The 70,082-nt window shown below is 55.0% G+C and overlaps 6 protein-coding genes across 6 annotated transcripts in view; 4 read left to right on the top strand and 2 right to left on the bottom strand.

Moving 5' to 3' along the window:
• The window catches only part of LOC119094414 (uncharacterized), an 8,752-nt gene extending 8,167 nt beyond the window's left edge, over positions 1-585 (top strand). The window contains exons 7-8 of the mRNA XM_037217474.1: positions 1-20; positions 582-585. The exon at positions 1-20 is cut by the window's left edge and continues 130 nt beyond it. Coding sequence (XP_037073369.1) covers positions 1-20; positions 582-585 — 24 coding nt within the window. The remainder of the gene's footprint in view (positions 21-581) is intronic.
• The window catches only part of LOC119093715 (tyrosine-protein phosphatase non-receptor type 14), a 4,385-nt gene extending 2,972 nt beyond the window's left edge, over positions 1-1,413 (top strand). The window contains exon 4 of the mRNA XM_037216720.1: positions 582-1,413. Within this exon, the coding sequence (XP_037072615.1) occupies positions 588-1,235 (648 nt within the window). The 5' untranslated portion in view covers positions 582-587 and the 3' untranslated portion in view covers positions 1,236-1,413. The remainder of the gene's footprint in view (positions 1-581) is intronic.
• A 1,806-nt stretch (positions 1,414-3,219) lies between these two features.
• LOC119094412 (zinc finger protein 28-like) lies at positions 3,220-12,462 on the bottom strand. The gene is given in 12 exon segments (XM_037217473.1): positions 3,220-3,576; positions 3,839-3,919; positions 4,272-4,418; positions 4,804-5,340; positions 5,473-5,619; positions 6,150-6,263; positions 7,451-7,510; positions 8,292-8,420; positions 8,951-8,955; positions 10,541-10,640; positions 11,027-11,368; positions 12,340-12,462. Coding segments are annotated over 12 exon segments (2,142 nt in total).
• A 2,201-nt stretch (positions 12,463-14,663) lies between these two features.
• On the top strand, positions 14,664-17,837 carry LOC119093615 (cytochrome c oxidase subunit 7A, mitochondrial). The gene is made up of 2 exons (XM_037216592.1): positions 14,664-14,800; positions 17,387-17,837. The coding sequence occupies exons 1-2, from the start codon at positions 14,786-14,788 to the stop codon at positions 17,639-17,641; spliced, it is 270 nt and encodes an 89-aa protein (XP_037072487.1). The 5' UTR covers positions 14,664-14,785; the 3' UTR covers positions 17,642-17,837.
• A 2,633-nt stretch (positions 17,838-20,470) lies between these two features.
• LOC119093282 (putative Dol-P-Man:Man(7)GlcNAc(2)-PP-Dol alpha-1,6-mannosyltransferase) lies at positions 20,471-26,373 on the bottom strand. The gene is given in 9 exon segments (XM_037216220.1): positions 20,471-20,701; positions 21,264-21,408; positions 21,869-22,022; positions 22,866-23,039; positions 24,228-24,294; positions 24,296-24,358; positions 24,639-24,810; positions 25,164-25,307; positions 26,288-26,373. Coding segments are annotated over 7 exon segments (990 nt in total). The 5' UTR covers positions 24,795-24,810; positions 25,164-25,307; positions 26,288-26,373.
• Positions 26,374-30,425: 4,052 nt separating this feature from the next.
• Positions 30,426-53,622, top strand: CycK (cyclin K). The gene is made up of 8 exons (XM_037217472.1): positions 30,426-30,720; positions 32,443-32,574; positions 32,993-33,098; positions 34,028-34,129; positions 49,724-49,852; positions 52,385-52,516; positions 53,270-53,355; positions 53,590-53,622. The coding sequence occupies exons 1-8, from the start codon at positions 30,502-30,504 to the stop codon at positions 53,620-53,622; spliced, it is 939 nt and encodes a 312-aa protein (XP_037073367.1). The 5' UTR covers positions 30,426-30,501.
• Positions 53,623-70,082: the final 16,460 nt, after the last annotated feature.

Raw genomic sequence — 70,082 nt, 5'->3', positions numbered from 1 at the left:
AGTGGTGTTCGCTCGTGTTTGTGCGGTGTGTCAAAGCCGCCTTTGCAAAAGATGCCATGTGGACCGCAATGTCTTCACCAAAGCCCCGAATGGAACCAAAATCAACGGAAGGTTCAGTTTGTATATAAGGGAGAGACAAAAATAACGTTTGTCGAAAACAAAATGTGCTGAAAAGTTATTCAAGTCCAAACTGAGGGTCAAGAAACGATTCGTAAAGGTTGTTTTTGCTACCTAGAGCTTTGAATCTTGATTGTTGGGGTAAATGTTTGCGGCCCCTTCAGTTGAGGTGGTGTCCTGATCAATGTGCACGGAGGCCGATCCAGCAACGACCACCGTGCCATTCAAACGTCTAAAATTATCCGCCCACCAACTGGGCGCGTACGCTGATCTCTGTAGTGATCACAGGAATGTCACGCAGGTCGCAATTTGCCGCGCTCAGTTCGGCAAACATTTCCATTGTATCGTTGGGGCGCGCGCCAGCCTGCAATCTGTAGCCTGCAGTCGGCCTGTGACGGTGGTGGGGACTGCTGCGCTGCTAACCCAACCCCACCCCTGACCTCTGACCTCCGCCCCTCCCGCAGGTGACCATGGGCAGCCAGCAGCGGTTCTACATCGCGGCGCAGGGCCCGCTGCCGACGACCGTGCTGCACTTCTGGCAGGCCGTCTGGGAGAATAACGTGCACCTGGTGGTCATGCTGACGGACGCCACGCGTGGCCTGGACAAGGCGTTCCCGTACTGGCCGCAGCAGGACGACACGAGCGTCGAGTGCGGCGACTTCACCGTGGCGCGCAAGATGTCGACGCCGTCGCGCGCCTACGTCACCTCGCGCCTGCTGCTGACGGAGCGCGGCTCGCGCAAGTCGCGCGTCGTCTGGCACCTGCAGTTCACCGACTGGGCCGACCACGGCTGCCCGGAGGACGCGGCCGGCTTCGTGCAGTTCGTGGACGAGCTGGCGACGCTGCGGCAGACGGCCGCCAGCGAGATGGCCGTGGCGCACGGCGGCAGTCGCAACACGCCTGTGCTGGTGCACTGCTCGGCGGGCGTCGGCCGCACCGGCGTCACCGTCATGTGCGACGTGCTGCTGCACTGCCTCGACCACAACCTGGAGGTGGACGTGCCGAAGCTGCTGCACCACCTGCGGCAGCAGCGCATGCTCATGGTGCAGACGATGACGCAGTACAAGTTCATCTACCAGGTGCTGGTGCACTACCTGAAGCGGTCGCGGCTGATTTAGCAGCGGCCGGCGTCCGTCGCCAGCGCATTCCGTCCCCCGACTGTGATTTGGAGAGAGTGGGAGAGAGTGAGTGCGCGCCGCGTCCTCTTGTTCGCCGATCAGCGCCCGTGCCATGTACGCTGCATCATCATGTTCATCGCCCATAACGACGTTATCGCAAATATACGCTATATCATTGTTATGTGACTGATACAGGTCCGGTCTGTGTGGACGGGCGGAATGAGGCATCGTCTTGGCAGGCCTGGGGCGCGCTGGGGATGTTGGTCTACAGTCGTCAAAAAAGGCCGGCAAAGGCTGCACAAATGATTACGGGCTTGCAAGGATGCTGTCAGGAATGCACGCGTCATCCCAGTTCAGGCAGCTGAGCTGAGTCAGTGTTGTTCGGCCAAACGTTTTAGTTGCGCTTGTCTTTCTGCCAGTATCTATGTTAATGTGATCGAAATACGCCAGCGGGTTAAGTTCGCGATTTTAGCACTAGACCTGCATAACATCAGTCTGCTTTCATATCGTCAGAGACGGCAGCCAACAGAACAAAAGATCATTGCTGATGGTGAGGAGTCCCAACTCCTTCAAAACGCAAGCATGACATTGCTTTCCGGCGGGATCCTGCCTGCTTGCAGAGATTCGGGGGCGGATATTGCAGGTAAACACAAATCGGCGGGTTCATCTCATTGGCAACGTGACGTCAGGTGACGGCTTGGTTTAGTCATCGCGAAGCTGAATCGTACGGACGGTGCCCCGTCAGCCGGCCGTTGGCTCTCGGTGACGAGGCAGGAGGAAGCTGCGGTCAGTAGCAGCACGCCTCTAATTTAGAGCTGCGTGCATACCGTTCCAAGTTAATGGGAACGGGAACATCACAGTAGCTGCGGACCGCGCCACCGGAAGCGGACCAGTAGCATTGACATGTATTTCCGGCGGTACGCGGTATCTCACAGGAAAACGTCACACGTTCGTGAACGCTAGTCATATGCCACCGACACAAGGCCTTCGCACCTTCCCGCTACGGACCAAGCAGATCACGCCAGACGATTACCAATGTGTGCATAAAGAAGTATCACATGTGTCCGTTTAAAACACGGAGGCTGGGGGGCAGTGACCGCAACGATACAGTGCCACCTTGCCAGCGACCCGAGCGTGTCATGCCGTAATTCCAGCGGAGCCAGTTTCCACCGCCGCGGGGACCCGTCGCACAGACACTCACATCGACGGATCCCTGGTTTGCCCCCGCCTGATTTATTACAGCCGGGATCAGGCGGCCACGAGCGCCTCCGTCAGTGCATCAGCGGCGGAGACGAGTACATTATGTAAGCCCGGAACTGGCGAATGCGGCACGACAGCCCGGCGCAGAGGTCGCTACGGAGATCGATATGCACAAAAAGCTCGAGAGCTGGTGATTGATGGCCAAGACACGGCCAGCCGGCTGACGGGAAACGGTACCGCCCTGCCGACGTCGGCGTGCCGCCGCCCGCTGAACCCCACTGGAGCGGACCGCCGCCAGCGGCCTCAGTACAGGGGAGCGGCCCAGGGCGCCCGCGCGGAGATCTATAGAACACCGGCCGGTAACTGCACGCATGATCCTTCACAGGGGACTGTTCCGTCCAACTGAGCCTCAGACGACAGCGGCGGGTAACCACGGTAACCACAGTAACACGACTACCACTGCGGCCGCTCCGGACAGCGGTGAAGCAGCCGGATCGTTACGGAGGGGGGCGGGCAGATAATGGATGGGTCGGAAAGCGTTTTAAGTCTGCCATACAACATCGTAAGCCCGGCATTTCATTAACAGCATTTAAAGCTGATACACGGTGTTCCTCCCCTCCTCACCCGTCCCGGTGGCGCCGCCCTTGCCTCCGATAAAATTATATAAATTCCGCCTATCCGTGCACTTAGGCATTGCGTTCCTAGATCTGGTCATACCACCAGTGATGGCGCCCCCGCGTGGCCCAGCCCTCCCCGGCACCGCCTGGTGAGTCCGGTCAGCCGATCAGTCAGCTGACGCGTCGCAGATGGCGGCGGGTCGGTCCGCGTCCCTGTCCAGTAGCGAGACTCCCGCCTCCAGCACCGAGCCGTCCTCCTCCAGCATGGCGCCGCCGCCCTCCAGCACCAGGGCCACACGCTCGCCGGCCGCCTCGGCCTGCTCGATGATGAGGCCGACCTGGCGCGGGTTGACGGCCGGCGTCCCCAGCTGCTCGGCATCCTGCTCGATCACCAGGTCCAGCCGCGGCTCGCCATCCGCGTCGCCCCGGTCGTCGATGATTAGGTCCAGCTGCTGGCCGTCCGGCGTGATGTACTGCACCTCGCTCGTCAGGAACGACACGTCCGGCCCCCCGCCGTCCTCCGTCTGCGGACAGAGGAGGGGGTGTAAGTGATGTACTGCAACCCGCCGTCTGCGGGCTGACAGGTGGTGTCAGTGATCTGTTGCACCTCGCCCGCCAGGAACGACACCGCAAGCCCCTCGCGTTCCCGAAGACTCTTCCGCAGTCGGTATGATCCGCTCTGTGGGAGGAGCATGCGGTGGTCCGCCGGAGCTGGTGGGCAGCAGAGGCGCCATCCGGCCCAGCGCGACGCGTGCCGGCAGGCCGGACCTCCCGCGTCGGCCTCACTTGGTGCCCGTCGGTGGTGACGAACCGGCCGTCCCCGATGAGCATCTCCTGCTGCGTGTCGCCCCTCACCAGCATCACCACCTACGGACGGAGGGGCACGGTTGTCAGACACGCCGCCCACACACGGACGCGGAGTGGCCCGCGCGCGTCCCCAAACTGTCGCCAGTGGTCCCCGGCGCTCCTGGCTGAACGGTCTCGATAACTGACGCTTGTTGCAACGATGTTTTTACGTTTGCTACACAAGCATCACTCATTAACGTTCGTAGGACACGCGTATTAATGCTTCCTTATCGTATTGTATTGGAAATCGTCACCCGTTAAAAATGTCGTCCGTGACGACCAGTATGGCAATGACCCATTCATTTCTATTGAACGCAAGTCGCCTGGCAGCCTGTGTGCATCACGTGACACCGGCGCGGCGCGGCGCACTCACGTGTCCGTCCTTGGAGTCGACCAGCTCGAAGGTGTGCACCACCTCGTCGGGCTGCGCCGGCTCTGTCGTCACCAGCGTGCGGTTGATGACATAATCGTCCGGATGTTCGCCGTGGTTCATCTGCTCCATGTGCTGCACCAGAGACATCTGTCGGCGAGTGCATGGATTACGCGGCGGGTGGACACTGGGGGAGAAAGCGACGCCAGACGGGAGGGTAAACTGAAGCTCAATCTGGCATTGGCATGCCCGCGAGGCGAGGACTGTAGTGCATGTGGCAGACCGGTGGCCATCATCCCAGTCCGAGCACGCGGAGCGGGGCCTGGTGTGACGCACACTCCGTGCCGAGCACTGGCGCTGTCCCCACTCTCACCCTCCGAGGACAGAAGCGTCCGCTCCAAACACCGCACACGTGAGCACAGGCAGGCGGCTGGAGGAGGCCGCCGGGCCCCGAGGTACGCCGACTGCCAGCTCTGACCTACAGCTGGCAGGTTCGGCCCGGCCTCGCCTCCCGACTCCGACCCCCGCCACCCACCTTCCGCATGAAGCCGAGGCCGCACTGGCGGCACTCGAACGGCTTCTTGTTGCTGTGCGTGAACATGTGCGCCTTGAGGTTGTCGCCGCGGCTGAAGTGCTTGCTGCACACGTCGCAGCGGTACGGCTTCTCGCCGGAGTGCGTGCGCAGGTGCTGCTTCAGGTGCTCCGGGTACACCATCTGCAGGGGGCAGTGCGGACAGCGCAGCGGCCGGTGGCCCTCGTGCACCATCTCGTGGTAGGTGAGCAGGCGGCGCCGTTTGAACCTCTTGCCGCATACGCGGCACTCGTAGCGTCTGTCGTTCTGGTGCACGTAGCGCACGTGCATGATGAGGTTGGAGCGCAGCGCGAAGCGCGCCGCGCACAGCTCGCACGCGAACGGCCGCTCGCCCGAGTGCGAGCGCACGTGGTCGCGCAGCGAGTACTTGGTCTTGAGCTCCTTGTGGCAGATGGAGCAGCGCCAGGGCCGCTCGCCCATGTGCTGCAGCAGGTGGTGCGCGAGCCGCTTCTCGGTGTCGAAGAGGCGGCCGCAGTCGGGCTGCGGGCACGGCAGGCGCGGCTCGCCGTGGCCCAGCTGGTGGCGCTGCAGCGCCGCGCGGCTCGCCTGCTGCTGGCCACACACTGAGCACGCCAGCCCCGGCGGACGCGGCGCGTGCGAGCGCACGTGCGCCCGGTAGCGCGGCCCGCTGGTGAACGTCCGGTCGCACGTGGCGCACGAGAAGTGCGCGTCGCCCGTGTGCTCGTGCATGTGCTCGAGCAGCGGCGCCTGCGAGCGGAACTTGAGCTCGCACTGCTGACACTGGTAGGTGGTGGTCACCTGGCGGCAGGGGATGGGAAGCACGACCGGTCAGACGCGGCCGCTCATCCACAGAGGCAGGCCACTGACGGCTGGAGCCGGTCCAAGCGACAGAGGTGGGTCCCTGACGGCTTGGAGCCGGTCCAAGCGACAGAGGTCTAACGGCTGGAGCTGGTCCAGGCGACAGAGGTGGGCCACTGACGGCTGGAGCCGGTCCAAGCGACTTTCGCTCAATAGTTTATCTGGCGGCCATCAACAGTGGCATCGAACGCTTAATGGTTGACAAGGAGTGCATTGTTTGTATTCTGAGACCTATTTCTACAAAACTGGAGCAGAAGGAACATCACCAGGAGACCACATGGCGTAAAAGCAAACTTGACGCAGGTCCCAGGAAAATAAACTTAAGTCGAAGCAATCGAGGTCTAATTATCAATGCACCCTAGTACACACACATACATGCACTAAAATATATAGACAGACGTTTACACCAACTTGTATGGCAGCCTTCAGTGAGTGACCGATACCTTATGGAACTTCTGATGTTTGCGTACGAGTTTCGGCAGAGTGAAGGACTTATTGCACATCGGGCAGGGGTACTTGGCCTCCTTGTGCTCCTTCTCGTGCTTGAGCAGGTCCCGGAGCATGGCATACGTGTCACCGCACACCTGAGAACGGCGCCCGCGGTCAGTACCATGAACGGAACTTGAACTGTATCCTTCAGCGGAAAACATCGGAGACGCGCGACACTGCTCCAAGCGCAGCACAACAGAGAACATCCCAGTGTAAGGTCAGCCAGACGCGACGCCGGAGAGCTGCAGAAGCCCCGTTCCCAGTGAGGCGCGTCGGTCGCTGTCCCCGGCCGAACATGTCGTCAGCAGGCTGCCACCGCCAGCTCGTCGGCACGCCGGACCGCTCCTGGCCCGGCCGCCAGGCCCGCCGTTCCCGGGACACCGTCGGCAGCAGCCAAGCGTCGGCTTCGGCCTGAGACAGCCTCGCCCTGGTAGCGCTCGGCTTACCCGAGCTCGGAGCATACGTCCTGATGTTTAATGTACACGATAATCGATCACATGTATGTACTAGCAGGCACGTGTCCTGCTGGCACGAGCGTGCTGGTGGAACAGGGATTATATCTTTTTCAACGTAGGTGGCCGCTGATCTTATACTATGAGAGCACTCCACACGCATGATGGCATAAATGTCCCTTGTCAACTTTGTTCTGTTTCGTGTTCCCCTCGCCCTTGTCGGCTACTGTTCTAGTCCAATATGCTTTCCTGATGCCTCCAGGCCCCCGGGCTGGCAGTGCTCTTTCATGAATTCGCATAGCTCACTACGCGTATTGAGGTGCTGTCCTTGTTACACAATCATTAGCGATCAAGTATACTGCATCACCAGTGGATGAATGTGACGCAAATATCTTTACGTAACAGGCCAAATCACACGACAATTTAAAACTCCATTCCCGTGTTTGATCTGGCTGTTACTAGATTTCGCATCGTCTGCCGTTGACAAGCACGTTTGCTGTAACTCGTCCGCACATGTACGCACGCCGTGTGCCATCCGCCGTTCGGACGAAATCAGCCGCTACCAATGGTCCTCTGCATCGGCGTGAGTGCGCCAGCATCACGTAACTTCGTTCCATACCACGCACCAAAACAATGCTGCCCACCACAGCTGACGGCCGCGTTTCCCGCCATCAAATCAGCAGCAAGACGCGCCGGACGCGCTGGTGTAGACAAGGCGTCGCCCGGCCGACAGGCCGGGGCTGTGGCCGCCGAAGGCCGGTGCTCCGGGCGCCGTAGCTGACGTGGACAACACCCTGACCTCCACCAACCCGCGAGACCGCCAAACTCACCTCGCAGATGTAGACGCCGTTGATGCGCCGGCTGCGGCCCGAGGCAGACCACTCCTCCGGCTGGGGCAGGCCGGTGGCGGCCCGCTCCTCGGGCTGGGGCGCGCCCGCGGCGGTCCGCTCCTCAGGTTGGGGCAGGCCGGTGGCGCCTCGCTCCGCCGTTGGTCGCTTCTCCGTCGGCTGCTGCTCCTTCTGAGGGTCACGCCAACGATGAGATGCAGTTCAACAAAAACAAATTAAGATTCAGAATGCTTGTCACACTACGAAAAGCCATGCCATAATCAAACAGGTGACACTAGATTGGTTTAAGTAAAACTCGTGAAAAGGGTAGACATTGAACACTGAAGTAACCGTCGTATCCTAACCGTACGTGCTACCACCATGATTCAAGAGTCATGCACCCATGGAAGTCTGGGAAATTCAGGACCTCTAGGTTGTGTTTTCAGGGGTTGCTTCTATTCCATGGGTTAGGGCCGGCTAAATGTACGCGACCGCTTTGAGACTATCATTGGCTGGGCGCGCCTGTCCAAAGTCGCGCCTCCATTCCGCATGCCTCCAAACATTCCCTAGCAGCACCGCTCGCCCGTCCGGCGGCGCCAGAATCCGTGACCACTAAAGACCTCAGGTTCCTGAGACGGCCAAAGGAGCCCGGGAAGGCCAAACGGTCTTCGAAACAGCTCCACGCTCAGGGTAGTGCAGGGCAGGGCCAACAAAGCAGCGGAGGACAGGCCCAACACCGACATTCAACAGGACAGACCCCCATCGATGGAGGCGGTCTGCTATTCGGTGCTGCCGCCGCTGCCCCGACGCGGACAGCACCGCCGGACGTCCGGCGCGGCCTCACCTCAGCTAGGCGGCTGTGTACCCTGCGCATGGCTTCTGCCAGCCGGCGGCGGTGCGTGCTCTCGCCGCTGTCCGAGGCCAGTCCGTTCCGGTGTGGCCCGCGCGCCGCCGCCTGCCCCGACTCTGCCGGCTGGGGGTGGGACAGGGCGCTCAGCACCGGCATCGCGGACTCAGACAGCACGGCCTGTCGGGGATGCGTCAGCCCACGGACTGGCGGTGTCTGACTTTCTTGTCTGACAGGTGTGCCAGTCGGAGCAGTGTGAAGCGCCCGTCACAGAATGTTTAACGCCCGTCACGTCGCGAGCGGGCAAGAAGTCCACGGTTAAGGCCGGCGTGAGCAAACCTGCCAGTCAAAAACGTGATGCCAAGAGCCTCTATGGCTTGCAAGTGTACCTTATGCTCCCAGAATATGGTTGGAAATGGCGCATCACACCGCCCCAAAGTCGGTTCCGCATGTCGTCAAGTTCGCCACTAGCCAACCCGCCACACTCAAGCCTACAGTCCGACGCCCCCTACCCGCAGCGCTGTGCTCTGATCACCTGGGCTTGCCCGTCGGAGTCCGGTGCCGGCTCCGGTGCAGTCCCGCCGCCGTCAGGCCTGGTCACCAGCGGCGCGCCCGGCGCCGCCGGCCGGGATGACGCCGTGCTCGCCGTCACGTACCGCAGCTGGAGAGGAGCGGGGCCGTCATCACACGAGCTCTTCCGGAGCGGGACCGTCATCACACGAGCTCTCCCAGAGCGGGGCCGTCATCACACGAGCTCTCCAGGAGTGGAGCGGGGCCGTCATCACACGAGCTCTCCCGGAGCGGGGCGGATGTCATCACACGAGCTCTCCCAGAGCGGGGCGGACGTCATCACACGAGCCCTCCCAGAGCAGGGCGGACGTCATCACACGAGCTCTCCCGGAGCGGGGCGGCCGCCATCACACGAGCTCTCCCGGAGCGGGGCGGATGTCATCACACGAGCTCTCCCAGAGCGGGGCGGATGTCATCACACGAGCTCTCCCAGAGCGGGGCGGACGTCATCACACGAGTTCTCCCGGAGCGGGGCGGCCGCCATCACACGAGCTCTCCCGGAGCAGGGCGGACGTCATCACATGAGCTCTCCCAGAGCAGGGCGGCCGTCATCACAGAGCTCTCCCGGAGCGGGGCGGACGTCGTCACACGAGCCCTCCCAGAGCGGGACGGACGTTATCACATGAGCTCTCCCGGAACGGGGCGGATGTCATCACACGAGCCCTCACGGAGCGGGGCGGCCGTCATCATACGAGTCCTTGCAAAACAGGGCGGGCGTCATCACACATGTCGGAACGTACGGTGCTTGCCGCTGGGGAAACAGACACCACCCGCTCAAGATCAGCATGCTTCATTTGGTCGCCACAACTTCCTGATTAAGAAGCCGCGAGCAAGTTTACGAACACAGTGCGCATCTCATGGCATTCAACAGGACCAACCACAGATCACTCAGAGCCAAGGTGACGCGTCATCAGGAAGGATGCGGTCAGGCCCATCCAACGTAACTGTAGGTGCAGAGGTCCGCTCGTGGTAAAACATAAAACCTCCGTGTAACGCGTGCACTTGATCAGCCAGACCACACGGCTTTTCTGCTCGCACGGTCTTCCACCTCCTGCACACGGAAGTAAGCAGTCAATCGCAGCCCCCTCCCCGTCCCCGCTCACACTGAGCGTAACAACTGGCCCCGCCCGGGTTCTCACCCGTCTGTGCAGAGTGCTGTGGCGGACGTACCACGGTCTGGTCCGTCTTTCGGGGCGGCCGCGGCCTCGTTTGGCCGGCGGCGGCTCGGCAGCGGCCGGCGGCGGCTCGGCGTCGGTGGCCGGTCGGGTCCGCTTGCGGTAGGGCCGCACGCGCGGCACCAGCCGGTCGGCAGGGCCTAGGCGGACCACCTGGAGGCAGCGACAGACGCGGCGTCAGCCGGGCAGCCCCGGACGGCGGAGGGTGGAAGGTGAGGAGCCAGGGATATACGATAGGGTCAGGCGGGGAGCAGGGGACACACCCCAGAGAGAGACAATGACGGGTCAGACGGGGAGCAGTGGACACACGTCAGAGTGGGATGACAGGCCAGACAGGGGGGGGGGGGGGGCCACACACACACAGAGACACACATAAGCGTGAGACAGTGTCCGGAGCCAGAGCGCCCTGACTGACCTCCACCACTTCTGCCGCTGGGCGGCGCTGGGGTCGGGCGGCGGCGGCGGCGGCGGTGGCGGTGGTAGCGCGGTGGCCAGAGTCACCCGAGCCGCGCGCCTCCAGCTGCACGTAGATGGTGCGCACGGGGCCTGGCGGCGAGCGGCCGCTGCTGGCCGGCGGCGAGTCCGGCTCGCTGTACACCGCCTGGTCAGGGCGAGACAGCAGTCACGTGCCACGTCATTAAGTGCCGAAACTGGAAGGTTAAGTCGCCACTGAAAGCCAGGTGGGAGTTCACTACGCCGTGTGACCAGATATAAACGGGGCACACGAATAGGTACCTTTTGGTAAGGTTTCAACTCCGAACACTTCAATCATAAGGATCAGCATGAAGTTACTTGAGTTAGTTATAAGAGTTAGTTACAAGAGTTACAAGAGTTACTTGAATAGAAGCATGGCATGAAACGATTTCGTAATCGCCAAAAATCCATTTCCGCAGCGCGCGTTTTTCAAACACATTTATCACAGTCTGAGTCAAACAGGAAAAATCTAGAAAATGAATGGCCCACACAAGCACGGAATGCATGCCTCACCTCTGCCATCAGCTGATTAACGTCAAAATCCTCATCGCTGTTCCCTCCGGACGCGTCATCCAGGAGAGGGTCATCAGCGCCTGACGAGTCGATGGGATCGTCATCTGCCAGGGCCGAGCACGAGCGCAGACCGTTCGCCCCCGCCGGTGAGCCGCCGCACGCCCCGTCCACACCGCGCGGCTCTAGCGCGTCCCGGGCAACCGAGCTGGCCCGGTCCGACTGCGTGGAGGGCGACCGCTGGGCGGCGCGCTCCAGCGTGCCGGCCCCGCCCGGCCCATCCAGCGGCTCCAGGCGCGGGCAGGGATCGGCCAGCGGGTCAGTGTCGCCGCAGGAGTCCAGGGCCTCCGCGGCACCGCCGGCTGAGCCCAGGGCGCCGGAGTCTCCGCCGGGCGAGGCCGCCGGGTCGAGGTCACCGCCGGGGCCGAGCGCGCGCAGCACGTCGCCGGAGGCGGCCAGCGAGTGCAGCAGGTCGTCCCCTTCGACAGGCTCGTCCGGAGGCTCCGCGGCGCCCTCTGCGGAGGTCGGACGCGGATCTGCCAGCGGAGGACGCCGACGTCAGCGCAGACTACCTGGTGACGAATGACGCCCGCCCCCGCTGCTAGTCAGGACGCTCCTGTTAGCAGGCTGCTAGCCACCACAACACTCCAGCCTGGGGTGGAGTCCGGAGTGGCGATGCGACATACCCCGACGCTTACGTTGTCAGCATCAGTTCAGCGTCCGTATTCCGCGATGCTAAATGGCAAAACCCTACTCTCATTACTGATGCTTTATGGTACTCTGAGTTCATGGCCTCGGCTGAAGATCGGGCGCAAATACGCATGGCGACACGTTGAGCGCGATCACGCGCGAGGACGGGAGCCGAGCGGGTGGGGGCAGGAGCCGCACGTGTAAGGGCGGGAGCTGCGGGGGTGAGGGAGGGAGCCGGGCGTGAAGGGCGGGAGCTGGGCGTGTGAGGGCGGGAGCTGGGCGTGTGAGGAAGCCGTGTGTATGAGGGCGGCAACCACGCGTCTAAGGGAGGGAGCCAGGAGCGTGAGGGCAGCGGCCGGCCGTGTGAGGGCGGAAGCCAGGTGTGTGAGGGTGAGAGCTGGGCGTGTGAGGGCGGCAGCCGCGCGCGCGAGGGCAGCAGCCACGCGGGTGAGGGCGGGAGCCGGCCGTGTGAGGGCGGAAACCGCGCGTCCAGTCGGGCCACGTACCGCGGCCGCCGGCGGCGGGCGACCGCTCCGCCCAGTACCGGGCGCGCAGCCGGCGGGCCTGCCTAGCCAGCTGCAGCCCCAGGCCATCCAGCCGGTTCAGCGTCGCCACGCAGTGCCGACAGACGCCGTCGCCGCCTGGCTGGCCAGGCTCCAGGGTCTGTGGGGCAGGGGCCCTGATGATGATGATGATGAATCATCTAAGGCCACTCAGGTGGAGTAGTAATAGTCAATGGGTGACACCATGGAAAAGCTGGACAGGAGAATGTGGCCTGAAACATCACCATTATGGGGTTAAAAAATATGCCAAATGCTCAAACCAAGTTGATTTATCTAACCATCAAGTCACAGCATTTGCTAAATAGCAATTTGAGTTACATTAATTGCATTACTAATCCTGCAAGAACAAATCACTTCTATGCTTAGATATTTCCTGCATCAGCAAATATGGGCTAAATATGATGTGTAGTTACAACTATATATCAAATCTGAAACATTCAAGATGCATTGTTACTTACCACAGCCAGGACTTTGGCCAGCTTCTCACTGAAGGAACATAAACTGAATTGGGTTCTCTCCCAGAAGAGATTTGTACTGTCTTGGGATGACAACTGACTATGGCATGCAAGGCAGCTGTTTGACTTGTCACTGCTGAAAAAATAAAGAACCATTAAGGAGGGATCACAAATCACTGGCACACTGAGCATACTTTTGAAATTATCAGACCCTAGTCCCTGAATGTAAAGCAGAAGTGCACAGCAGCTGTAAAGCACATCTTTATAAGACAGACCATACTTTGCATATAGATATGACAATTTGGTTGAATACAAGCTCACCAGATTCCACACATATACGAGTTAAAACAGTTGTTGTATTGGTGTAACCCGGACTTACATTTGCCTTGTAGATCTATGGCATGAATCAGCATTGTCAGATTTCTGCATAGGAGCTCTTCTCTTGTGTGCTTCTACAAAGTTTTCTTGTGTTTGCTTTAGTTGGTACTCTGCAAGGTCATAGGAATTGACCTGATGCAAGCAAGATAAGCATATAATCTTTCCAGTATCCTCTGGAGATAACTCAAAGCCTAGTATAGAAGACAACTTGAGTGGAAGGCTTGTCTGGGTGTACTGAGATATGGACTTGCCATTGCATATGTTCACAAAACTTCCAGGAACAACCTCTACAGCAAAGCAGAGAAAGCAGGAAGATGCTGCATCCATTGTTGGGTGGAATGCAACCCTTATTTTTTTACTGACTGCTTCAAGCTTCCTGTTGGCATAAAAACAGTCAAGGTTGCAGCACAAGATGTGTAATGATTCCTGATGCACTGACGCCTGGGCCCAGCTTATGTAATGGCAAACCACAGTGTCATGTGGTGATCATGCAAGTTGTTTCTACTTTTAACAAACTTGAGGGTTAACTTAAAATGACCTTAACCTAAAATTATATTGTTTTGTCATGTTCTGTGCAGGAAGACTGAAGCTTAAGGCCATCTTTACTCTTGTAAGATGATGCTTCCCACACCTCTTGGAAACAACAAAGTAGCACAACCATGTTCAGTGTATGTTGTTGAACCATTTCAGGCTTTTCTCTATATATTTACACACAGAACATTTGTACTCATTTAGTCTGCATGGTCTCATTACCAGATTCAGAGCCAGGCATGGCCACCCCCAGCAAGCCTGTCCATGGAAAGTTCAAAGAAAAGTGTGACCAAAAATGCATGGACAGCCTCGTGAAACAAGTGGAAACGAAAAATAGACATGAATGGCATGTCAGAATCTGAAGCATGCCTAAATCCCAATGTTGGATCCGGGACCTGACGGGATTATTTCGTTATAAGATCAGGTGAGGTGAGTACATTCCTGGCCAAACCATCTCAAAAAGAAAAATTGTGAAGCGATGGACTCGTAGGCCCAGGCTGCTTCGGTAAATGGGTCCTCGGCAATGTTTGTTTTTACGTTTTACCATCTGAACCACTTGCATTGATATCATTCCATGGTTAAATATTCTCAGCTTCTTGGGCCCGAGAATCATGAGCCTTCCAAAATATCCGTCGTGCACGCCACGACCCAACGCAATATAAACAAAATCCCAATACTAAAACGGAGTTGAGAGCGGGGCCAGGTTATTCTCGGTAAGATTACCTTATCTTCGTACATCTCATAGGGGTGGATATGGGTAGAGTAGGGTCAGTAGAAGACCTCGGACAAGGTCATCGCAGTCATTTCGCTATTTCGTCACCCATTTTTATTTACAATCCTACTTTTTTAGCATATATTAGAAAATGTGTATTTTAATTTCATTTCCACTTTGAATAGGATCTAATAAAACAAGTAGAACCCAGTTATCGGATTTGATTTGGATTACTCAGGCAATATTGCTCAGCTCTAGATTTTTCTTTATACATTACTAGCGCACAAGAGTCGATCCCAACCTTTGCCCTCTCCTCGCATCAGCCGCCCGTGGCGCGTTGTCCCGTGTTCCTGGACATTTATCGCAAGGGCGAATACTGAGTTGCCAAGGTCTAAGAGGTTTGATACCGACAGCAAGCTATTGAGGAGGAGTCATGAATGTCCCAAGGGTGAGTGTGGGACACGTAGACGCCTTAGAACTATTCCACTGCTGTGGAGTCGAATACGACGCAGATCAGTCTCCTTCATTGATGTACCTATTAATTGGCCAGGGCACGCTGCGATGTGAAGCTCTACGCCACCTCTGGTCGCCTTGTAAAACGTCCCCACTTTTTTAAATGTTTTTAAATGAAACTGGAGATCACCATCATTTTTGGTTTACTGTGATGACCTGACTACAGGTCTGAACATGTCTGATATAGCAGCAATAATTTCAGTGCAATTACCTCATGACCCATCCACTTAGGGTTGGATGTGCAGTCAGCACCAATTCCAGCACAGAAAGCAAAGGTGTCAATGAATGTGATTTTGGGTGGGCCAGAATATCCCAAAACATTTTTCACAAGAGTTCAGTTTATTGCCTTGGCCTTGGCTCTGTGAATGTAAGAATAGGGTTTAGGTAACCACTTTTGTGGTTCAGTGCATTCATGGATGGATGTCTTGTGCAGTGGATATATTTTTTAGGCTGGTATGCTATGGCACATCTTAGGCTATGTGATACATTGAAGTAGCTTGTGGTAAATGACCAGGGAATGCTTATTATTATCAGGCTGGAAGGCCAGGGTTAAACTGGCATCAGAAAGCTGGGTTTGGAGGGGTCTATGTAGTCTTAGGGAATATTCATTTATCTGGTTGGTTTCTTCTCTAGCTTATGATTTTATGCCATTATCATCAATATCATCTTTAACAATCTGTGGCTGAACCAGGCAGAATTTTGGCACAATATTGATGTCATTTGGATTCCTTGTTGCACATCTTCCGTGGCTGTCTGAGCTGTTTGATGGTAGTGTTATATGTGTTGCATATTCTTGTTCTATTACCAAGGCTTATTTTATTTTTTTACTATTATTCATGCATTCCTCTGTTTTATTCATGAGTGTATTCTCAAGTTTTTTCTTAAGCATACACTCATCACTAACACACTGATGAAAATGTATACTAAATATACCAATTCCCTTTTTTGTCAATCACATTTGCTTACATACATTTAGCGGTGATTTGCATTCCGGGACAATGTTTAGTTTATTTTGTAATGGTAATATGGAATGTGTGTGTGCACCTAGTGGCATCTTGGGTGGGTTGGACATGAATATTGGTGTTTTATTTTTGTTAACATATATATATATATACATATATATATATATATATATGCATACACATATTAGGTTTGTTTAGCATGACATATTACAAAAAACATGACCAATTGTTATGTGACTGCTTAGGAAATGTCCATGCTTCTAATATACCCATGCAACTATGCTTCAGCTGTTTCACAGCCATCCATACCTATATTGTGATTTTTGTGGATGAATCAGATGGGGCTTGTATTGTATCCAAATGTTGTGAGCCATAAACATAATGCAAAACATTTGAAATAAAAGAAGATAGTAGATACCATAAGACTCCTTTGTGGAAACTGTTTTAAAGGTATATTCCCAAACCTTTGATTGGGTAAATTTCTTGAGTCAGCACCTAAACTAGGCAGTGCTTGTCAAGTGAGCTCTGACTCCACCACCTGGTTGTGAAAATCTGGGTCAACAGTAAAACTTGGTCTGAAGGTTTAACATGTCTCAACTGTTGGCATAGTCTGTTTTCCTCTTGGATGTCACCTGACAACTGAATGTGATCATTGTCACTGGCTACCAGCTGTTCCAGTCACAAGCAAATAGAGAGTGCTCCGAGTGAATCATACCCATTGGACTAGAGATAATGGAAATAAAGACTGAGGCTCTCTAACTAGCTGAGTTATTAGGACAGACTGACATGAATAAATATGATAAAAGGGTGGACATAAATGTGATTGGAAAAAACAACATTATCATATCATCACTCAACTTTGCTGGTACAAGGCATTTGTTGGCCATTGATCCAGAATTGTGTGTGTGTGTGCATTGGGTATTGGGTATTACAGATCTGGCCATATATACATATTTTTGCCAGGTATTTGTCATGTCTTGGCTGTCATGTGATAGCTGATTTATCAGTGCCTTGGAGTTGGTATTGTTGCATTCTGCATTTTATATTTTGTTTAAAAAGACATTGTTTCCCATACCCTGCTTCCCTTTATGGAGTGCTAGTGACTGCAATGGTTATTTCAACAGTCATAGGATGAAGCATTACCTGGGAATCTCTCCCAGGCCTCTCGCATGGAAGCTGAGTGCCCTCCTAAGTGACCTATTTTCCACTCCCATTCCCTTTTGTGAGGGTTTGGCTAGCTGGCTGGCCACATCAAGTGGCTTGTCAAGTGGCTTGCCAGCATTTTGTATCCTCCATGAGTGTCATGCTCCCCTCCCCCTCCCCCCACGTTCGGTCCCAACTGACCCCCCGGGGTTTCGGTAGTGCAGCGGTTAACGCGTCTTTGTTACCACTGTGCATGTGGGAAACCGAAGGTACAGAGTTCGATTCCCCGCGGTTCCTGTCCTTCCCACCAGGGTGAGAGGTAGGCGACGCCACGTAGCTTCGGCAGCGGGGTGCGTCGTAGAGCCCCAGTGACACACACGCACACACAGCTGACTCCTGCGCCGCTGTCCCGGCAGATCGCCTTCCAGACCGCGCGCCGGCTGACCACCTCCACGACGGTGCGGGCCGCCAAGGGTGAGGTGCACCCGGGCTACGCCAAGCTGCGCCAGCAGTACGCCAAGTTCCAGATCCAGGACGGCGTGCCCGTACACCTGAAGGGCGGCCCGGCCGACCGGATCCTGGCCTCGCTGACGTACGCGCTGTGCGCCGGCGCGCTCGTCACCGTCTGCTACACGCTCTTCTACAAGATGGCCTACCCGCAGAAGAAGTGAGGGGTGGAAGCGGGAGTGTGGCTGGTGAGGTGCGAGCGCACGTGATATCGATGCATGTGTACACGGCGATGAGAGCTGGGCTGAAATACAGAACCAAGTAGGTGTAAGTGTTGCGTGGTGGTTTCGTAACGAAGGCTGAGGCTGACGTTTTTCCGTCGTCTGTTCCTGGCCAGCACAATACACAGAGTGCACGGTTTTACGTATGTCACATTCGCGTTGTTTCAGAAATGTTTTCAAATCCCCCATTGACCTTGCCATGACCAGGCTGCTGTCATGACCGGTCTGTCACCCACACCGACCTCGAGAATCCAATCGCCAGGACGTCTCAGAATGGACATCGTTTACCGAGGATCTCACTCCTAATAGGGAAATACGCACGCGGCTATGGCGTGGCCGAGGTGGAGAAGGCGGGCGCACCAGTGGTTATAGATGCCAAATACACAAACGGCAGTTGCGCTGGACAATTGTTCGGTTTTGGTTTGGGACACAATAACCGGTCACAAAGCCAGCCATTCCTGCTTGATCATTGGGGCAATGGTGCCAAAGATGGTTTCAAGATGGAAAATGCTTTCAGAAGTTTTTATTTCGCCTCGCTTCGCTAACGCTTCTTCACCGAAATGCACATGATGTAGCGCGGAACGTCCTGATAGCGTAAATGGTGCCAGTGTGGACGGACTCGGTACGCATCACGAGAGGACCATCTTTATTTGGCGACGGCTTGCGCACTACAAAATACTGTACAGGGGAGTCCCACGGACTGACCCTCACAAAGACGTCAAGTACCAGGGCTGTTGTGAAGTTTCAGACTTGTAGTAAAATGCGGTACATGTACGCTACCCGATTTATTTTGCTGAGCGTTACAGGGCACTGACTAGATGGGACAAAACCTCGTCCCGTTCCACGCTCATCAAGCTGACAACATGGGCGTTCACTTTCCCGCCCCCCCCCCCCCCCCCCCATAACCAAGTTGTGTTAGTCGGTTATCACAAGCCCTAGTGGGTGGAAAAGCTTTCTTGACCATGCAGTCTGTCACAAATAAAAAAGCCGCCCTTCGCGGTTTGGCAATGCTCGAAAGCGATTCCAGCGGCTCGAGGGATTAATGAGAGGTACGCACCCGTGCATTGTGACACCCAAACATGCATTGTTGAATTTTACCCCATTCATTAAGGCAAAGTGGAAAGCATTAGCTGGTGCAATGGGGTTATTTAGCGCAACACACCCGGCGGTAAATACGAGTCCTCTTCACCGTCCTCTTGCTCGGCTCTGGAGTCGCCTTGAACACGTGTCTCTCCTCCGAAACGGTCATCATCATCATCGGGAAATGCGAAGCGTTTTTCAGTGGTGTCGAGACCTTCTTCCTTTGACTCATTGTCAATATTTTCCTTGGTCGTCGTCGAATGATCCTTGGAAGCAGCAGGAGGTTCGGCCGCCTTATCTTCATAGACGTCACCTTCGTCTGACGCCCACTGCACATTTTCTCGATTCTTATTGTAAAGAATAAAGATGGCGGGTCGCGTCCGCAGCCGAAGCGGAGGAAAGACGGCATAGTTGAACTGGATGTGAGAGAACACGTCCACCGAACCCAGAATCATGTGCGTGTCTAGGTAGGGCTTCAGGCTGGTGGACCGCTTGCTCTTGGCCTCGACCAGAAGATGTGTGAAAGAGTGCATTTCCGGAGAACCAGGCGTCAAGTTCTCCGTTTTGTTGTACCTGAAAGCGAATGCCGACTGCAATCAGTGCTTTCCTCTCCAAGCTAGTCCAGTTCAACGTGACCTCGGGCACGGCAGGGAATCGAAAATACCAACAACGTGCACATTGGGCAGGCTTGTGCTACATCAGGGCGTCACTACACTTATCCACCACCTCATGTCAATACACCACTTCATTAATCCATCATATCACTCCGCCACTCCACGTCAATAGAACACTCCAGTCGAGGGGAGTAATGTGCAATGACCAGCTATGCGTCCCCACACAAACTCAGATTTGGCACAGATGCTGACAAGGCTGCTCATCAAATTCTAACCCTGAGACCTGATGCATCCACAGCTGACTTCTGAGGATGCATCAGGTCTCGGTGCACCACAACTGCAATTCTCAGCTCAACTGACAGCCGACATCCGTCCAATTGCCTGTTTGCAATAATGCACTTTCACTTTAGCACCCATCGCCCAACTGACCTCCAGTCATGGCGGTGCTGCAGGAAGCGCGTGACGCCCGTCTGCGCCGCATACACGTCCAGATGTACGTAAGCCGGCTCCGGCTCTAGATAGTGCAGGCGAGCCAAAGCCGCGCCGCCTGGGTAGTTGTGCCGCGCCACGGCCGCCAGCAGAACTGTTAGCGCACAGTTGACCAACAGGTGGCAACACATGGCCGTGGCCAGGTATGCTCTCCATGTGGATTTGAGCCGTCCCTCCCAGCTGCGGAGTGAAAAAGTGACGTCAGACAGGCAATACAATGACAGTATTACTTCACAATAAAATTTCAACAATTCCACACTCTTTGGCACTGCAATACGTCAATGTGGTTGAAGAATGAAGGGCTGTGGGGGTGGATCAAGGCTGATAGTCTCAAACAATGTCCAACCATTGTTCAGCAGATCCACTCGGCAGATATGTCCCTTCAAATTCATCAACACCACTGGCTACATCATAAGCCATACAAGGGAGATATGACCGGGCACGCCAAAGCTAGCCGATTTTTCTTTCTCTTTGGAGACTTCGTCATAAATAGGAAACATCACAACCCATCAACCCTACCAACGCCGCGTCCTCAATCTCCTCGACCCCCACTGGCCGTCACTCATCCCCTCGGCCCCCGGGCCCACACTTACATGCCGTGGCAGGCGCGTGCCGCCGCCACATTGAGGAGCGGCACCACGTAGATGATGAAGCGCAGCTCCTTGTGAGGCAGCAGCGAGTAGAGCGCCACGAAGGCGAGCGCCGGCGCGGCCAGCGGCCGGCAGCGGGCGTCGGCCAGCAGGCCGACCGGCACCAGCGGCAAGCTCGCGGCCAGCGCCCGCGGCAGAGCCGAGTACCAGTACCAGAGCGCCGGCGACGTCTGGCAGCGCTGGTCAAGGAGGCAAACGCCAGCGAGACACCGGCGCCGGCCGGCGCGGGGGAGGGAAGCGGCCGCGCGCGCCGGTGAAGCAGTTACGCGAGGCGGGGACAAAGCTGCGCAGTGGTGTCATGTTATGGGGCTGCGCAGTGGCGTTGTGTTACGGAGCTGCGCAGCGCTCTCGTGTTACGGAGCTGCGCAATGCTATAGTGTTACGGAGCTGCTCAATGATGTCCTATGGATTTGTAAAGTGATGTGTTACGGAGCTGCGGAGTGATGTCGTGTTACGGAGCTGCGCAGTGATGCCATGCCAGGCAAGATGGTCGTTGTTCTAGATGTGTCAAACAGTAAGTTTTACGACGGTGTCGAACGAGGCATCGCTGCAGGAAAGCAATTCTCCGAACGCAATTTCCAATTACCAAATAGCACGCAAGTCGTGCAAACCAAATTCAATGGGGTCTGATTGTTATGGGTAATTCAGGGTTAATTTCAGTACCAATTATTTGCGCGGCAGATTGTCCGGTCCACCACCAGCCGGCCTTCAGAGCCACGCTGAAAAGGATACGCCCCACTCTGCCGACTTGTTGAGGACGACGTTGAACCACAGCACCTCGCCCTCAGGCCAGACGAGCCGGCGCCAGAACAGAGAGTCCACGCCGACCGATAGCAGCAGCACACACACGCCGGCGGGAACGCAGAACTTCAGACACCTGCAAACGTCACCGACACACACCGCGTCAGGCATTTGGGCACGGCTGGTAAGGCGGAGTTACCGATCAGTTGGCCATATACTGGGAGTTAAATTAAAACAGAACTGTTTGCCATTAAGAATACGTTTAAGCGGATTAAAAACGATGCATCAAAACAACACTATATCAAACGGCACTCACAGAGCCAATACAAGGCGGTCAAGCGATCCTGAATCGTAACGTCCATTCTTCTGCAGCCATTAGCCGTTCATAACACAACACTTGCACCTGTTGTGCACACGAGCGTATTGGCAACGTGAACAAGCAACGATCGAAGCTACTATTCGTAACGTCGCACTTCAACCATGTGAGTGCGAACTACACAACTGCTGGCACGTGGCTACCAGCTGCGTCAGAAGAAGGACGCCCACGTAGATGCACTACAAACAAAGAGCTGTTGCCTCACAGCAGCCACACGTACCGCAAGATACCCAACCGGCGCGAGCAGAGCTCCATCAGCAGCAGGATACCGAGCAAAGCCGCCAGCTCGCTGCGAAAAATCAAGATGGCGGCGGCCGAGCACCAGATGAAGGGCCCGTGCTGCTGGCGCATCCAGAAGCTGAACGCCAGCAGAACTGAAGCAGAAGAGAGGACACTGGGACGCTGCAGCTGGACCGCGGACGGTGCGGGCGGACCCGACACGTGTGGAAGAGGGAGAGAGAGGACGGTGAAGCGGTACGGCTGGACGGGCGGGCCGAGCAGGCAGCCACTTGGATGCAATGCTAAATGGTAATGGATGAAGTAAAATACATTTATGGCAATATGTAGCAGCTTGAAGAAGATAAAAGGTTGCCATCAGAAAAACAGCTTTTGACCGGACGCGCTACCGCAGAACAACGCAAACCTTCCAACATAACACTTTTTCAATTCGGCGTGCAGAGACATAACGCTATGCCTACAGAAGTGCCGCAATGCTGGTACCACATAAGCCTGACGGTCTGCCTTATGTCCAAGCTAAATCAAACAATTTGCCTACTTTGTGGCATAAAGAGCGAATAGCCGGCGTGGATAACGATACAAAAGAAGTCGAAATGAGTCGCCGCAACTTTTGATGTGCTTGACGTTGTATCAGTGTGTTATCATGCACGACCTTTTGCTCATGTACCTTGTGAAATCAGTTACCCAGAAGCCAACAAAGGATTCAGCTCACGGTGCGCCACAGCAAGGAGAATATCAAAAGGACATGCTTGACCAGATTAATGGCATCTACACACAGCCACATTACAACTATTGTGACATTATTTACGGACGGACCCATAGCAAATACAAATAACAATTACGGACGAAATGAGACTAGAGCGAGTCCCAAAACAGGAATTCCAGGAGTAACGTCGCACATTGTCCACTGAATATTAGGTCGAGGCATGACATCTGACTAAAGTTAGCATGCCCGTCACTCCATCGCAAAACATGCTTACCGAGAGGCATCGCCATCATGTTCGGCAGAGTCCTGGTGAGGTAGAACATAAAGTGGAACTGCGTGACGGTCACACACACCAGCCACGTGGCTACCTGGCGGCCGAACACCGACTCCACGCTCTGGCGAAACCGGTAGAAGGCGCACACGGAAAGAGAGCCAAGCATCATCCGAACTGTGAAACAGGAGGTCGCTGTCAGGTCACTGTCAGGTCACTCAGGCTAGTGTGCTGCGGAAGCCAGCATGTGCCTTGCATTGTGATCAGACCAGGAACAAGGAAATGTTTGAGAAAGAGTGGGACATGCCCATTAGGACCACCTGTGTGTCACTGGAGACGACACACTCAGCTGCTGGGGCTATGTGGCGTCGCCTTCCTCTCACACTGGCTGGGGCGGGCACCGCGGGGAATCGAACCCCGCACCACTGGCTTACCAGACGCGCAGCTTACCCGCTATGCCACCGGCATCCCTCACTCGAAACAACTAGTTGGGCAATAACAACACATGAAGGTCATTATGGGATGGCAAGTTCCCACCAGAAAGCGACTTCATGAAGAATTCCCGCAAACCGATTTCAGAGGACGAGAAGCCGATTTCACCATCACGAGCACCAAGCGCTACATTTGTGAATATCACCACATGGGTGTGTGGGCTGAATTGTTCCAGTTCCAAAGATTTGTCCGCAGGAGACAATGATATCACAAAACCCGTCCCGACGGCTCAGTTGCTCAGAGCGCCAGAGTTCGAGAGTTCGAGTCGCTTTGGGCGTTCGCTATTCGCCCTTGGCGGATGTGGCCTGCGGCCAGAGACAGCGGCCGCGCTAAAGGTCGAATGACGTCAGAGGGCAGGACGGACCACGCCAAGCATTGTTAAACTTTCCGCCACTTAACTCTGCCGCTGACATCGAACTGCGCAATCGGATGGCAAAAGTCCGGGCTCACACAACCAGCAATGCTTAGCGTGAGCTCTGACCCCAGAAATTCATCCATTCAAAAGGTTCTGATAAAATCTAAAAAGTTAAAGTATCAGAATGTATCATCATCAGTAAATTTCACCTGTTAAACATGTTCAGAAACACAAAATCCTAAATAATAAGCATGCTTGCAGGATGGGTTCTACAATGCAGCTTGCGTCTGTGCTCCACAGAGCTCAATGTTGATTGTCCTTATGGTCTCCATGCACAGTTCCTAGCTGCCTAGGCTGATGAGAAATTCCAGCCTGACTGGCATGGCAGGGACCATTCAGAATCAGCTGGGTCATGCACCCATGCTACTGGTGCGCTCTTAATGTCAGCAAGAGCTATACACTCCCTGGTTTCCCAAGGCAGATGTGGGAGCGACATTCAACACTCTGTTACGACTGACCGACGGACTGGATGGCGAACTTGCTGGCCACCAGAGGGCCGGCGGCGGCCAGCGGCGCTGAGAGGGCAGGCCAGCACCAGCGGGCCCAGGAAGGTGCGCGGCACTACGCCGGGGAACTCCAGGTGGTCGTACTGGTGACACAAGACCACCAGGTTACATGCCTTCTGATGGGGATGAGCCCCAGGTGGTAATCGGTGACAACATGGCTGCCATCTCTCATCTATCTTAAAGGCTCAGTTGACTAGAGCACCTGCCTTTGAATTTACTTGGCCATAGCAGGGTGGGCTCAAGTGGTTTTAAGATGATCCAACATATTGGACAATTGAAGAAAAAAATACAATAGAACACACTGGTTTCACTGTCTTTCTTCCAAAGAGCAGGTAAGTGCCTGCCAAATGTATATGCACCTACCTGGCTTATATCAGTGCTATGATACAGGATATCATGCACAGCCTGCATGTTGAAGCTCTCCTCAACTTTGGTGTAAGGACAGAGGGCCAAGTGCACAGCCACTGTTGCCAGTACCACCCACTCAATGGGCAGTGCTGATAACACTTTGTTCCCCATTCTTCTCTGTACCTTCCTGCAATCAAACAGGAGTATGTGGGTGCAAGTAATTCATTGCCTACATGCTTGACACATAGTGTAAGAAGTAAGTTTGACAGGTGGCAAATAAGTATTTTAAGTGTTTTTATTTAGGTATAACACTGCTGAAATTCAGTGAGATTAAGACATGTGAAGAGTTGATGAAAAATTGAGTGATAATGCAGTGATGAGGTGTGATAATTCCTAGTCTGAAACACATCATAGGGTTCAATGAAATATATGACTGGCAATGATGCTGATGATAGCCTTTGAACATCCTACTATCTTCAGCACAATTAATTTGGTGAACACATTCGCTAATTAACATCAAAGACCAAACCACCTACGTACCTTTTCTTTTTCCATTCTGTCACCTTCAAAGGCAACAACCGGTAGCCAGGCTACAGTGACAAGAGTATGAACTATGCATCAAAGTAGTTTAATGACTCATAAAACTAATCCACCACATATTGGCATGAATATATTGTAGAAAACCTGGAACAAAGAATAACCTCATTTTACATAAGCAATACAGTGAGTAGTGTACAAGACTAAACATACCTTACCAAAATGATGGGGATAGGGCATCTTCTTGATGAAGACCTCAACTATCTAACAAAACTTGTGTGAATCCAGTGTAACTATTTGACCTATCTAGCTATCTAAGTTCTGCTTTCCTGTCAATGCAAAACAGTAGAAGTTAAGGATGAACAAACATAGCATCTGCAATATACTTGGCAATTGCATTGTTTTAACTTCTCTAGAAATGACATTTCAGAGAACAGCTTTTGCTATTGAAACTTAGGTGAAGGGCTTATGGTAATGTGGATCTAATGTGGACCAGCCTCAGGGATTGTGTCAACAGTTTAGGGCTGTGGAATGCAGCAAGATTTGAAGACCTTTTCTCTGTGGACAAGATGAGTTGAGTTGTATTATTGTTGTGTTGTGTGGTGCATAATATGGGTACTACATTGCCTCTCCCAGACACCTACCTGACTGATGTACAATTTGTAATATTTCAAATAGGAAGCAGTTCAACAAGTGGTACCTTGCAGCATGTAGCTATGACCTAACACAGGAAATCCATATTGTCCCTTGAGTACTATTTAGCATACTGGCAATGGTATAATATAATGACATGCCATGAAGCACTTGCAAATGAAAGCACAACGTCATTGTATTATGCATTTCAGTTGTGAAGTATCAGTTTCAGTAACACCTTGGCCCTACTTTACTTTCAAAACAAACCCAAACATGTAACTCACTCAACCTATGTACCAAACCTTTGCCCTGGACGTATTCAAAAAGTAAGCTAGACAGGTTCTCCACAAAAACTCTAAAATCATCTCGCATTTCCCAAGAGCGCCGCGTATCCGACACGTCCATGCATTGCTACTGAGTAATCGGGCATGAGTGATGCACCGCATTATGAACGTTTTTTATCTTCGCTGGGATTTTGACCGGATAATATCTACCCTCTTCACCAATCCTGATGATGAACAATCACGGTGAAACTGCGTAGGCCGCATACACTTTCCCACTGTCTCTTGCTTCCTCTGTACCTATGCTTGCATTGCGTGGAAAGTCAAAGTGCACGCATATCGCCTTTTGTGACGTCATCAATCAGCTGAGCTGACATGCATGGCAGCAAGAAGGATAGCTGTTGCGTTGAAGGAAACCTTGAAGTGAATTTTTAACAGGAGTCGTGGTGGGGATGTGTGGGCTGTGTGCGGTTGACCAGCAAGATATTTGGTGTAATCCCATTTAAAGCATCTAAGGGTGGAGACTCCCAGTCAAACACGTAAGTAAGGGGACATCTATGGGGTTCCGCTCTGGGCCGGCACAGGATGCAAACCGTGGTGCTGTGGCATCAAAATTGTCCCAAAGTAGGTAGTTAACCGGCTTTCCTTTTGGCATAATGCTATGTTACGACATGCCATGCTATGCTAAATATGACGACACGCTTTGACGCCAGTCATATGTGTTGTTGTATCCTAGAAGTGGCATTTTGGAATGCAATGGCTTATGAGGCTTTACCTGCTTATGCAGTTCATGTCATTCCACCCACAAGGCCAGTCTGCATAAGAATCCATCTACAGACATCTATGTGACATTGGTACTCTGAACCCCATGCTTGTGTGTGTCAAATCAGGCTACACCAAATTGTGCTGAACTATGAAGTTGCTGCATGACAAATGTTTTGTGAGATTTTTAGTCTGAAGCGGCATTCACAGCAACATAGTTCACTGTTGTGTGGGGCTAATGCCAGACTGCAAAAGATATGCTTTATGCTGGCATGTCCAGCATCCATGGCTAGCATTGTGGCAAGACATTGTAGCTAAAATCACATATGCTTTGTAAATCTGTGTGCTTAGAGCTTGGCACATGAGTGCCACCAAATGCACGGAAATATTTTTGCAAGAAATTATGATGTTGCAAAGGTAATCTCAGGCGAAAGTTCCACTGAAATAATGTTGTTATAGCTTGAGTTGAGATAGTTGAGCACAGTTTGAACTGGTTTGCATTTGGTACAGCACCCAGGGCATGAGGTTCAGAGTGATAATGTTTTGTCAGTGTCTAGTGTGATGGGTGGGTTTTTGCAGGCTGTGGGCCTGTGCACTAAAATTGGTGGCAGTTTTGGACCAAGTTTTGAGTGCTTGCATTTACAGTGTATATGTGATGATGATTTTTGATGATGTCACTGCTTTGCTGGACATGCTCACCACATACATTTATTGCAATCTGGCTGTCAGGCAATCTTGTTTCCAGCAAATATGGTAATGATCAAGAAAAATACTCATTACACAGGGGACCCCTTCTTGTACCAATCCTGTTTATAATACAGCTCAGATGAGTGTGCTGTTTGGCATCACATGAACATTGGCTTTCACAAAAAATGAAAACACTTATGTGACTGGTCACCAGCCTGCAGCAAAGTGATTTACAGCTCAGCATGTTAAAGTGAAATTGATATGCTGGACCTGGAGCAGGCATGTGCCAAGCTCAGTTGTATGTTGTAAATATGCATTTAGCTATGCTGTATTTGTTTTATTTCTTCTTTTTTATCATTTTGGGTAATGCAATCATTCTAACTGATGACTGATGCAGGGTGGCATATGTTAGATAGTTGGTGGTATGCTGTGTGCTGTATATAAGCTCATATAAGCAAGCATGGCTTCAAGGCTACTCTTTCCTGAAGTTTATCATTGCTATCTCCCTGCCTGATACTCTACCTTACCTTGCCTTGCCTTATCTGATCTCATATGTCTGTACCTTAAATAATTTAACTTAACCTAACATAACATAGCATAATATAACATAACATAACATAACATAACCTTATCTAGGCTACTCTACTCTACTCTACTCTTACCTAACCTCACCCTTATCCTTACCAGTACCCTTACCCTTACCCTTATCCATGCCCTAAACCTTGCCTTGCCCTGCCTGCCCTGCCCTGCCCTGCCCTGCCCTGCCCTAACAGCATTTGCCATTTGGAAGACCACATGACTTGTAGGTGCTGCTGATGTCAAGTCCACTTTGAGATACTGAGCTTGGTGTTAAACTGGGTGGTACATATGACATAATCCTACCCTCTCCCACAGAATTTGTCAACTCCAACCAGACAGGTATAAGCCTGCCTCAAGCCAAGTTATTCCAATTATAGTCAAGATGGTTGCTAGCATTTTACCTGACCATGTATCACTGAAGTCCAAATTGCAACATGATGTGACATATTCACCCAGCCTTTACAGCCACCTTTTATGGACATTCCACCATCATGTTCCTGTTGATGCTGACAAATGTAAAATTAAGAATATCTGGTGTTTCAACATACATTAGTTGTTTGAAGAAACACCACACAGCATGAACCCCACAGTCTAACAGGTTGTTTGCCACATTGCTAAGCTTTAGTGTGTCTGTCAGTGTCATGTATGTCATGTTTAATGGGACATAACAAAGCAATTTGTCTTCTGCTGCCTAGATAGATAGTGTGGATAGCAAAAGTCACCAGTGGGCAGAATGTGTATATGGTTCATGCAGCACACCTGATAGATGAGTTCACAGAGTTTGGTGGCTTTTTTGTAAGTCAGGAAATGGGCTTTAATCTATGTCTGAAAACACTAGCATGCTGTCAGCTTGTTCATGATACAGCTTCACTAAGACATTGTATTTAGTATTTCACATGGCTCCAGCAAGTGGATTTACAGGTAGGATACCCTTTTATGTACATATAATGTATATGCAGATGTCCCATGGCTCCTAGCTTATTTTGATGAATGTTTGAAGTTTGCACAGAAGAGCGCATGCAAGGTAGGAAGGGCTGTGAGATTGGGAGGATCCAGGCTTGTTTGATAACTTTAATGACTAGAATGATCCAGGTATTTCTCCTCCACACAGCATAGACAGATCACCATGCTTCAAACTGTGGAAGGCTGGTGTCTAGTATCCGAGTCTCCTGCATCCAGATGATCAATATTGTGGCTTGTGACCTGGAGCAGTCAAAAGTGCAACCCTGTCAGGCTAGACATGTGATTGGCTCCCTAGGCCAAATCCAGGATCCCATAATGTTCCATGTTAATGATACCCAGGATCTTTTTGGGAGCCCCAGGTATGTGTCCACCTGCCCTGTAGCACCCTAACATCGATCTGGCCAGAAAGGTCGTGAGCAGGCGTGTGCAGTGCTCTGCACTGGCCTTGATCTTAGGATACACAGTCAGCACAAGGTCATAAGAACTTTGATCTGTGATCTGCACCCTTAAACACTGTATTCCACTAACTTCTGCGTGGGTCACACTTCACTCTTGTTTTGTCCTATGGGGGTCTTGTCTCCCACACCAGTCTGCTGGGGTGCCCTTGGCGTACAGCTGTATCGCTACTCGCAATTGTAACGAACTGCACACAGGTGCCCCAACATCTGTAAACACCCATCTAAATTCTGGACGGATCGGCCCCAGCCAAGTCCCTTGCCAGATCGGCTGCACAGGTTACCAGGCTCGCCGCGGGCCGGCGCGGCGTCCCCAGCGCGCTCCATCTCACTGCCCGTGGCAGCACCCCGCACCTCCCGACGGCTGGCTTGACTGCCGCCAGACGAATGGGGCACCTCCGTTTGGCCTGTCGGCGTGTGTGGCATGTGTTTAGGGCGCTGGCGTTGTTGTTTCGCGCTGGAGACAGCACCGGAGACCGAGCCGTGGCTAGCCGCAGGAGTTGCCCGGGGACAGAGTTGTTAGGCTGGCGTCCGCGGCCCGCTGCGCACGTTCGTCCTCTGTCGGACCGCACGCGCTGGTCTCGCCTTCGTGATAAGTTTTGCAGTTGGGGGGTCACTTCAGTTGCACTTTTTCGGAAGCGCGGAAGTCGGAACGTCAAAAGTGCCGGATAAAAAATAAGTGTGCGTAGCAAGGCTGCCGACAGAAATCAGCATGGATGTTGACCTTGTATTTAGTTATACATAATATTTATGGTGATGGTGTGTGCTGCACTGATGGCGACGCGCCGTCTGTTGCAGGGCATCGGCCATCGCGCCGTCGGCTGCTGCCCGCTGCGGACCGCCTCCGCTGTCAGCTGCTGCTCGCCGCTGACCGCCGCCGCCAGCTGGTGCCCGCTGCTGACCGCCTCCGCTGTCAGCTGCTGCTCGCCGCTGACCGCCTCCGCTGTCAGCTGCTGCCCGCCGCTGACCGTCGCCGCCATCATGGTGTACTGGTTCTACAAGCGCAAGGACCTGAAGAGCACGCCGTCGGCTCAGGATGCCATCACGCAGGAGACGGAGATGCGCTACCGCAAGGAGGGCGCCCGCTTCATCATGGACCTGGGCAATAAGATCGGCCTGCGCTACGACACGGTGGCCACCGGCGTCGTCTTCATGCACCGCTTCTACATGTTCCACTCGTTCAAGGAGTTTGACAGATACGTGAGTAACCTGGGACGCAACGCGGCGCGCTTGGAATGCGGTTTTTCGTGATGCTGGCTGAGGCTCAGAAATAGTGTTGTGACGTGACGTATTCTCATGTTTACGAATGGTGCATCTGTATATCCCGAGTTTCAGAATCCCTCTTCTTTCACTGGACCTTTGTGACGACATTGCAGTCTTTTCAGATGATGTTTTCGTACGGACGCTGAAACTAGGGCATTTGAGCTCACACATATGTTATTAAATCCTATATCGGGTCCGTGACAATCTGTGCAGGACTGGCCGGTGTATCTCACCCACACATCCTATCCATTCGATAGAACACAGCGTCCGTGTCCGCCGTCAGGCACGCTGTTTGTGATCGGTACAGGGGCGTAGCAATGTTGTGAAAGAGAGCAGAATTAACTGGAAAGTGTCCAGGCTGGTGTATCCGTGGCTCGCGTGTCTCCACCTGTGTGCGCCTCTGCGTAGATGGTACCAGAATACCCTGGCACACAGCCTGTCGCTTTTTGGACCCCTATAGATGGTTCTTATTGCTCGATGAAGTACTAGAGCGTGATCTTTTATGTATTTTCCACGTTTGCACCTCACAGATATATTTCCTGACTATCAGTCAGAGGGGCACTAATTACGTAAGCTGCAGCGCATTTGCGAGGAACCTTATTCACACACATAAGGCTATTTCTACTGTCTTATCGAGAGGCACTAATGTTTGACGCTAGCACGCAAGTTTGCAAAAGACGTTGGTGAGAAACTGGCAGCCTGCAAAACCGCCCAAAGCGGGCCGATCCACAAGTTGTGCTCGGGGGCGTGCAGCCGTCTACACCTGTCAACCCGACACAGAGCTTCAGCCCCAGATCTTCAGGCTTCTGGGAAAACTTCGTTTCCCATGTTCTTGGAACCGGGATGTGGATTTGTGGTAATCTTTCGCATGTATGCAACTCCGCTTGATCACAAAACTTGCATACAAGTGCTATGATGGTATTACAACGCACCTTTTTGAGTATAGTGCTACCTGTTCCTTAAGACTTCGTGGCTGTTCGAAGAAAGCTCACAAAGACATAAACCCGTCAAAAGCGCTGCTGGCCAAACAGAGCCGAGCCACTGATGCTACACAATGGACGGTTAGTTGGCGGCGCGGCTTCGTGTGCCAGCCCAACAGGAGGTTGTCCGACCTGTCGCCAATTAATGTTCGCAGCGGACCATTGCGAGGTAAGCGGTGCGATTATGTTGCTTCTTAATGTCGACGCTCGAACCGTCACCAGTCAGTGACGTCATTGTCCCGGCTGAGGTGTGGTCGGGGGGCAAATCCAAGAAGCGAATCATGTTCCCGGAATCCGTGCGTTATGGGTGCTCTCGGATTACAATTACGGGTGGCATTGCCCTTGTTATTCGCCCAGGTTTCTTTTTATATTACTGACGGTGGCTGTAGGACCGGATCCAGCTTTCCTGCTCCAGGAACTCACCGCACGCATGCGGTCACTGCACCTCCTGTGAGAAGATTCGTTAGAGCCCTGACGGCGTGACTTTTTCACCGAGATGGTATAAGTGTGTATGTGTGTGCGTAACCGGCCAGGATATCTGTCTCCTGCGCGCGAGCATGTGGCGCCCGTGCCTCCGGCGATCTCGCCTCGCTCGGCCGAGACCCAGGTCACAAGTGGGATGGGGGCGGGCGTGCCTGACGACAGCGTCGCTCACGTCGGTCGGGCCGCTGCGCCACAGGTGACCGCCTGCTGCTGCCTCTTCCTGGCCGGCAAGGTGGAGGAGACGCCCAAGAAGTGCAAGGACATTATCAAGGTGGCCAAGACCCTGCTGCCCGACACCAAGTTCGTGGCGTTCGGTGATGACCCTAAGGTGCGCCCCTGCGCCAGGCCATAGTTGGTGCTAGTCTGCCGCCCGGGCCCTGGCTGGTCAGCACGGCCGGTGTGAGGTTATTTTGTCATGTTTTTGGTGGGTAGTTTGAAGTGAATATGTATATATGCCCGGGGGAGGGGGAAGGGTGGTCCAAAGGTGACGTTTAAGCTTTATGGAAGCGCGCCTGCTGGAAGTGGGACTGGTGGCTGGTCTGTCTGAAGGTATGTTCAAGTCACCCATATATAACCAAACTGCTGAAGTGTTCATAAACCAGAATTTTATCGGCTGAATATAGAATACAATGACAAAACTTATGGAAAGAGCTAGGGCGCTGCGAACATGTCATGATATAACCTATCACGTCGTCGAAATATCACGGCTGCCCCGTTCACCTCTCCGCCCGATGGTCTGCCAACAGGAGGAGGTCATGACTATGGAGCGGATTCTGCTGCAGACAATCAAGTTTGACCTGCAGGTGGACCATCCGTACACCTACCTCATCAAATACGCCAAATGTCTGAAAGGTGCGTACGGTCATGTTACCCGCGCGCAATCAATCGGTGGAGCCAGGTGAAGGCCGTGGTGCCGCGCGACGGCTTATTTGCGGCAGCCATGAGGATTAAGCCCAATGCTAACATGTCCTGGCCTCTGCTGACCAGAGAACACATTCATTAAACTTATGACACGGAATTCGATAGCTGTTTTCCCTGCTCCAGAAACTGATGCCTTCCCCTAAACGCCCCTCGTTGAAGTTTAGTGGACGGACGCAAAGCGGCTTAACTTACCTACTGGTCCAATGCGATGTGACCTAAGATTGGAGCTGAACGCAAGGGGCTGGGTGTGACTGGCTCCGTGGCTTAAGCTCTAATCCGCAAACGTGTCGTTGTTCCAATGTGTTGTGATGACGTGCATATCGCACTGTTCATCCTACAGCGCTGTCTCGCAACGCTGCCTTGTGCATACGTGTAGCCAGAGGCGTGCCGGGATCCCACCTGATACATTCAATGGCTTTCAGAATCCGGGATCCTTTGGTCTGCTTTTGTGATGCGGTCTCAGGCATGCCTGTGGGCGGATGACAGCGTCCCACTCAACGAGCGGCTCGGAGTATCCGCCGTTCTCTGTCACTTGTACTCCGAACGTGCGCGGCATATGCTGTGTGTCGCTCTGTCCTCGCCTCCTCCCCTCCCCTCCCCTCCCCTCCCCTCCCCTCCCCTCCCCTCCCCTCCCCTCCCCTCCCTCTCTCTCCGCGGGTGACGCCTGACCGGTCTCAGGCATGCCTGTGGGCGGATGACAGCGTTTCACTCAACGAGCGGCTCGGAGTATCTGCCGTTCTCTGTCACTTGTACTCCGAACGTGCGCGGCCTCTGCCTTGTGTCGCTCTGTGCTCAGCCCCTACCCCTCCCCTCCCCTCTCTTTTCTCGGGTGACGCCTGACCGGTCGGCCAATTGTGCAGGGGACAAGGTGAAGCTGCACAAGTGTGTGCAGATGGCCTGGACGTTCGTCAACGACTCGCTCTGCACCACCCTCTGCCTGCAGTGGGAACCGGAGATTATAGGTACGTTAGCCACTGCACTGTCGGGACGTCCGGCGGGAACCTGTGGCTTGTTGATGCAAGCTGGCAGGTTCCTTGAAGTCCGAAAAAGATACACGTGAAGGAGTGGGGAATATTTTGTCAAAAGGAAAAGCGGAAGTATGTTATGATGGGTTACCATATCAATCAATCAATCATAATGGTTTTATGTGTTATTTGATGTGTTATTGTGTTATTGACTATTTTTTATTCACGGTGAAACGCAGCATAGACGTCAAAGCGACGCATGTCCTAAGCGCTGCCATGCCACCAGAAGACAGTACTGCGCAAACAAATACTGGGCGAAAGTGGTAGACGTAGCCATGGATGTGTCGTCCACTCCAAATAGTTGCGATTGCGCGTCTTGTGAGGCGTCGTGGGGCCGGGGAGCCCAGGACCATGGAGCCACGGGTGGCCCATCGCCAGACGACGGTCTGTCAGAGCCACCGGGTCGGAGCGGGCCCATAGACGGTCTGTCAGAGTCGCCGGGTCAGAGCGGGCCCACAGACGGTCTGTCAGAGCCACCGGGTCAGAGCGGGCCCACGGACGGTCTGCCAGAGCCGCCGGGTCAGAGCGGGCTTACAGACGGTCTGTCAGAGTCGCCGGGTCAGAGCGGGCCCACAGACTGTCTGTCAGAGCCGCCGGGTCAGAGCGGGCCCATAGACGGTCGGCCAGGGCCAGCGGGTCAGAGCGGGCCCACAGACGGTCTGTCAGAGGCGCCGGGTCAGAGCGGGCCCACAGGCGGTGCGCTGGAGCCGCCTGGTTAGAATGACCTGCCGCCGGCCGGCCGCGTTGAAGCCATGGGCTGGGGTCTTACGGCCAAGCGCGTGACCCTTGGCAAGAGCCGGCCGGTCCTGGGGCGGTGCGTGGCTGCTCAGGAACCGGCGTCTGTCCGGGGCTAAACGTGTTGTCTTGGGATTACGAGTGTTGCGCTAGAAATGCCTGGTTACTGACAGACGTAATCGGCGAGATTTTCGGATTACGGACTTTGTTGGTGGAGAGCGCGGGCTTACTTTGTTGAAGAGAAGTGGCTGGCACCGATATTAATTCCAGCCACCTGGCCTGCGTTAATTTTTAGAGAAAACACGTTACCATCGCGTTTCCGGCAATGCTTTAGGTAAACGGGCCTCGCTTTAGCTTCAGGTTCTGTTTCAGATTACCTGCCCACCTCGACATTGGTGTATTGATTTGAATCATCCATGGGATATCTTATTAGGTCTCCATTTAATAGAATTTCATTGCATTAAAATTTATGATGGCAGAATTAGCACGAAGGTCGCTAGCACCGGAAAAAGGTGAAATTGCAGAAATTAGTACGAAGATCGCTAGCACCGGTAAAAAGTGAATGTGCTTAAAGCAAGAAGTCTAGACCATTAATGGGCCCCTTGCTCAAGTTGGAAGACGCACCTGCGCCAGCTGCCGTTAAGTTTGGCGGGGCGTGGTAACGCTATCTGGCGAACTCGGCCGGTGTGCAGAAGCAACGGCGCATGATGCTCTACACTCGCTCTCTGGGGTTAGGCCGGTGTCTGGGCGGCACCAGATGTATCCACTGGCTGGCGTGATGCTCCACACTCGCTCTCTGAGGTTAGACCGGCGTCTGGGTGGCACCAGATATCTCCACTGGATGGCGTGATGCTCCACACTCGCTCTCTGAGGTTAGACCGGCGTCTGGGTGGCACCAGATGTATCCACTGGATGGCGTGATGCTCCACACTCGCTCTCTGAGGTTAGGCCGGTGTCTGGGTGGCACCAGATATATCCATTGGCTCGCATGGTGCTCCGCACTCGCTCTCTGGGGTTAGGCCGGTGTCTGGGCGGCACCAGATACATTCATTGGCTGGCATGGTGCCCCACACTCGCTCTCTGGGGTTAGGCCGGCGTCTGGGTGGCACCAGATATATCCATTGGCTGGCGTGATGCTCCACACTCGCTCTCTGGGGTTAGGCCGGTGTCTGGGTGGCACCAGATATATCCGCTGGCTGGCATGATGCTCCACACTTGCTCTCTGGGGTTAGGCCGGTGTCTGGGCGGCACCAGATATCTCCACTGGCTGGCATCATGCTCCACACTCACTCTCTGGGGTTAGGCCGGCGTCTGGGTGGCACCAGATATCTCCACTGGATGTGATGGGAGAACTCTTATCCGCCGGACCGCGTCGAGTAATCGTTCCCAGTATTGGAGTGCTGTAAGTTGAGAATGAACATTTCGGTTTTGGAGATATTGCAATCTGTTCAAGTGAAACAGTTGAAGGCAACAGACGAGGCGACAGTCCAGGCATATGTTTTATGTGGCGAGGTGGTGCTTCTTAATCTGGATATTATTTATGTACGCATGCCGCCGCCGCAGTGTTCAGCGGTGCATGTTGGAAGGGCTTGTACGTGGGGGTGCTGGAGAGGCGAAGCACCGCCAGTGGTCAACCTCTGATGCATGACATTCCTCGTCCTGAGATCAACGCCGCGTCGCCGTGACGCGGCGTCGCCAGGCTGCTGGTCGCTGTACAGTGATGAACACTATAGCGACCCTTTCAACGGGAATCGTCTCAGAACTGGCTGGATTTCCGCAACGTGACCCAGACAAAAGCAGGCCGCCACCTGCACCGCCCCCGTGCTCCGCTGGCGCGTCCGTCCTGCGTCACCGCCGGGCCGTGGCGAGCACCACCTTCACCTCCGCTCGCCGCGCCCCGGAGACGCCCAACTTGTGGACGGGCTGTCAGCGGCCTGCGGGCCATGGCTAATGGAACCGGGCGACGCGCGGCCGGCACTCCGCACGCGTCTCCAGCAGCCGCCACCCCCTGACGCGGCTCCGGCCCGCTGTCAGTAGCGGCCGGTGTCGAAGTCTGGCCGACCGGGCGCCCCCCGGCCGGTGCGGCGCCGTGGGAGGTGCCCCGGCGGCAGGGCGGGTCTGCGGCGTCCGTGACCCCGACGGATGTAGTGGCCGCCGCAGGCGAAGGTCAGCGCGCTGCGAGGCTTGCGACTCGTGGGGGCTGGACTGGGTGCGCGGCCGGAGTTGGGCGGTGAGGGGAATGCAGTTGTGCTGCTATTATTGCGTTATAGGACACTTGTCATCCTTGTTTTGTTTTGTTTTTTACTTAGTGAACAGTGTTGGCTATGTGATGATGGCTTTAGCTTGGGGCGTGTTCATCTGGTCGTCGAAACCAGTGTCCTGCTGTGCAATGTTGAGGGTACTTAAAATGAGCGTCCCGCACGTATATGGTGGTTTGAAATGAGACAGCGATTTTGAAGATCATTCGGTGCAGTTCACAGCCCTGCCCTTTTGAATAGTTAAACCCCCTGGTTTCTGAGCCTGATGCCTGCGAACATGCGAATACTAGTTCAAGGTCACCCAGACTTGCACGACACCATAGAAACGTCCGGGGAATACGATCACTTAATTAGGCTTGTTTTGTTTTTATTTAGATAACTCCATGTCTTTTGAATGGATGGATTCCTGGAATCAGAGATCACGCTCAGCATGGCTTGTTTCGTGATCCCTGATCCCTGCCATCCGGCGTTGCAAATTGCAATTCCAGGTCCGCGGCAGAAGTGGATGGCAAAAATTTAACTTATCACAACGCTCGGCACGGACCATCCCACCCACGTTTAACGCAACCGCTGCCACCAGCCGCAGACCATATCTGTCAAGGGCAAATAGCGAGCGCCCGGAACAACCCGAACCCACCCTTTCACGGGTGGATGGGAAGGAAGGCGGGCGCTCTAACCAACTGGGCTACTGAGACGGACGACCATGGCGTTCAAGGTCAATCAGAATATGATAATCGCGTTATTCGTGTCTGGCGTCCTTCAGCACAATTCCCGGCATCAACGTACTGCAATTGGCTCTAGCCTATGTGATGCGTTCAGTGCAAGCTCCGAACACGAATTGCGTAATGTGCTGCATAATGCAGGATGTTGGACTATGGTACAAGTTACGATGAAAATTTAACTGGGAATCGAATAACTTTAGATAGCGCAATTGCCGGTTATGTGAATGCAAGTATACAGTATAAAATCATTGACACATATGCAAGAGCACTTCAAAAAAGGCTGAAAACACGGCCACATGACGATATTTGGTCCCGCGAACACGCTCCAGTAACACGCCGCCACCTCTCGGCAAGTTTAAACACTACGAGTGAGGGAGCCCGTCCCCTTCAGTGGATGTCCTGACACGGTCAGTCCGGCAGCGATTCGGCGTCATAAAGACGGCGTATTATGTATTGAAACGATGACGTATTGGGCGATACATTTACTAAAGCGTCAAATTATGTTGTATAGAGCGGTCTTTAGTACTTCGAAGTAAACCGATTGGCGCAAGTGAGCTTATGACACCATATCTGATACCTTCCTTTAAATATTCAAATGCGGAACATTATTTTTAACCTTTGTGATAAGAAACTGATGGTCTGGATTACACATGCCTGGTCGCATTTTCCGTTCATGTCAGTACTTTTTTTTCTCTGCGGACTATTGCCGTAAAAAAGCAAATAACCCCTGCATTTCATACGCTCTTAAAACCCACTTACTAACTAATTAATGCAGTGGCATAAATGATATGTGGCAGCTACGTCGCATAAACCTCAAACGGCTCCCAGAAGAGCTCTCGGCCAGCTTCCCTGCGGCATGGCCTCATCAGTCGCTGTGTCTTCTCGGACCTGAACGACCAGGACGCCATTAGGCAGACGTAGCTCAGCGGGCCCAGCAAGAACAACCGCTTTTTATCAGGCTGTCCTTGGAGGATTCCCTGTTGAGCCAATGTGATGGTGACGTCTGTTCATGGTGCTGATCACGAACACGCCAATATTTGCTACGTCGGTATTCTTTTTGTGTATTAAGTGGATGAGCTTTATTCATCCAAACCCTTTCAGTGCCCCCCACCCAGCCTTACATTCTCCCCCCTGGACAAGTACCGCAGTGGCGTCATGAAGAGCTTAAAGCACCGTGAAGCACGTGTCACCGTGAGTGATCCCGGACGGGACTGCTGACAGCTCCTGCAATTTAGCGTAGCTCTTCCTGGTGTAAAATTACAGACGCCGGGCGTGTGCGCTACTTTGGAAGGCGTGTTCCTTTCAGCGCTTCGATATCGCGATGTTCTAGGAAGTGACTCTGACTTAGTTGACATGGACAACCTATTTGCACTCCTGGGAGCTGTAGGTTTTTTTCAGCCCTATGCAAGCCCGGTTAGATAGGTGATACTGCGTTATGGGCGCCAAATGACTGCAGATGTCGGCGCTCCCAAAAACCTGTATTATTATCACCAGACCTCAGTGCGCCCTAGGCCCCGTGGTCGTCCGTCACCAGGCATCAGGTCTCCCCAGGCCCCGTGACCGTCCGACACCAAAGCTCAGTACGCCCCAGGTTCCGTCCTCTGTCCCGTCATCAGTCGGCCGCCGAGGACGGACCGTCCTCCGTCCCATCATCAACTGGGGACGGTCCGTCCTCCTCCCCGTCATCAGTCGACAGCCGAGGACGGCCCGTCCTCCGCCTCGTCATCAGTCGACAGCCGAGGACTGCACCATGTACGGGCAGATTGCCTCTTCCAGCCCGAAGTTTTTATCCAGCGATTTTACCTTACTTGCAACACAAGTGGCAGCTCTCTTGGAATAATGACACAAATAGCAAATTGAAACATATAAAACCCGAATTGTGCCCGTGGTCTTGCAGCTTCCGCGATTCGAGGCAAGAAGAAGTTGTGCTTTGCAGGCTGCGTATTGGCCATACGTACGAAACCCACCGGTATTTGTTGTGTGGTGAGAGACCCCGATGCCCTCGTTGCCCTGCTTTTCTGACGGTAGACCACGTAGTTAAACTATGTCCACATTTCGCCCGGGAGCGGTTGCTTTACTTTGGGCGAAATGCTACCTCCCTTACGCTAAGTGACATTTTTGGTAATCACTCGTAACTTCTTGAAGATGGCCGACGGTTTTTACTCCTTGCTAAAATAGGATTTCGCTCCATATTTTCACCTCGTAACTAAATGACAACGTTATGGGCGCAATATGACCTATGCAGTCGGCGCGCCCAAAAACCCTAATTAACAACAACAACGACAGCCGAGGACGGTCCGTCCTCCGCCCCGTCATCAGTCGACAGCCGAGGACGGCCCGTCCTCCGCCCCGTCATCAGTCGGCAGCCGAGGACGGTCCGTCCTCCGCCCTGTCATCAGTCGACAGCCGGGGACGGCCCGTCCTCTGCCCGTCAGTCGACAGCCGAGGACGGTCCGTCCTCCGCCCCGTCATCAGTCGACAGCCGAGGACGGCCCGTCCTCCGCCCCGTCATCAGCCGACAGCCGAGGACGGTCCGTCCTCCGCCCCGTCATCAGCCGACAGCCGAGGACGGTCCGTCCTCCGCCCCGTCATCAGTCGACAGCCGAGGACGGCCCGTCCTCCACCCCGTAATCCGTCGACAGCCGAGGACGGTCTGTCCTCCGCCCCGTCATCAGTCGACAGCCGAGGACGGTCCTCCTCCATCCCGTCATCAGTCGACAGCCGAGGACGGTCCGTCCTCCTGGCCATCAGCCCGCCGATCGATCCGCCGGTGCCGCCGCTGATCAGCTAGCGTTCATGGGAAATCAGCCGCCCCTGTCGGCTGGCTGGCTGTACACGGCCCGTGAGCGGCCGGCCCGTCCTTATCCTGTAGGGAGGGGGTGGGGAGGGGGGAGGAGAGGGATCGCCGGCCGGAAGTCGCAGCAGAGAAGCCGGGGCTGCCGTCGTCCCGGGACCAGTCCGAGAGGACATTTTCGGTGTTTAAGTGATCCTTAAGGGGTTGTTTGACGGTTGCGCGTCAGTAATTGGGACGCACGTACACGTGCTCACACGCACGCACGCACACACTCGCACACGTACTTTAAAGGGCATGTGGCATACAAAGGGCTTGATGGCATGTATGTATTTGTATAACACTATGTGCTTAATAACACGCAAGAAAAGTGTCACTGAAGCATGTGGAAGTATGTCTGCGCGTGTTAAACTCATGTCATACTACTGGCCATGAAGGCTTTTTTGAGCTTGCGGCAAGCTAGAAATATGGCGAGCGATGCAAAAGAGAAAAGTCCTCTTAATTCAAAGTTCAACTCACCGCTTTTCTCATCCCTTTATGCATTCTGCGATCAACCGCATGGTGTTTATTGAGAAAAGTCCTCTTAATTCAAAGTTTTCCTCATCCCGTTCAGCATTTTGCGATCGACCACATGACATGTATTGAGAAAAATCCTCCTAATTCAAGGTTCAAATCATCGCTATCCTGATCATTTAATGCATTCTGCGGTCGACCGCATGGCGTACATTGAGAGAAGTCCTCGTAATTCATGGTTCAATTCATTGCTTTCCTCACCCCTTTATGCGTCGGTGTACATTGAGAAAAGTCCTCTTAATTCATGGCTCAACTCATCGCTTTCCTCATCCATGTATGCATTCTGCGATCGACCGCATGGCGTATTTTGAGAAAAGTCCTCTTAACTCAGAGTTCAACTCATCGCTTTCCTTACCCCTTCAGGGATTCCGCGGTTGGCCGCATGGCGTATATTGAGAAAGGCCGTCGCGTCGGTTGTCGGTCGTCGGTCGCGTCGGTTGGCCGCGTCGCCGTCGCCCGCCCAGCACTGGGAAAGCGGCAGCACGAAACAAACAGGTCAAGATGAACCGAGGGGAGGGAAGGGTACTCGTGAAAGCGGCCGCTTAGAAGGCTGGCCTCTCAACTCGCCTTTGGCTTGGCGCTACGGCACCATTTAGATGCACGCGGGGAAAATCCCCCACGAACGACTGCAATATGTAAAGAGGCGTAGGGCACCGCAGGCCTCCGGCGGCCAGTAACAGGTCCGGAAGTGGCGTCCTCCTCAGCACGCTCGTGATTTTGGACGTCTTGATGTGCGAGGAAGCGTGCTCCGCGCTCTCTGTGAGCGATATCCTCGGAAGCAGCACCTTTTACGCTGGATCAGACGGAAACGTGCCGGATGATGACAGAGGTCGCCTTGTAAAAAGTGCCGGAAAAAATGGATGGTGTGTATCACCATTTCACGGAGAGATGTGCCCCGGGCCTGTTATGCTCCCGAGTTGTGCCACTGTTGCTGGCCACGGCTTATGGGATACGTGTTGCGACTGAGAGGTTCACCCGCTACCAGAGCTAATTATCCCGACGTTGGATATCCCCTCTGGACGGATCTCGTCGCAGCCCATTACGTCAGACACGAATTAAAATCGCTGAACATTGCAGTCTACTGAAATCGTGGTGACTTGTGACGCTTTGCGTGTGGAGGAGAGGCTCTTTGTTTGTGATGGTCTGGGTCGGTTGGTGAGCGGAAGAGGGGTTCTCTGTTTCTGGATCGGTTGGTGATCGGAAGAAGGGCTCTCTGTCATGGTCGGGGTCGGTTGGTGAGCGGAGGAAGGGCTCTCTGTCATTGTCTGTGCCGGCTGGTGGGCGCAGGAGGGGCTCTGTCATGGTCTTGGTCAGCTGCTGAGCGCTGCTGCAGCACGGCTTGTGGGTGGCTGCAGGGCTCGCTTGTTGTCTGAACACGGGGAGGTGCGAGTGAGAAGCTCGTAAGAGTCAGATCCTCACAAACATGGTCAGCGACATTTGCACCAGTCCCGTGGAGAAAGAAACTAGAAGACGTACATCCCAGAATGTTGGTGTACCTAAAGATGTTTGAATGCGGCACTGGTCATTGATGACTCAGGGTATTCTGAGCTGCTCAGTACCAGGGATCTCCAATATGTAATGTAGTTGGTACGCTTTTTTAGATGTTGTGCGTCGCAGAGGACCGTCGGAGGTCTGGCATCCATGCGTGATGCCCAGTCAGACGCTCCCCGCACATTTTCATTCGTTACACTACGCCCACCGACATGGAGAACGACCCCACCCACAACGGGGAGATGGCCAGCCGGCCCAGTTTTCCAGACGTGTGTCAATCCGTCCAGCCATGGTCCGCCGACGTGCTGTCGCATGCCCGATGGACGCGTCGCGCACCTCATCAGTCAGCGCCGCAGACAAGCTATTTTGAGCGTGTCAACCGCCGTGATCATTAATCAATAGTGTACGGTTCAATGCTCGGTTAATCCAATGATTGGCTTGACTGCCGCTCCGTCGCGCAGGCAAGTCGGTCGTGCCGCGCATTTCGATGGAATGTAGAGTGAACCGTCCAGGCTGCATTTCGATGGAATGGAGGATGAGCCGTTCAGGCTGCATTTCGATGGAATGGAGGATGAGCCGTCCAGGCTGCATTTCGATGGAATGGAGGATGAGCCGTCCAGGCTGCATTTCGATGGAATGGAGAATGAGCCGTCCAGGCTACATTTCGATGGAATGGAGGATGAGCCGTTCAGGCTGCATTTCGATGGAATGGAGAATGAGCCGTCCAGGCTGCATTTCGATGGAATGGAGAATGAGCCGTCCAGGCTACATTTCGATGGAATGGAGGATGAGTCGTTCAGGTTGCATTTCGATGGAATGGAGGATGAGCCGTTCAAGCTGCATTTCGATGGAATGGAGGATGAGCCGTCCAGGCTGCACTTCGATGGAGTGGAGGATGAGCCGTTCAGGCTGCACTTCGATGGAAAGCGGAGTGAGCTTGTAAGCTTTCCAGGCAGCGTATGTCTCGTGCGTTGATGCATGGTTCGGCAGGACACGTTTGACGGCGGCTTCACTGGCTTTAGTTGAAGTGCATTAACGCTTACATTACGAGATTAAAGGGTGCTAGTTTCGGCATTTTGTACACCAGCTTTTCTCAGCATTGCCCACCCGTTGCCTGGTTGTCATTCATTGGCCAAGAGAAGGGAAGAAATGAGCGCGAGCGACTGCGGCCAAAGTCGGTGTTTGGCTTTATGTCTAGGTGTGTTTAATAGTCGTATAAGTCACCACCGCCGGCCCGATGTGTGGACCACTGAGTGTCCGTATGGTATGAGGTCTGACCACTCAGCGTCCGCCTAGCATGAGGTCTGACCAATCCAGCGTCCGCCTAGCATGAGGTGCGACCAATCCAGCGTCCGCGTAGCATGAGGTGCGACCAATCCAGCTTCTGCCTAGCATGAGGTCCGGCCAATCCAGCGTGCGCCGGGCATGAGGTCTGACCAATCCAACGTCCGCCATCCAGCTTCCGCCTAGCGTGAGGTCTGGCCAATCCAGCGTCCGCTTAGCGTGAGGTCAGGCCAATCCAACGTCCGCCTAGCATGAGGTCTGACCAATCCAGCGTCCGCCTAGCATTAGGTCTGACCAATCCAGCGTCCGCTTACCATGACGTCTGACCAATCCAGCGTCCGCGTAGCATGAGGTCTGGCCAATCCAGCGTCCGCCTAGCATGACATCTGACCGATCCAGCGTCCGTCTAGCATGATGTTTGGCCAATCCAGCGTCCGCCTAGCATGAGGTCTGACCAATCCAGCGGCCGGCAACGCCTGCATCCAGGTGCCCGCCGTCGGTTGTCTCCTGTTATTGCAGCGAATGAGCATGAAATAGGTTTATGCGCAGGGGTGCTGGTTTTTGTAAGTGTTAGAGCGAACATTTGAGTGACTGGGTGGCCGACCCGACGCTCACGGCCTGACTTCCTCCTGAGTGTTCGTTGCCCCATGCACACGTTACTTTGACAAACGTAAAGTTCCTGTGTGTGGCTGTGTGTGAGTTCCTCACTGTTCTCATCATCCCAGCCAAAATTATTGGACGGACCCAAACCGACGGTGTGGAACCCAGGCCAACACTGGAGAAGACCCTCATGAAGTAATATAACTCTGCATTCTGATGGCGCGCTCTCAATCAAAATTTGCGCCCTGTGAAGCATATCTCGCCACGCCGTCCTTCGTGATTGATGGTGGGTAACGCCCACCGTCGAATTTACGAACTGCTCCGGGAATATTGAATGATGATTTCGTTGGCATTATGGGTATCTGCTACGGCAATATCAGCGGAAAGCTGCCAGGAGCTACACGTCCTCCCACGCTAACTGAGTGTGGACGCTGGGCAGACAGATCGTACCGGGCCGCGGACCGCGTGGCGCCGAGCCTCCCTCCCCCCCCCCCCCCCTCCCCCCTCCGGACCGTTGGTGTGGTCGCTGAGACGGCGCTCCAGGAGCGCGGCCGGTGTCCGCCGCCGCGTCGCCCGCTGAGAGTGGGCGGCTGGTGCGACGCGCCCTGGAACGGCGCGCCGCCGTTTCTGGAAAGCCGGCACCGATCCGGCCCGGCGGCGGGCGTCAGACGTGTCAGCCAGACCGGCCTTTGTCTCCTGATTGCAGCCGTATTCAGTTGTCCGGGTGGGCCTGACCTGTCTGTGAAGGATCAGAGCGTTCCTGGAACGGCCTGATTAGCCGTCCGAACGCGCGGCTGCATGGCAGCGGTGTGGCACCGGTATCACACTTGCCCGGTGACCCGGTGCAATGGAATGCTCAAGAAATGGTCTATTTGCGCTCGTCTGTCAGTTTTTCTGCGTGGGCGCGACCAGTTTCGTTTCTTCCCGACTTTACGTCCGGCCGTTGATCTCCGGATGCTTATCTCACCGTTTTCCTCCCCGGCCGACGCCATTCCTTCTGTCACCATGCATCACTATCGTCAGGTGTTTTCCACTCGGCTCATCTCGCCGCCGAAGCTTCCTTGCCGCCTTTGTCTCCTCCGGCGCGGCCGCCCTCCTTCCGTAATGCATCTCATCCGTCTGTGACGTGTTCGCCCGTCTGCGCACGTTTGCGTCTGTCTGACCGTCTTGTCCAATTACCGTCTTGCGGCGCGTGGTCTGCCGGCGGGTGCGGACCTTCCGCCTGCCAGCCGGCCTGCCGCGGGACGTGCCCAGATACAGCGCCCGGTCGGTCGCTCGGTCGGCCGGCCGCCTGATGAGACGCATTATATGCGGCAGGGCGTGCGGCCGCGGCCTCCTGCGGTTCAATCAGCCGCGTCGGCCGGCGCCCGGCTGATCGGCGGCGCCCCTCTTCCCGGCCCTGGCCGGCCGCCGCCAGGTGCCGGCCCACGGTTAGGGACCGCCGCTGCCAGGAGCCGGCTCTGCGCTGGTGGAGTGCTGACCTGGTAATCCGTCACATAAAGCCACTAAGTTAGAAGCGTAGAAACTGGCGAGACGAAAATACCCGTGGTGTCAGAGGTGACCTGAGCTTAATTTCTTTGCCGATCAAGAGATGCCGGCTTAGGAGTATCCGCGTATGACCTGGAGGTCGCGCGAAATAAGAGTGACCGAGGATTATCAAGACGTCCATTCCCGGCTCCCTGGGGAAGCAGAAGGCGAGGATGGAGGAAGGACATTCACGTCCGGCTCGACACATCACGCCGTATTCCGCGCGGACTCTGCAAGAGGCCATGGTGATTGGGCGATACGCGTCGCAGATCGACAGAAGGCAGTGTCAGCGCTGCTCACGGGGAGGAGAGCGGGGAGACTGGCGTGCAGAGGGAGCCGGAGCGTGCTATGGCGCCCCCGGTCCCTGGACCCTGGCTCCTGGCTCCTGGCTCCTGGCTCCTGGCTCCTGGCTCCAGGCTCCTGGCTCCCGGCTCCCGGCTCCTGCCTCCTGACTCCCGGCTCCTGCCTCCTGGCTCCCGGCTCCTGGCTCCTGGCTCCCGGCTCCTGGCGCCCGGCTCCCGGCCCAAGGCTCCGGTCCCCGACCTGGCTGGCGATCGGGCGTCGCCGTGCGCTGGCGGCGAGCCGGCCGGCCGGCCGCCGTGTCCGGCCGGCCCCTCCCCCGATCGGCGCCGCCCCTCTGGCGTGACCGCTGCCGGGCACCGCTGACGGATGGCGAGCCATTAGCCGGCGCCAATTCCGGCCCCGGGGGTGCCGCCACGCGAGGCGCCACGTCCACACGCCCTGCCCGCGGGCACGCACCGGCCGGCCAGGGCAGCGCACGAGCGGCGCCCGTGTCAGACATGGCGAGCAGGGACGCCGGCGCCTCGGTTGACGATCTGTGTACTGACGGCTCGGCCACCCCGACACAGGGAGGCGCTTCCTTCTGTTCACCGAGAGCCTGGCTGGCTGGCTAACCTGGCTGCGATTATGCGTGGCCAGACGTCACAGTAAGACTCCCTCCCACTGACCTTGGGCCCGCGGGGTGATCTGACTGACCCGGCACAATGTCGCACCGGTTGCAGCAGTGGGCGGAGCTTAGGGTAGCCTCTACCCGATCGCGATCGCGGACACGACCGCGATCACTTTTGCAGCGCGGTCTCCGGTGCAGCCGCCACCGCCAGTACGGACGCCGTCGGCGGTTTCCGTCGTCGTCCAGGGATAGCTGGTGCATGCAATTGCAGTAATGGTAGTCGTCATTTGCCGGCCGATTTCTGCCGGATTTTTTCTTTTAAAAAACTGGGTAAGCCATGTTGACAAGGTCGTGAATTCATTTCATTCATTCACTTCATCAATTCATTCATTCAATCAATTCATGCGACCGAACGAAGCCTTCGGAGACCATTCCCAGCGTGGGAGAACGGCGCGCTTGGTGTCGGCAGAAGGCGAACGGGGGGCTACCAGACGCCGCCGCGACTGAGAGCAGCGCAGGTGGTGGTCACGTGACTGGCCTGTCCGCCGGCAGCCCGGCCGGGTGAGAAGTGATACGGCGGGCCGAGCGATTTAGTAAACTGCGTCATTCGTGTGCGTACAGTTAAGTGCATTTGAGCACTGCCGTCCGAACTTGGGCTAGGTGACGTGGTTCTGTGGTGGCGCCATGGTTTATGCAATCAGTGGTGAGCCGGGTGAGGTTGCGCGAAAGGCTCAGCTCGGCTCGCCAGAGATGGCGCTTTCTGGGAAAAGAAATATGAGCGGCATACCCACACGTGTGGAGAATCTCTGCTGGCGCTTGTTATGGGCGCCAAATGGCCACCGCAGTCGGCGCGCCCGTAAACCCCGATAAACACCAAAATCTCTGCTGTCCGAGCCTGACATTTTGCATCATGTGCGTGTCGGTTCGCGAAGGGTGGACTGCAGAGCTGGGATAACGCGGAATCGGCATGGGTCGATCATTGTATATTAAATACAAGCATACCGACTGCCACTATCTCTCATTTGTATTCCGCGCCTCGCCTGCCTGATGTTTGCAGTGCTCGAGGACCAGTTCGTTGTCCGAACTCTGGTATGTTATTGTCTCCGAAGCGCCTTACCATGACGTTTATTTGTCCCGGAGTGGCCGCCTTGTGTCCAGGGCGGCGCAGCGCCCCCGAAAATCCATATCATCATCATCGTGTCGAATGTGCTTGTTCAAATTGAACGCTTCACCTGGGTGTTTGCTATGCAATGGCCTGAGCGGTGTGTGTGAGTAGATAAGACCATGCCTGGCCATGACTATTCAAGGCTATGTCTAACCGGCATGAGTGCTCGTCGCGCCCTCGCTGCCGCACCGCTGCGCGCTCTGCTCGTGGGGTGCGTCAGCAAACAGAGCGTGCGAAATCCGCGCTTGCCTGCGTACGCCCCGGTTATAAGCTAGCGAGGTGACATCCAGCTTGGGCGACACATTATTTTTGCGTGGCTCGAATTTGGCTATTTCGATGTCTTATGTTGTCTTACGCTTCTTATTGTCTTCGATGTCTTATGTTGTCTTGTCTTACTTCGATATTATGATGTCTTACGCGCCACAGTTTTCTGTGATAAGCTGTGTTATGCGCACTTGGGCCTTGCAGGCGTTTGAGACGCTTGCAAGCGTCGTAGGCGTCCTCAGTGTCAAAAATCGCTGAGGCCTCGCTGTTGACTAGGCGTCGGCATGGCACAGAGACGAGGTTTTTAAGACATTGTGTTTGCACAACATGGTATCGGCAAATTTATTGGGAGGCTTGAGCCGCCAAAACGGAATGTGCTGTCTTTTTGGTAGGGGAGGTTGTGTGAGGATAGCGAGATGTGCAGAAAAATTCGGCCCCACAATTTCGTTCCAGCCTGACGGTTTTCAACCCCAACAATCACAAAGCACGGATTAATTGCGCTTTTTGCGCTCTGCCCTCTGTTGAAACTCTACTGCCGTCAATAGTCATGATCAGAGGCACTCGTCATCATGTGGCGCGGACTACCGCGGGGGTCCCTGTTGAGGTCAAAAGTTTGATAGTATATGGCACTGTAATTATCCAAAAGCTGATAAAGATACTAATAGACCATGACATGCTACCACTTTCTGCACATAATGCTCAAAACTGTACCTTATGCTTTCCCAGTCCTTTAGAAAATTATGTCCGACAAATCATGCATGTTGTGCACTTCAACTTCTGGCGAAAAAAATGCCACAATAAACTCAGTATTCTCTGCAGCACTGTGGACGCTGTTAGTATCCTTGATGTAGCAGTTTTCACAACCACTTCACTGCAGCGACATGTCATAGCCTCTCACATTGTAGTGTTATTGAACGCCGCGGCCGCCGTGACTCACGTACTGAGTACAGGCACCTGAGGCTGTGCTGGTGTGCTTCCTGGGCCCGTGTAGCTGGGGCCCGGCCGGCCCTGACCGGCCCGCGCCCGCGCGGGTCCGTCCTCACTAAGTCTCATGTCAGACGCGCGCGCTCTGCGAGACGGCGCTGGTGACGTCCGTGTCGTGGCCAGGCAGCGTCAGCGCCGCCGCGCGGTCCCCGTGCTCCGCCGCCGCCGCCGCCGCCTCTCGCGCCGACAACAGCGGACGCTCATTGCTGTGCTCGCCTTTTTTGCAGCGATCGCGCTCATGTACCTGGCCGGCAAGTTGAGCAAGTTCGAAGTGGTGGACTGGGTGGGCCGCCAGCCGCACCACCTGCGCTGGTGGGACATGTTCGTCGAGGACATCTCCATGGAGCTGCTGGAAGGTGAGCGCGCCGCACCGGCTGCTGGAGCAGGGCGACCGCGGCAGCTTGTCCGGGGCAGTCCAGCCGTCAGCAGCGATGCGGCCCCTGCCGTGACGCGGCCTTTGGACGGCCCGATCGAAGCGCCCGGACACGTACGAACTGGCGATGTGCTCGGCTTGGGCAAGATGACCCCGGTTGCCCGGTGGGCCCGTTCTTATGCGGATCATGTTGCCAGCAGCTCGGGAGGTCCCCAGCTGATCCGAGCCAGCGGCTGATGAACGTAAATGTTGCGCCAACCCCGGTGAAATCGAGATCTGTGAGCGCTATCGGGGGTTTCACCGGCCTTGTCAGCAGCGGCGGCTGCTTGTTGCGCGCGCGAGGGCGCCGCTGCCGGACTTGAGCACACCGGCGGGTGTTCCCTGGCGTGCCGGTGCGCGCACGGCAGCGGCCGGCCGGCCAATAAGCGGCGGGCGCGCGCTCCGGCGCCGATTGCCGCCCGGTCAAGTGGCAGGGCCGGGCCGAGGGCCCTCGGTGCGGCTCGCAGCCCGGCTAGAGTGCCCCACACCCGGCGCTCTGTTGCCGGCGGCGCCCGGAGAGGCGCCGAGCGAGCGACGGCGGGCAGGGAACACTCAGCAGGTGCGTTCGAGAGCGCTGGGAGGCGCGCGCGCGCGCCTGTTGAAGACGATAGGACTGGTGGTGACGGTTGCGTAACACGGCAGCGGCGATGACGCGATCGGCCGGCGCGTCGTCGGCCGTTCAGATTGCCTGTCGAGGCGGCCGGTCCCGGGCCCGGGAGCTGATCGCGAGCCGTCCGCCACGGACTCGCCGGCGACAGGGCCGCGCGGAGGAGCCGTCAGGTCGGCGGCGGACAGGGGGCAGCCGGCGCCGACCCATGGCGGCCGAGTCCCGTGAGACGGACGGCCCTGATACGGCGCTGACAGCTGGCAAAGTGTCCCCCACCCGGAGCGGTCGGCGCCGCCAAATGGAACAGACCGTTCTAATGAAAAAGGATGCTTTGTCCTGTCGGGCCGCCACAGATTGCTGAGATGGATTCGACCCATTGCTCCTGGTGTCAGCCGTCCGGATTGTTTCATTTTCTCAGCTGGGCTTTGGTCGGCACTGGCGCCGCAGTTTTCTGCCCCGGCTGTGGCTTTGGGCCGTGGCAGGCCTGTTGAGCTCAGAGCCCGGTGGCGTGGTCGTTTGATGTCAGGGATGCAGATGTTTGTGTTATTCAAGTAAAGATGATTTTCTTTCTGGTTGAGAAGCAAATCGTCCTGCTTGAGTAGATACAATGGTGTTTCTTGCTGGCATGAGGCACAGCGTAGGATGTATTCATTACACGTTGTTAGTAAGCTGCTGCGAAATAGCTCATGAATATGTCACTCTTTGTCAGTGTATAAAACCAGCAGTTTACTGGTATGCTTGTTGGTCGTTGGACCCTGGTAGTGAGGTTAAATTGTGTCAACTCAAAAAGAATAGTAGGTCTATCTTGACTTGTTATAACCTATACCAGAAATGCTTATCTTTGACACTTAGTTGGTGGTAGTCGGGCCGTATGGGGTGTTTGACACTGCGCCTCCCTGGTGTGACCTTTGTGTGTCATCTGGAAACTCTAGGCTCATGTATTAAGGGAATGTTCGCTTTGTGTATTTATTTCTGTTCATCAGTCATACTACACAATGAAGCGGATCATAGTTTATTGATTCACCACACAGTCCGGTGTTAAAATCAACGTCGTTTTTCAAAGCATTCCAGGCACGTAGGCGGATCGTCTCTCTTTTTGTTGCTTTTTTTAGTGGTTTTGAGCAGATCGTTGAGACTTTCCGACTTGTCCTAAATGTCTGTTTACGTATTGTGTCGAAATTTGGGGTACATGACATGCACGGGAGCGGTTCCAGGGCCCGGTGTTTGGGGGGGGGGAGAAGAGGACGGCCATTGAAATTTGGTGATCATGCAAAGCTAGTTGAGGTTTTCCCTTTTTAGAGATGCAGACTTCGTCGGGACAAATCACGCGCCGTTTGGTTCATTATTATCTGCCCAGTAGTCCTCGAGATATCAGAGGAAGAGGGGGGAGGGGGGGGGGGCAGGCCGTTCCACGAGACGGCGGCCCAGTATGGGATAATTGCCACTGGCTGACGACCTTGCCGAATGCGTGGAGGTACAGCGTATGGGCGTTGGTCGCCACTGATCCTTGCCTGACCTGGCTCCATTGAGCCTTGCGTGCCTTGTCCGAGTGTGTGTGTTAGGGTAGGTGGTTGCGCGTGTGTGCGTGCAAACGTGCGTGCGTGCGTGCGTGCGTGCGCCATCGGGGCTTTGCAACGCGCTGAGATGCCAACACTGGATGGCGGTGTCTGCCCCTCACCCTGGCGGAAAGGTCGGACATCCTGGACACGCAGATTAACTAATTCACTACCGTTTACCCGCTCGTGTCGTTGTCCATGGCTCTACTATCCCCTGTGTGGCTTCTCGTGTGTCGCTCCTCTGTCGCTTGCGTGACCGGCTGTTGGTCGCTCGGTCAACCCGTGCGTGACACCGTGCATGTCTCTGTTGCAGACATCTGCCACCAGGTGCTGGACCTGTACACCCAGGCGAAGGCGGCCGGCGTCGCCACCGAAAGTCCGCCGCCGTCCGCCGTCGCCGGGCTGGCCAAGGTCGAGGCCGTCGACCCAGCCGCCTTCGTGCTCGGTGGGTACCAGCAGGGCGCAGCGCGGCCAGACAGGCTGACGTCCGAGCCGGTAGTTAGTGCTGCTCAAAGAAGGAGAAGAGCGATTATCGAGATTATTCAGGGTTAATGACATGCGGGCTGAGAAAGGTGGGCGCGGCACGGATGTGTTGGGGTGGTAGGGTGATGAGCTGGACGAATTCAGGTTTGTATTGTTGAACTGTCAACCTGTGTTGGGGGTCGTGCGAGTGCTCAGACGTCTGCTGCATGGTTTCTTTTCGGGCTCCCGTCTGAGGGAATAGCTCGCTGTAGATCACGTCGCTTGTCGTCCGGGTGAGGTAGTGGTGCCAGAGCAGGCGCTCCTTTTGTGCCATCGCGTGTTTGATGCCTGTTGACCATGCCGTTTCTCCAGGCGTCTGGATTGCGTGTGGTGAGAGTTACGGCTTGGGTGGGGCTGTTGTGTGTTGGACCGGCATCCATCGTCTGGGCGGAGCGCCGGCCGGTCGGCACCCGCTCCCCCGTCGGCACCTGCCCCGCCGCCGACCTCCTCCGGCCGTCGGCTCCCTCCTCCCCGTCCCGGCGTACGACTGTGCGCCGGGCCCCCGGCCTTGTCGCGCATCCGCCCCGCTGCTGACGCCGCTCGCCCTCTGTACAGGCGACCGCTACGCGAAGCCGGACGCTGTCCGCGCTCTCGACCTGATGGGGCCCGGCCTGCCCGCTCGCGCCGTCCGGGTCGTCGTGGCGCCGCTGATGTTGACCTTGCGCTCCGTTCGCAGCGCCGCCGGCGGCCGACGTCACGCCGAAGAAGGAGTACCGCAAGTCGACGCCCACCACGCCGCCGGGCGCGCCACCCAAGACAGAGCCGCCGGCAGCAGCGGCGGCGGCTGCGGCAGCTGCTGCTGCCGCGGCGTCGGCAGCGGCGCCTAGCTCGGCCGGGGCGACCGGCCAGCCGGCGTACGGGTACGGGTACGGGCCGCCGCCCCCCGGCTACCTGTACCCGTTCCCGCCGCCGGCGGGCGCGGCTGTGGCTCCGCCGCCGCCGCCGCCGCCGGCCGCGCCCGGCCCGGCCGCTGCCGCCGCCCCCTTCCCTCCGCAGTACCCGCCGTTCGGGTACGTGACGGTGCGCTGATGGGCTGCAGTTGGTGGTGCGGCTCGCAACATAGGTTGTTTGTACGTACACGATGCATATGTTCGTTGCTGTGGTTAAATATATCAATCTTGTATCGCTTTAGTCCTTATGCAGCTTCTGGGAAGTCCATGGCTTACCGATGTTGGTGCCGAATAAACAGAATATTTTTTTTGCGGTGATTGCTGCCGTCATGCTAAAGAAGCCGTGAAAATGTCGCGCAAATTTTATCTTCTTCTCCGTCAAGTTTACAAATGATGTTCATGCATGGATTCGTGGGGTGCCTGGACAGTTGTTTGGACCCGGTGCCGGTGCACTGCAGGTTCCCGCCGGCGCCGGCTGACAGCAAGGCTCCGCCAGCGGCGCCGCCGCCGCCGCCACCGCCGCCACCGCCGGCCGCCAAGTACCCGCCGCCGCCGCCGCCGAACGCGTCCGTGCCGCCGCCGCCGAGCAGCGCGCCGCCGCCGCCGCCTCCGCCGCCGCACCCGCACCCGCCGTTCCCGCCGGGTCCGTCGTCGGGCCCGCCGCCTCGAGGGTAGGTGCCGGCGCGGGGCTCGGTGCCGGCCGCCGGTGGAGGGCTCCGCGGCGCGGTCTCGTCCTAACAGTGGCCACTGGCATCGCCGGGCCCGTGGCCGGCTGCCGAGAAGCATGGCCAAGGTGGCGGACTGGCTCGGAGAAAACATCGGAGAATGCCTCCCGTCCTCTTCAGGCTGTGGCTATGGACACTGACCAGGGCAGGTCGCCCTCACAGCAGCTTGGTTTGCGGTGTACAGCGCGTAACAACCCTGACCTTTTACCCGGTCTAGTGTGGTCCGTCGCGAGTTTAGATCCTGACCCGAAGTTTGGTGTGGATTTGTAGCATATGCATGCGATCCAGGGTTTCCTTGGAACGACGCACGGCGATTCAGCTGGTGATAGAGAGCGTTGCATGTTCTTTTCAAGTTTGTTGAGCTTCCATTGCGAGATGCTGGTTCGAGGTTGCTGTCCCCGCTTGTTGTGCGTGTCTTACCATGCCTTTCCTTGTGCTTTCGGGCGGCTTCTGCGCATGGTAGCATTCGGCGTGTTTGTGTGTGACAGGGCATGCCGTGTGAACGCCTCCCATCGTGCGAACGCGACACATGCTCGCATGCGCGTGTGACCCCCTGCCCATGCACGCGCGCGGGTTTTGTGACTGCTGCTCACGCGGGCGCGCTCCCGGCCGACCCGTGCTTGTCCGGGCGGTGTTGAGTGTGAGTACCTAAGCACCAGCGGCGTCGCTGCCTGCCCCGTCCTCAGCTCGTTATGCGGCGTCTCCGGCGGGCATGCGCCCGGCTCCCCACACCCGTCCTCGCCTGCGCGTCATCGCCGCGGCCGCCGCATCCGCGATGCTGGCCGGATTGGACCACCGCGCGCCGTCCCGTTCCTTTCGTCGCAATACATACGTGAGGTGATTAGTTACCGTCCTGTCGTGTCCCCACCCCGGACAAGGCGGCCGCCCGGCCTCTGGCGGCACGCATCGGACTACGCGCCCTCCCGCTCGCACCGGCTGGTGAGCGCCTGTCAGCGTGGACAATCGCAGCTGTTCGGGCGCCGGACAGCGCCGTCGTGCCGGCGCTCTGGTCTAAATGGCGCAAGTCGTCGCGACGCGTTACTCATTTAAGGCTGTCCCCGGCTCGGCATTGTGCTCTTGCAGGTCGATTTTGGTTCGTCCGCGGGTAATTCACGGTGAAGAGCGTTGGGCCGTTTTGTGGACGGTTGTTGCAGTTCGTAAATGAGCGTTTGGATTGCGACACGTGCCAGTGATCGAAAGAATGAGACACGTTCTCAGCGCACCTTTCCGCGTGAGCCCCGACAAGAGGGCCGGTGCGTGCGCTGGGCGGGTCCGCTCGTGTTGCTCCGTGTCCGGGGGCGGGGACGGGCGTGCGGCGCGCCGGGGCAGCGAGGCACATCCGTCAGCACGCGCAGCCATTCGCCGTTGGCTCGCGCCTGATCCGATCCTATCTAATGATCCCGACTAATGTTATCGGCGGCGAGTGCCGTCGGCGGCGCTGCCGGATCCTCGGAGCCGAGCCGCAGCCGGAGTGGCTCCGAAGCCGCCAATCAACGCAACAGCCCACCGCGGCGCCGTGCCGACGCTAGCGCGCCCATGAACGCACGATTAATAACCACAAATCACGTGCCGCGTCAGTCCGCAGTGGGGAGGGGTGCGACGCCGCGACCGCGGGCCGTTCGTATTACGCGGCTGCGCTGCTGACGGATGGGGAGTGGGGCCAGCATTAGGCTGCGACAGTAATCGTTGTTATGCATCGACGCATCTCCTGCCTCGGACATTAGTGTTGCAGGGTCTCGCGCCGGCCGTGATTGGGCCAGTGAGATATGCATGTATGCATTGCGCCCGGTTCGAACGCGGATACCGGAGTGCGGAGTCCGATTCGCCATCCATCGCGGCGATTACCCGACGCTACGCGCCGTGGTGAGCAGATAAAAGCAGGAATGGCACTCCCTGCCCCTGTGTCGGTGGGGGGTGCGGCGGTGCGTCCCTCTGATGTAGAGCCAGGTGTATGCAGAGGAAGAAGGAATAAGAACATGTTTTATATGTGTCAGCCGACGGAAGGCACTTTTGGTATTGCATTTCTATGATTCGGGTGGATCGCTGGGGAGGGGAAGGGTCGCTGGCATTGCTCGTCTTTGTCGGCTGCTAGGAGGCGGGTCGAATACCATTCGTCAGAACGGCGCCAAATTGGCTGGCAAATGGGCGCCAATCACTCTCGGATATTATCGTCCGCCCCCGCCCCCTCCCACACCCCCGCACCGCCAGCCGTGATGGGCGCCGCCCATGTGTTAGCGCAGCCCGCCGGCGAGCTGGATGTGGGGCGGCGAGGAGCACGGAAATCTCGGGCCACGTGGAGAGTATCCGGCCAGCGAGCGGCCGGCCAGTCCCCGGCGGCACGGCGCCGTCGCCAGCCCGGCTCGCACCGGCAGCTGGGAGGCAGCCGGTCGGCAGACGTGCCCTCTGCACCCGCTGCCGGCGCCGCGCGCGCAGCCGGCCTCGTTACCGGTCATTTCTATTCGGGCCGGTGGCGGCGGCGGCGGCGCCGTCTGTCGTCCGCGGGACCGACAGACGGCCGGCCCTCGGGGACCGATCGGACCGAATTGAGGAGCGCCGGTGCCGGCCGGCCGGCACGGCGCGTGCTTACATTAGCCGCCGGCCGACGGTGCGCACGGAAAAACGGACCGAGATGGCGCAGCGAGCGACGCGCTGGTCGTGGCGGCAGGCCGGGCCGCCGCTGGATGGAGGCGTTCGGATTGAGCGGACTGGATGCGCCGTTTCTCCGGCGGCGCACGTTGCGACAGGTGATGTGGGACCGCGCTGCGAAGACCCGGGTTCCGGTTTGCCCGTGCTGTTCCGCATAAAACTTCCCGCCACGAGGTTTTTCGTGTATCGGGAGGCGCGCATCTGTCGGTGCGTACGCCGTATACACAGAGGACGAATTTTAGTCTGTTGAGTTCCGCCTACTTGCAGGAAACCAGAGACTGGCGTTTTGGTACAGTGGGCCGTCACAGGCTGACCCCTGTGCTGTTCAGATAGGTGACGGACGGACATCGCGTGTACGAAAAGCCACCAGACAGCACCTGTAGACAGCAGACCGACAGCACTTGTACTGTAGGTCACACACTGGCAATGCTGGCAACGTCTAACGGCTGAGCGGCTGCCCCGGTCTGCCGCCAGTGCTCTGTGGCTCTTGTGCGGCAGTGTGAGTAGCCTGTGCCGCGCCGCAAACACCCGCGGCTGCCCCTCGGCTGTCTCCTCACGTCCGCCCCGAACGGGACGCCACAGCGGGCCCATCCGTCCTCATTGATGGCCCTGTCTTGTTCGCCTGGGCGCAAAATGACCTTAGAAGTCGGCGCGCCCTAAAACCTCAATCATCATCATCATGTCTCGTTTGCCATGCCACAAAGGCGCCGTCAGCAGCCGCCTCGGAGCACCGCGGAAGCCGCACCGGAGCCGCACCGGAGCCTCCCCGGAGCAGCGCGAAAGCCTCTTCGGAGGAGCCGCAGGAGCCATCCCGGAGTCGGCTGGGGCCAGTGCCGCCCGGAGACGAGTCTTGCGTCGTTGCTGATGACCCGGTCGTGTTTCAGGTACTTCCCGCCGCAGGGCGGACCGCCGCCAGGCTTCCGGCCGCCGGGTCCGGGCTTTCCGCCGGCGCACCGGCCGTTCTGAGCGCCGCTCCAGACCGCACAGGACCGCCGGCCGCGCACGGGACCGGACCAGCCCGGCGACACCGGCGGACACCCCCAGCCGGCGAAGGAGGGGGGCCGTTTTGGTGCGGCGCGGCCGGGGTGCCCCCTCCCACCGCCCGGGCGAAAGGCTGAGCTCTAGCCCTGGGGCGCGCGTTGCGGCCCGCTGCGGACGGCGCGCCGTCTGTGTGTGAGAGACTGGAGAGCTGGCCGTGGTCCGCGCTCGGTGGTGCGAGCTCAGCTCACGTCCGCGCTCGGTGGTGCGAGCTCAGCTCACGTCCGCGCTCGGTGGTGCCAGCTCGTGCTCACGTTCGCGCTCGGTGGTGTGAGCTCAGCTCACGTCTGCGCTCGGTGGTGCGAGCTCACACTCACGTCCACGCTCGGTTGTGCGAGCTAACGCTCGTGTCCGCGCTCGGTGGTGCGAGCTCCGCGCGCGTCCGCACCCGTCCCTGGCTCCATCAGGCCGTTGTTTTTATACGAAGCCATGTTTCTGAGTGTGTGTGTGGTACGCCAGTCACCATTTGCGACGTCGTGTTGTCGAAGCCGTCTTGTTTTCTTTGTTCTGTCGGCGTCCATAGCCATGGCGGTCAGGAGACTGACTTGCAACGAGCGGCGCACGATCTGGTGCCCCAGCACCAGATCGTTTGGTTTGGAGACGTGTAATGGTTTGGTATCGCCGGCCATCCCACGTGCCGCGGCTGTCGCTGAGGGCGCTTTGGTGTATCGTCCGCCATCTGCGGTGGAATACATATTGTACGATCGTAGAGGACTCGTGCCAGAGCTGGGTGGTGAAAGGCACTGTGACGGGAAAAGCCGCCACTTTTCCACGCTTCGGTCTCCATCTGTGGTGTTGTTTTGTGCGGCCGAAGAGTGGTTCCAGTGGAGTCCGCAGGCGCGAAATTGTGTCTGGTCCCCTGTCACGTCTGATAAAGGCAGAAAAATGCCCTAAGTTCCTTTTTTCTATATCAGTTGGAGTTCTCAGTATGGCCATAAATGGACTTCAGTTTATCAGAAGGTACTGGTTAAAAGATGCTACAAGCGTCGGACATATTGACAGGACTCGACGCCTGAAGCTATGTTCATGAGCCATGAGTAAACATGATAGCGTTGTTTAACCAGTTCACAAAGATGGTTTTGCAAAATAATGGTGGGGGAGGGGCCTGGTGGAAAAGGGGACAATGGCTAAACCTACCCTGAACATACGGACGGAAACGGGTTTCTCCCAGGATTCGACCCACTGTTCGAAGTCGGAGGGGGGACTGAGGCCTGGAGCCCTCCCCAGCTGAAAAGGAAACCATGTTATTTTCTCTGAGCATCGAAGTCGAATATTGTCAGAATGAGAACTCCCAGCTCCTAATCCGTGCCACGCTTCAGTACAGCAGCGCTCCACTATTTCCAAGTCTCGCACGTTTGTCTGGTGCCGAGTGGGTCGGCGTGCCCTGACCGTGCGGACAGAGACGGGCCAATCCCACGTGCGTCCCTGGTCCAGCTTGGCACGGCGCCACGCTGGCGTGTGCCTGGTGCAGCTCTTGTAGGTGCTGTGTGGTTGGTGACTGTTGGCAGAGGGCCCCGACCCGGTGGTGACCTCGACGCGATCGCATAATGGCGCCGACTCCGACTTTCTCTTCAATTTCGTCTCTCGTCCTCCCAGAGGACAGCTCTGAGTTATCAGACACATCCGGACGTCTGCGTCCTGAATCCCCGCGTGATTGGAATACGCTGCTTGTTTTCTGACCACACGACTTACGGCCAATGGCGGAGGAAACAAAGGGATTTAGATCATCTCAACGGGACTGGATTAAACGCCCCCCCCCCCCCCCCCCCCGGGCGTAGGGATACTCCTCAACGAAAGTTGACCTGATCACATAAACAGATTAGATGGGCTTTTTATTGCTGTTCGTTAACTGTTTCCTTGTGATGCATTATTGCTCACACATTTGAAGCCTTAAGAGGTGGAATTAAAAATGTGGCCTGCAGTGAAATGGCGATGACAGTGGCATGGTCTTAGTATCTTGAATGTAGTTGGGGACATACGATTCCAGGAAACAAGGTAATTTGAGTTTAAATTGGATATGAAGTGGTGTTAGACGGTGCGTGAAGCTCAAACACACAGCAGGCGACAGGAAGCATTCATTTTCTTCGCTTGGTAAGCCCTTGAATGTGAAGCTCTCCGTGGGAGGTGAATCACCACGAAGATCCCCCTCATTTCGCCAGGAACTCACAGGAAATGTTGTATGTTTGTGGGACCCAGCACCTCTGTGAAATTAAAGAAGTAAGTTGCAGTGCTCGCGATTCATGTGCAGCAGGGCGACAGCCAGGATGGAAAACAATGCATTCAGACATGCATTGCATGCATACAGTGCAGGCAGTAAGTCCCAAGGGGTTTAATCACAGATTAAGCCCCTTGGTTAAGATTAAGCCGCTCTGCTCCAGATTAATGGGTGTAAAATGGCCATTGCAGCCGACGCGCCCTAAAACCCCAACAAACAACAAAAACCCTTCCAGATCAATACTCTGGCGGCGGGTTCTCGGGCAACGTGCAGGGTGGTGGTTACAAAACCTCAACCATTTCCTGGTGACCGCAGTGGTGTTGGCCGTAGGTATATAAATGCAATGGGCAAATAAATGGTATTGGAGCCCCAGCCTTCACGGAGGTTCCACGACGCTGATCACGGACCTTAAGATACGCTCAAAGACATGCTTTCAGGTGCCTTCAACGGCGTTCGGCGTGCGGTATTGGGTCTTTTATTTGTTTCGCCGCAAATCCTGTTCTGGGATTTCCCCTCATCAAATACTGCTACCAAAGTCCAATGTGATGAAAAGAGAATATCTATAGACCATCACGACTTGATGTCTTGATGTAGTCTTGTCGCCATATTGTTAAAAGACTTGGTGATAGTGAATTACACATCAGGCCAAGCGAGGCTCAGTGCGGCGTCATAACATTGCCGCGTCAGCTGAGTGGAATTTAGCAGCTTTACTGGGCAGGCTCACCCGGTCAGTTACACTTTTGACACGTATGCATGCTTACAACCACTGATCATGGCATCATGAGGCCTTCAGCAACAAACACCGCAGCGATTGGGAGATGTGTTGTGATAATGACAAGATGTTTGCAAGCCATATATCAGATCGGAATGTTCGATTCCATGCGACATCACAACAACATGGAACAACATCACAACCTGACCACCCCAGTTCAATTAACGTAGGAAGCATACAGCAATCGACAGCGAAAAATAAAAGGCGCTGGTTGCAATCAGGCTCAGAGCATCAACCAGGTTCAAGTTCTCGGGCACGACCCCCCCCCCCCCCCCCCCCTCCCCCTCCCCAACCGAGCGAAGGGCATTCAACCAGCCGCCCGTGCTGGTGTTAAACCGAGAGGACGGGCAATGGAGACAGCGGAAGTGCACAGTTAAGTTCATCATGATAAATTTACGTCTTACATGTTTGCATTTCAGGGAACGCTTTGGATACAGCCACCATAAGTGTAAACCGCTCCAGTCATCGATTTTGTTTATTAGAGCGAACAGGCGTTGCCTTTTTAGATAACCGTGGCCTTACCAATCCCAAAGTGGGTCAATTTTTAGGCAGTCTTTCATGCATCCGCGTGCGGTCGCTGGGTATCAGTGCATCCCTGCTTACTAGGCACGTGAAAGAGGGATGCTGCCCAGCCCGGTCGTCATGTTTTCTTAAAACTAAAATTCTTACAAGCACTTATCTTGGGCTTATGCAATTGCCCATAAGAGAAGAGCAACTCCTCCAAGAGCAAAGAGCAAACCGGGCCCAGATCTCGACGACCAGGGGCTGCAGCGGCACAAACTGAGTAATGCTGGTGTATGAGGAAAATACCAAGTTTGTCGTGTGCTGGCAAAAATGTGCGTTGTCGTATATAGACGGTATCCAGCGGTCTGTGCGCAAAACACCGATCAGCTCGTTTGTGTGGCGCTTTAAAGGATTGGTGTCGGATTTCAGCAAGCAGAGCAAATGAAACTTCAAACCAAATGTACTGTGTAGGCGAGTTTGCCGACCGCAATTCATAGATGGTTCTCGAAACCCCGAACCAGACCTTAAGCTAATAATCGACCGGAAAACGACTTATGCCACCTTTTCCAACACGTGAATACAAACCTATCTTACATAACATTTCACGCCAAATATTTAGGAAGCCTCGGCAATTCCAGGGGCGTCAAAATGGGCTGGTGGTCTTCACATAGATAGCACCTGTGAAAAAATGTTTAGAATGATACAAAGACATTTTAATTGATGCCATTATGGCATTGAGTTTTCATTATTGGCGTCAGTGTTTCTTTGGAGAGACTCATACCTTGACTTTCTCAGTCGGATGCTTGCTCAATGCAAGACGCGTTTATTGCAAGAGCAACCCCATTGGTATTGGCAGTGGGCCGTCGTGCCAGTTCGTGCGGTCGGTGCCGTATTTTTCGGTCCCACGGGCTGCCGGGGCTGATCAGGGGACCTTATTCGTGCCGCGGTGACCCGTCCGAGCGCTGGCTTATGAAGCCTGCCTTTTTCCATAAACAACGCGGCGCGGAAACGCTGCCTGCAGCCTCGCCGACCGCCCTATTTCCACCTGCCTTGACGCAGTCCTCGCTGAAGGCGAGATCGGTTTTCCACCGGTGAATTCGGCTAGCAACGCGTCGTATTGATATGGTCGGAAGAGTAAAGAATCATGCGTTCTTTGTGGCTGGTTGCACCTTCTTTTTATGTATGTAATAAGGATGTAATGCCTCGTTGTGTCTGGCTGCATATGACCGCGAAGTGCTTGTTGGTCACGCATGAGGGTAAATATAATTACATAGACAAGACAGCAGTAATATCCTTATTCCTCGGAGAAAAACACTGACGCGAATGCACTGAACTCGCGAATGCACTGAACAACTTACGTAAATATCATAATGTATCTCCCGCAATCAGATGAAATAATCAACACGCTCCTAATATTGTAAGATTGGAAACGTCAACCCACTGAAACACCTTTTTTAAATGCATAGCTGAAATAAGCCAAAATCCCTGCTTAATGCTGATGCGTGCAGCTGTAGCAAACGTTAAATTCAGAGGGCATTAAACATGCCAGTAATTTGAACTGTGTGTTAAACAAACGTCAGTATTCCCAGCTCTGCAAATACAATTTTTTGATTATTATGTTACGTTTCATTATGATGTTTAACGCTGGGCCGAGAGCAGCCACGCTCCGCGCGCCTTGGCTGTGGCTGTAATGTGGGACATCAATTTCGTTAGCAATGAAGAAAATTAAACATTGGTATTGAGCACGTGCTGCAACAATCGCCGGAAACGTGCACATTCACATCGACACATTTTAGTTATTTGTTTACCATAGGTGGTCATATATGTGCAGTATCTTTTGAAAACGACTCTTGATGTTGTATTCTTGTTGGGTGTTGTCACTTGCAGGCCTAACGAAATCATGTGTCGAAAGCCTCTAGTCTAGTTCCGGACGAACTCAGAGGCTTCTTACTTCTGTTGAATGTGAACCACTGTTCCTGTGTGAACAACCGTATACTCTCTTGTCTGCTTACTACACGAAGGCACACAGGCCTTTCCAACACAGACAGGGTTATAGACATAACCACGCCTTAAATGTATCTGGGGTTCATTCCTATTTTGCTGCCATTTTATGTGGTCAAAATACAAATTGTGGTTTGGACCACATCAAAAAGCGAAGATGCCTGAAGGTTTATCCTGCAATGTTAGTTAACTTTCTCAAGAACAAATTGTCTTTATAATGAGGGAAGTCAAAGTCACTTGGCTACTGTTTGTGCAGCCATGAACACTTTTCAGAAGTCAAGATGACGGGCCACCGCAGCCTTGAATGCTAACTGATTTTCTTTTCTTGATCGGGATGATATAGATGGTCGTGTAATGTCTCTAAATCGGGTTATCGTGTGTGACAACCCGTACCCGGACTTATTTTGGACTATGACGTGTAAATTAACGCCAAAGCAGAGGTCAGATATGAAAGTCAGGGAAGACCTTTCACGTACAGTGTCACGACTTCTAAAGAGACCCTACCAGCCAGCACCTGTCACATTCCCTTATTGCTTTTTATTCCACTATGTTTACCTAGCTCCCCTTTGCTGTCTCCAGCCCCCATCTGCTTGCCGGTGCAACGGCTATAGCGTGCAACTTTTCCATAGCACTTACAGTAGTCCGTACGCCAAAAGCCTGCACTGTGGCTGTTGCAGCTTGTTGAAACGTTGCTGCCTCGCTTCCAGGGATGCGGCTGCGGGCCGCTACATTCAGAAGTCCTTAGTGAAGAACTGCTTCTGTTGAGATGGCTCGTATGATGGTGGTGCGACGTTTCAACCGAAGTTGGCAATATCTCTAGCGTCTCTTCTTGGGGGGAGGGGGCACGGGGAAGCCTATTCGGGGGCGGTACTAAGAGTATCAGTCGGCCAGTCGAGTCTCAAAATTTTCAATCGGGTCTTCTTCGATCCCAGGAACATGCCCGATGGTAGTTGACTGAGGTTTACCATTTTCCGATCTCCTGGCACCGTGGTCTCGCTGTTCGAGTCTGTGGTCTCGCTGTTCGAGTGTCACCAGGCGTGCGCTACCCGCCATCAGCTCCTCCCCGGCACGCTGAGGAAGGCTCTTCACCTGTCTCATATGTCAGCTCAGTTAGCGAGCATAATTTTGGTGGCTTGCCACGAAGAAAGACAGCAGCACTGCCTTGATACAGTGCCGCTGAAATAGCACGTTCTTGTTCCGTCCTCCGTGTAGGAGCATGAGCCCCAGCAGTATAGGCTTGGAGATACATTTCACCTACATGCTTCTTGGTCATGGGCTCTCTTGCTGTCTTCAAGTATTCTCTCAGCCTCTGGTATGTCCTGGCGCCTTTCGAGTACATCATCTGCAGCGTAACGGCGATAGCTAGGTGTCCCCATTCCGACTCACCCACCAGGCTATGCAGCTACAGCGTTACAAGGGGCCTCCCAATCTGAACGCACCTCAGCTCCCGACAAGGGCGCTGTCCGCTGAAGAGTCTCAGATTCAGTCCACTGCCGTCAGGTTCAGTCAGCAGCGAAACACGGCATAACTGTCGAAAGCAACAAAGCCGGCCGAGTGGACGCGTGTTAATGTTCAGCAAGACCAACTGGTGGCGGGCTCCGCCGTGAGGTCTAAGACACTGGTGGTGCTGGGGCTGATGGTCCACTCGTCGCCGGACAACCAGACACCAGCCTGTGTGTCTCCAAAGGACTCTCAATGCTTTCGAGATGCAGCACAACTATCTTACAACCGGCCTCCGCTTGTGTCAGAATGCATGCCGAGCTTAATCCAACGACCCTCAGCACCGGACTAACCCCATACCTGGCTCACGCGGGCATGATGCGCACTCATGATGCAGGGACGTATTTCACACAGGCATGATGAACACTCATGATGCAGGGACGTATTTCACACAGGCATGATGAACGCTCATGATGCAGGGATGTATTTCACACAGGCATGATGCGCGCTCATGATGCAGGGACGTATTTCACACAGGCATGATGAACGCTCACGATGCAGGGATGTATTTCACACAGGGATGATGAACGCTCATGATGCAGGGACGTATTTCACACAGGGATGATGAACGCTCATGATGCAGGGACGTATTTCACACAGACATGCTGCACACTCCCAGGAGTGTTCTGAGATGTGTAGGGACACTGGTCAGGGGATCTGCCGTGGGCGTAAACATGAACGCAGCATATGGTGGCGGCATCACCAGCAGGACAAACGCGAAGGCCTGGAACAACGCACAGAGGGCATATCACCTCGTTCTCGCCGTGCTGCTGGATGCCTTCTACTTACGGCAATAAGCCATACCAAGAGCTGAGTGACTACCTGGAGCCAGCCTGAGAGCACCCGACCGAGAGGGTGTTGTGGTGCAAGCTACTTGGTGGAGGGACAGTGCATGGGAACAAAAAAGAAACGGTTGTAACAAAGGGAATGGTTTTCAGCGCCAGCAGGATGCACATCAACCACCCTATTGAACATAAGCGCCATCACGCTTGCTACAGAGACTCTCCAATTGTGATTTTAACGTGCTTTTATTGTGTTGATTTACGGTTTACACTGTGAGACCCGTACCCAGCTGGGCGGGTCTAGTTGTCTTTCGGCCTACACTGTTTCCTAGAATGGATTATCTAGCCAAGTGTCGCACCATAATCTTTCTCACGCACACTTGACTAAACGATCGCACGCTTTGCAGGCAATGGTTTAAATATGAAGCCAAAGTGTTAGTTATGGTATCCCTGCCGAGCTTTACATCAGCAACTGCACCTCCCATTCTCTCTGCGCGCCACCTCAGATCGCGTCAGACAACCGACTCGGGGGGAGGGGTGCTTGGGGGAACGGGGGCCGACCGCTGCATGCGGGAGCACTGATCCGGTGCTCGCCGGATAAGTCTGTATGAAAATGCTCCACTGCGTTTTATGCAAATTCAAGATGCAAATTGCGAGGAGTCCCAAATGATGGCTATTTCGTGATTTAGATTGTCAGGTTTTTACAAATCAGTTTTGAAAGTTTTAAAAATAAATTCACGTATGCATTTCTGACAAGTTTTCGACACATGGGTGCGTGAAATATAGCTGCATTGCGGCCTATCGCGTTATTGTTGAATTTTGGGTCCGTGATGCATGCTTTTTCAGAATTCAATTATTTCAATCCACCTTTTCAAAACATGAAAAATGAGAGAAGATTTTATCTTCAAGACGGTAGTTTCAATTACCACAACTTTCTCAAAATCGTGTGCAGAGCTACAAGAAACCTTGTCGACAGAATTTCGCCGGAGCCCCAGATGGGTGGGTATAAAAAAAAATGGCCGTTCGTTGAGTTGGTATTCCACGGTCTCACAACTAATATGGTTATGTGCCCACCATTTTTATGGCCCAATCTTCGTCAGGTTAGGCCACAGCGTCTTGCAGTCGAGAGCAGTCACGGAGCAGGCGGCACTGACTGCTCTCAGGTCGGTCGCTGACGCGTCTGTGGATCGGGAGGTTTGAAGTGTTTTTGTGAGCTGTAGCCGGTAGATTTGTTTGCGCCGAGCTGCTGGAGTCACGCCTTTGTCTGCTCTGCTCGCCGGGATCTGACTCCAAACTGACTCGACTCCAAAACGCCACACAATGGGTGGATCTATGGTTTGCGCAGTCACACGATGAAGCGTGACAGTCTACCTACATCAGCCCACACTTTCGCCAATGCGATGATCTGCTCCGTCACTATCAGCTTCATGTCGCTGCGGTGGCTGGTCGCCGAGCTCTGAACCTGGCTCCGGCTCGTGCTCTCCAGCCTTTCTGCGGCTTCAAAAATATGTTGTTTCCCATGTTAATCTAATGGGACGGGAAATAGAGATGATATTGCAATGCTGCAGAAACACATCGGGTGATAACCGATGTTGCATTTGAATGGTTTGAAAAATGTGTAGCCCAAATGTAAAACGGCTACCAAATTCACGGTCCATTGACGTTGAAACTTGCGCTGCGGCCTCGCCTTGTAACAAACACCTGCGATCAGTTTACAATCCCCAGAGATGATGAGCGCCCTGAGATTTTCTCAGTAGATAGGCAGCGCTTCTCAGCAGGGAACGGCGAGTTCTCAGGCTAGCTTTTTCGTCGTTGTGCAGTGCACGAATTTGCTACCATTTAAGCAAATTTAGAAAACGGCTCTTATTCATAAGGCTGTTATGTTACGAAGCCTGCGACTTAAGCCGCACGAAATTGTGCTATTTTCTACGTGGCCGAATCAGCCGACCGAACGGCCATTGTAAGGTGGACTGAAGCTTCCAGACATCAGAGCTGAACCTACACGAATATTACTTGCACCATGCACTCTTGACTTTAGAAGGCCGCAAGAGTGGGAGCCCATAGCCCGGGTCGAAGCCTAGTCAATCATCAGCTCAGTTGTCCGCCCGAGACGCTCCATAGCTGCGTCGATTTCAGAGACCCACTTTCCAGGATGGCTCTCGCCGTTGTCACCGATGTGTGTCATTTGTCATGCCCGGTTCATTGGTGGCGGTGACGGGCCCCGTTGTTGTTATCTAAATCGCCGCGTAAGTCATGCTAGAAACAAAACGAGAAACTATTGCGCAGTGTTCCCCATCATTGGCTTAACGCCACAGCCTCATATCCCATATTTTGAAAAACCATGGTCTCGCAGCCAGCGATTTTGCAGTGGTGCAGTTATGTAAAGAACTCCGTTCCAGTGAGGCGGTTATCTAGTTGCATAATCATGTCTATGGTCGTGCGTGGAAAGACACCAGTCAAAGGCTCTCTCCCCTCCCCGCCCTTCAACGCCGCACGTGTTCCCTTGCAAGAAGGTGCGCCTGCCGTTGGAGTTAAATGGAAAATCATTTCCAGCAGCACGCAAGTTCATATTGTACAGTGAAGCTTTTTGAAATAAAAACCACCTGAAAGTGTGAAGCCACCTAAAGCACGAACGCCTATTTATGGAGCATTTCTGGAACATGAAAAACAGATGATTTGAAACTTCCACGCAGTGGGCTCTGGTGGAAGTACACACTGCCTCACATACACTTACAGCATTCCTTTAGCGAGCTGTCATTCAGAAGAGCAGCCGCATGTAGCTGTCATGGATATCTCATAATGGGATCATGTAGAGGGCATTCATACGTCAGGGTGCACGCGCGCCATCTGAGACGGTGCCTCTGCGCGCCGTATCCTGTCGCGCCAACACGGTGCTTTGACGCCAGATAGTTGTGCCATTTCTCCGCTTTCCGCTTCCTCTCGATTGCCGCTGATTCGTGCTGCCTGAGCCCCACCGCGCCAGAGCCGCGGCGCTGGCCAGGCCCGCCGATGGCCCTCTGGCGCGCCTCCACGCGCGCCTTCTTCGGGACACCGTGCGTCAGCGATTCGGCGCGTCCTTGGCACCGCAGCGGAATACTGCTGACGGGGTCTCTGCTCTCGCCGACACCCCTCTGTGGGCCTCGCCAGCGGTGCCCACCGGGTCAGCAGAGGCCTCGGCCACGTCAGCGTTATGGCGCATTAGGAGATCTGTTGCTTTAGGAATGAGGCTAGGGCGGATGGGCCGTCAGCATTTCGCGCAGATCATGGCTGGGGATGTAGTGTGTATTGTCTGCGCGCAGCCGTGTGTTGCTTGTGCTTCGTGTGTTGTGTTCTTCTCATACTCCGTCTATGGAGGACTGTGTTGTGCAGCTGCTTTGCAGATTTAGGATATTGTTCTTCAGATATCGTGCATCTATGACTTGTGCTTGCTGAATATTTAATCTCTGACGAGTAAATCATTCATGTCCGTGTCTATCCATCTTTTCGTGTTGATCTTCCATTCCAATCTATCTTCCCTCCCCTTCTTCTCTCTCTCTCTCTCTCTCTCTCTCTCTCTCTCTCTCTCTCTCTCTCCCTCTCTCTCTCTCTCTCTCTCTCTCTCTCTCTCTCTCTCTCTCTCTCTCTCTGACTCTGCCTCGATCTCTCTCTCTCTCTCTCTCCTCTCTCTCTCTCCTCTCTCTCTCTTTTTTCTCTCTCTCTCCCTCGCTCTCTCTTTTTCCCCCTCTCTCTCCCTCTCTCTCTTCTTTCATACGAGAATGCGTCGCTGTTCCCAGTATTGACTTTGTTGTTCTCCGGCGTATGTGGAGCTCAACGATGCTGCAAACGACAGCATATAAGACGAGACCATCTCAGCGCATGCAACGATGGGGGCAAACAAACAACGCCATGGTCAGGTTTGTCTAAATCTCCTCGAGTCATTCATGCTCAATCGTTCCCGTTCCCCGCGGTTTTCATGGTCAGTCAGTGTTCCTGCCACTCTCCCTGAGTCAAACCCGAAGCAAGAAGACTTGCTTCATCTGTTTCGTACAATTTGTATTGCAAAAGCAATCCCTTGTTTGCGAACATTAGCACGCCGTAATGTAACACAAATACTGTCCTACATCCGGCGCAGCAGCATGAAGCGGAGCATGTCGCGTCATTTCGCATGGCATATTGCGTAGATTGCATGTCAGTATGCGGCATATTGGTGATGTCTATGACATAGCATGTGACATTGGTGGCCAAGATTTAGTTTGAAACATTTTTGGAATTCATTTTTGTAGGAACTGTTCTTAATTTTTTTATTCAATTGGGGGAGGCACCTTCAGCCTTCTACGTTTAGCCCGCACCCGGATGGGGTTCTGAGACAACCACACCTGGACGGGGGGGGGTTGATTTTGCCCCCCCCCCCTGGGATCTCCAACTTTCATACGTTTT

This window comes from Pollicipes pollicipes, unplaced genomic scaffold (genome assembly GCF_011947565.3).
Source record: "Pollicipes pollicipes isolate AB1234 unplaced genomic scaffold, Ppol_2.1 Scaffold_4002;HRSCAF=4701_pilon_pilon_pilon, whole genome shotgun sequence".
Lineage (NCBI taxonomy): Eukaryota > Metazoa > Arthropoda > Thecostraca > Pollicipedomorpha > Pollicipedidae > Pollicipes > Pollicipes pollicipes.
This window is presented reverse-complemented; position numbering and strand designations above follow the sequence as displayed.

Excerpts from the sequence above, each read along its gene's own strand:
- CycK (XM_037217472.1), top strand. The coding sequence starts at position 30,502 with ATGGTGTACTGGTTCTACAAGCGCAAGGACCTGAAGAGCACGCCGTCG. Across the intron at positions 33,099-34,027 it reads ATACGCCAAATGTCTGAAAG|GGGACAAGGTGAAGCTGCAC; the intron begins GTGCGTACGGTC and ends CCAATTGTGCAG. Across the intron at positions 49,853-52,384 it reads CTCCATGGAGCTGCTGGAAG|ACATCTGCCACCAGGTGCTG; the intron begins GTGAGCGCGCCG and ends TCTCTGTTGCAG.